Below are 72,089 nucleotides of genomic sequence, written 5' to 3' on the forward strand. Positions count from 1 at the left end.
CTCCATTTTGTGCTCAATACCAATGTCTCAATATCTCTTGGAAACCAAGGTTCCCTATAGTTTCTATCTTTACCTTTTATTCTGACAAGCACATACCCGCTTTGTACTTACAAAATATTGCTTTGAAGGCCTCAATTTACGAAGCACACCTTTGCCGTAAAGCAGCCTGTCCCAGTCCACAGTTGCCAGATCCTAGTGTCATAATTCAGATCCATACCCTGAACACATCCACCTTTCCTACGATGCTCCTTGTATTGAAATATATAGGGCTCAGCATATTCACTGCACCATGCTCAACTTTTTCATTCCTGACTTTGTCTGAGGTCTGAACAACATCTGTTTCCACAACCCCTCCATTATCTGTTCTGTTATCCAGGCTCCCATTCACCCTGCAACTTCAGTTTAAACACCACCCTACCCCCAACTCCCACCATACAACTCTGTCACCCCTTTGGCTTTCATCTCCCAGATCAATAAAAAGGAGGTGCATACCAGGTACAGGCAGATAGGAACAAATGGGGTACTTATGAAATACAGGAAATTCAAGTTAAAATAAAAGAAGGCATGAGGTTGCCCCAGCAGACAAGATTTAGGAGACTCCTCAGTGATTCTGCAGACATGTTAAGAGCAAAAAGATTGCAAGGGGAAAATTAATCCTCTGGAAGATCAGAATGATAATCCATATGAGGAGACCAAGTAGATGGGGGAGATAGTTTTTTTGCATCCGTATTTACACAGGAGTTGGACACAGTCTATAGAAGTGAGGCAAAGCAGCATCGACTTCATGAACCCTGTACAGATTACAGAGGTGGAGGTGTTTGCTGTCTTAAGGCAAATTACCATGGATAAATCCCCAGGGTCTGATAAGTTGTTCCCTGGGACCCTGCGGAAGACAAGTGCAGAAATTATCAGGGCCCAAGCACAAATATTTAAATCATCCTCAGTGTCAGGTGAGGTACCGGAGGACTGGGGGACAGCCAATGTTGTTCCACTGTTCAAGAAAGGCTCTAAAAATAAACTAAGAAATTGTATGATGGCGAGCTTGACATCAGTAGAGGGAAAGTTATTGGAATGTATGTGCAGGAACCGGATATATAAGTATTTGGATAGATGTGGACTGATTAAGGATAGACAGCATGGCTTTGTGCACGGTAGGTCATGTCTAACAAATCTTATAGAATCTCTCGAGGAAGTTATCAGGAAAGTGGATGAAGGCAAGGCAGTGGATGTTGTCTACATGGACCTTAGCAAGGCACTTGACAGAGTCTCATATGGGAGGTTGCTCAAGAAGGTTCAGTCACTCAGCATTCAAGATGATATAGTAAACTGGATGAGACACTGTCTTTGGGAGAAGCCAGACTGTGGTAGCAGATGGTTGTCTCTCTGACTGGAAGCCTGTGACTAGTGGTGTGCAATAGCGATCAGTTGGATCTGTTGTTGTTTGTCATCTATATCAATAATCTGCATGATAGTGTGGTTAACTGGATCAGCAAAGTTGTGGATGACACCAAGATTGGTGGTGTAGTGGACAACGAGGAAGACTATCATGGCTTGCACTGCTATCTGGACCAGCTGAGAAAATGGTTTGAGAAATGAAAATGGAATTTAATGCAGACAAGTGTGAGTATTGCACTTTGGTATGATCTACCAAGGGAGGTCTTTCACAGTGACTGGTCGGGCACGGAGGAATGTTGTAGTAGAAAGGGACCTGTGAATACAAGTCCTTAATTCACTGAAAGTGGTATCACAGTTAGATAGGGACGGAAAGAAGGATTTCAGCCCATTGGCCTTCATGAACCAAAGTACTGACAAAAATAGATGGATGTTATGTTGATTTATAGAAGACATCGGTGAGGCTGAATTTGGAGTATTGTGTGCGGTTTTGGTCACCTACCTGCAGGAAAGATGTAAAAGAGGTTGAAAGAGTTCAGAGGAAATTCACAAGGATGTTGCCAGGTCTGTAGGACTTGGGTTATAAAAAAAGATTGAACAGGTCAGGACTTTATTCCTTGGAACATAGAAGATTGAGGGGAGATTTGATTGTGATGGAGGGGCATAGATAGGGTAAATGCAAGCTGGCTTTCTCCACTGAGATTGGGTGGGACTACAACCAGAGACCATGGGTTAAGGGTGAAAGGTGAAACATTAAGGGGAACATGAGGGGAAACTTCTTCACACAGATGGTTATCCAGATGTGGAATGAGCAGCCAGCACAAGTGGTGCATGCGAGCATGATTTCAACATTTAAGAGGTGTGTATGGGTACCTGGATGGTAGAGGAATGGGAGTAGACAGTTTAAATTGTTCAACGCAAACTAGGTGGCCCAAAGGGTCTATGTTGTAACTTTCTATGACTGTGACAAGAACCTGAAATATTACAAAAAATCACCCTAAGTACTTTTAACAGCTGTGCAGACCAACCATTCATCTCGGCAGGAAGTTTTTATATGGCGTTAAAACTGTGGCGCTTTAAGTTAATAATACATAAAAGAAAATCCCAGCTGCACGTCATGAAAGACTATTTGCGTGATAATGTTTCAGTTACTGTGGGGCCAGGCACTCATGCAGCTCAGTAGGAACAGGGAATAATACCAATGGAGAGAGTCAAACTGAGCCAAGGCATGAATTGGAGATGGCAGAAATGCCCCATTCTTATAGAGACAGGAAGAGCGTCAGGGAATTGATGGTCATTCCAGATACCAGCATTGTGCCCAGACAGAAGATGATTTCTCTGTCCAACTTGGGTTCAACCTCACTGTAACAGTGTGATACCAGATCAAACCGTGGCAACTCAAGTGATCTCATCTGAAATGTTGTCCTTCACCCATTGATGGAATTTGTAAATCTTTTTACAGGTTAAAAACGAGAAGGAATTTGCTCCAGGATTCTCAAACACGGCATGCCAGTTTTGCTGCCTCTGTCTAGGTATTTAAGAAGTGGAGCAAGGGATTCAAACAACCATCCTTCTTGCTCAGACTGCGGGGAGGGATTCACTCAGTCATTTGACCAACTGGCATGCCCAACATTTGACAGAGGGGAAAGACCGTTCACCTGCTCAGACAGTGGGAATGGATTCACTCGGTCATCTCAATTGAAGGTACATCAGCAGGTTCACACTGGCCAAGGCCATTCACCTGTTCTGTGTGTGAGAAAGGTTTCAGTCGGTCTTCCCACCTGTGGACACACCAGTCAGTACAGACCGGGCAGAGGCTTGTCATATGCTGAATTTCTGGGAAAGGAATTCACTCAGTCATCTGACCTAGTGGCTCACCAGTGAGTTCACACCGGGGAGTGGATGTTCAGCTGCTCAGACTCTGGGAAGGGATTCACTTGGTCATCTAACATAATGGCTCACCAGCGAGTTCACACCAGGGAGCAGCCGTTCACCTGCTCGGACTGTGGGAAGGGATTCACTTTGTCATTTAAGCTACTGACACACCAGTCAGTTCACACAGGAGAGAAGCCGTTCACCTGCTCAGTCTGTGGGAAGGGATTCACTCGGTCATACAACCTGCAGAGTCATCAGCGAGTTCACACAGGGGAGAAGCCGTACACCTGCTCAGAATGTGGGAAGAGATTCACTCAGTCATTCTACCTACAGAGACACCTGCAAATTCACACTGGGGAGAAGCTGTTCACCTGCTCAGTCTGTGAGAAGAGATTCACTCACCCTTTCACCCTACAAAGACACCAGCGAGTTCACACTGGGGAGAAGCCGTTCACCTGCTCAGTCTGTGAGAAGAGATTTACTCACTGTTTCACCCTACAGAGACACCAGCGAGTTCACATTGGGGAGAAGCCGTTCACCTGCTCAGTCTGTGGGAAGAGATTCACTGATTCATCCACCCTACAGAGTCACCATCGAGTTCACACTGGGGAGAAGCCGTTCACCTGCTCAGAATGTGGGAAGGGATTCACTCAGTCATCCAACCTACAGAGTCATCAGCGAGTTCACACTGGGGAGAAGCCATTTACCTGCTCAGAATGTGGGAAGGGATTCACTCAGTTACACAACCTACAGAGTCATCAGCGAGTTCACACTGGGGAGAAGCCGTTCACATGCCCAGACTGTGGGAAGGGATTCACTCGGTCATCCCAACTATTGTCACACCGGTCAGTTCACACTGGAGAGAAGCCATTCTCCTGCTCAGAATGTGGGAAGGGATTCACTCAGTCATCCCAACTACTGGCACACCAGTCAGTTCACATTGGAGAAAGGCCATTCACCTGCTCAGTCTGTGGGAAGGGATTCACTCAGTCATCCCACCTACAGAGTCATCACCGAGTTCACACAGGGGAGAGGCCATTCACCTGCTCAGTCTGTGGGAAGAGATTCACTGCGTCATCCCAACTGAAGGTACATCAGCGGGTTCACACTGGGGAGAAGCCGTTCACCTGCTCAGTCTGTGGGAAGGGATTCTCTCAGTCATCCCAACTACAGACTCATCAGCGAGTTCACACTGGGGAGAGGCCATTCACCTGCTCAGTCTGTGGGAAGAGGTTCACTCAGTCATCCCAACTACAGATTCATCAGCGAGTTCATACTGGGGAGAAGCCGTTCACCTGCTCAGAATGTGGGAAACGATTCACTCAGTCATCCCAACTACTGGCACATCAGTCAGTTCACAGTGAGGAGTGGTCTTTCACCTGCTCAGAATGTGGGAAGGGATTCACTCAGTCATCCCAACTACTAGCACACCAGTCAGTTCACACTGGAGAGTGGCCACTCACCTGCTCAGACTGTGGGAAGGGATTCACTCGGTCATCCAACCTACTGGCACACCAGTCAGTTCACACAGGGGAGAGGCCATTCAGCTGCTCAGAATGTGGGAAAGGATTCACTCATTTATCCAAGCTACTGGCACACCAGTCAGTTCACACCGGGGACAGGCCATTCACGTGCTCGGTCTGTGAGAAGAGATTCACTCAGTCATCCTACCTACAGAGACATCTGCGAGTTCACACTGGGGAGAAGCCATTCAACTGCTCAGAATGTGGGAAGAGATTCACTCACTCTTCCACCCTACAGAGACATCAGCAGGTTCACACCGGGAAGAAGCCATTCACCTGCTCAGAATGTGGGAAAGGATTCACTCAGTCATCCCAACTACTGGCACACCAGTCAGTTCACAATGGGGAGTGGTCGTTGTTATGAATCCCTGGGTTTCCTTTGCTGTGGACTGTCATCTTAAGAGAGAGAGAGAGAGAGAGATATTAAGGCGAATCAGTCTGACTTACGGCTTGTTTACATCGCTCGCAGCTTGTTTAGTTTTAACTGAGGACACAGACACTCAGAGTCAGACAGAGATGAAGGAGAAAAAAATGGAAGGATCGACATAAGGGAACTAGTGGCCAAGGGTCACTGTTTAGAACTTTCCAATGCCCACAAGGGTGGGTTAATTATCGATTCAGCGAACGTTGAATGTGTGGTTGTCACCTCATTTGATCCATAGGAGTGGATCGGATTTGGGGTATCCTGTGAAGACCACACCCTTGCCTAGGTGTGGTGTGGTAATTCACTTGAAGACGATACGCCTTGTGACAAGTCACTTTTGGAGATAATTCGTATGTCGATTTGGAACGACAACGGATAAAATCTACAGCAGCTGTTCTCCACTTTTACCACCATGAACCTGTGGAATTCGACATAATTGCCTTCTCTCGATATTTACCCTGGATTACAAATATCTCTCTCTCATCATCTATTCTGTGGATGAACAGAACTTTCATACTTTACCATCTCAAGACTCTTAAGCCTTGTTTCCCCAGAGCTCAATAGTTTGGGAGTTATATTTACACACATATATACACGTAACACTGTTAACTATTGTTATCTTGCTTAAGTTACTATATTATAAGTCAATACTAATAAAGATAGCAGTTTTCACCTTAAAACCAGATGTAGTCTATTGTTGCTGGTTCATTTCTAAAGCGTTACAATTCATAACAAAATTGGGGCCTGCATCCAGGATATGAACAAATTTGGTGGTGTATTGATTGATTAATTATCAGTTTCATTGGGGAAATCTGTTTAGATTTATTTGTGTGTGGAAAATCAGCAGCAATGGATGTTGATAGATTTCTGGAACCACCAACATCTGAGGCATTAGAGGACGTCAGTAGCATTGAGTTGTTGAGTACTGCTAAAAGGTTCAAACTTGTTCCGGTGAAATCAACAATGAGGAGGGCATAGATGCAGAAGATAATAGCTGAGCATTATGTATCTGAGGGTGTGTTTAAACCGGAGGAGTTGGAGGTGTTTCATGAAAGTAAACCTAGTGAGCTTGAGCTCCCGTACAAGTTAGAAAAGTTAAAGATGGAGGCTGCGGAAAGGCAGAGGCAGTTTGAGGCTAGAGAGGCAGGAAAACAGAGGGAGGAAGCAGAAAGACAGAGGCTGTTTGAGCTGGAAAAGATAGAGAGATTGCTGCAAAGGGGTCTAGTGTTAGACTCTAGTGATAAGTTTGAGGCCAGTCAGGAAGTTAAATTGGTACAGTACCTCCATTTGACGAGGCAGAGGTTGATAAATACTTTCAGCATTTTGAGAGGGTTGCTCAGAGTTTAAAGTGGCTAAAAGAGGCTTGGCCTATTCTCTCACAAAGTGTAATTAAGGAGAAGGCTCAGCAACCCTATTCTGCTTTGACAGTTGATGAAGCAGCTGATTATGACATTGTGAATGAGGCTGTGCTCAGAGCTTACGAGTTGGTCCCAGAAGCATACAGGCAAAATTTAGACATTTGAGGGAATCTGTAAACCACACTTATATATAGAATTTGCTTATGAGAAGTTTGTGTGTTTTGACCACTGGTGCACATCTAAAAATGTAAATGATGTTTTTAACAGCTTGAAAGAGTTGGTTTTAATTGAAGAATTCAAAAGGTGCATCCCTGATGACATAAAGACATACTTAGATGAAAAGGATGCTGCCACTTTGCAGGAGTCTGCTAGATTAGCAGATGAGTTTTCTTTAACTCATAAGGTTAAATTTACCCTGAGTAAAAGCTTCCGAAACAGTATCAGGGATAACCAGGGTAAACTGGAAATTAAAGCTGGGACTAGTGACAAGAGTAAGGATGAAGGGAAGCAGTTGAAGGAGAAATATTGTGGTCTTACTATTTACTTGCTACTATTGTAAGAAGGCTGGTCATATGATGCTAATTGTTCCATCCTGAAGAAGAAAAAGGAAAAGGAGGCAGCCCCAAATGCCTGTGATCAGCAAGTTGAAGCACTGATAAATCCGCAGGGTTCTGAACATTCTCTTGAGGCTCAGTTAAGGACTGAGAGGTCTGACCGAGTTGAGAGGGATTCGATCGTTTTATGTCAGATGGGTTTGTATTAGTGAAGGAAGGGTCAGCCCTGGTACCAGTGAAAATTCTTTGAGATACTGGGGCTTCTCAGTCACTTATATTAGACAGCGTTCTAAAGTTTGGTGATGAGACTGACATTGGTGAGGTAAATCTTATTAAGGGTATTGGGGGCAGCATGGTTTCTGTGCCATTGCACAGGGTAACTTTACAGTCAGGGTTGGTTTCGGGACCTGTTAAGATCGGATTATGCTCCAGTTTACCAGTGGAAGATGTTACAAACGTTTGTACTTTGCTGTTAGGGAATGACCGGGCAGATGGTAAAGTTGTTCCTGCAGTGCAGTTGACAACTAAGCCAACCACTGACGATCCACAGATGGATTTTAACATTTATCCTTCCTGCGCAGTATCTCCAAGTATGGCTAAAATGTCTGCCAATGCAGAGAGTTCTGTGCAGCATGATTCTGATACCCATGATAGCCAAAATCGGGATTCAGGTTGTGATGAGTTGTCAGGGACATTTTCTGCCTTCACTGTTTCAACAGGATTCAGGTATGTCTGATGAGAAAGATTTATCCCTGTGTAGGAGGGAGTTTATAGCAGAACGGAACCGAGACCCTGAGATTGAAGCTTTAAAAGAAACAGCTCTCTCAGATGATGAGATTAAGAAAGTGCCAGTAGGATATTATCTCAAGGATGGAGTGTTAATGAGGAAGCGGAGACCACCTGCTATACCTGCGAGTGAGGAATGGGCAGTTGTTCACCAAGTTGTAGTTCCTGAAGTTCATAGGACTGAAAGTTTAACTTTGGCCCACAGTATGACCTCAGGTGGCCATTTTGGAGTGAATAAAACTGTAAACAGGATTATGAAAGATTTTGACTGGCCTAATTTGAGGAAAGATGTTGTGACCTTTTGCAGAACCTGTCACACTTATCAATTTGTGGATAAACCTAATCAGGTCACCCCAGTGGCCCCACTCCGGCCTATACCTGCATTCGGTGAACCCTTTTCCAAAGTTATAGTGGATTGTGTTGGCCCATTGCCAAAGACTAAAGCTGCCCATCAGTGTTTGCTCACTATTATGTGTACTGCATCCAGATTCCCAGAAGCAATAACTCTCAGAAATATTAAAGCTAAAACTGTGGCGAAGACTCTGAACAGGTTTTTTACTTTATTTGGTTTACCTAAAGAAATCCAGTCTGATCAAGGAAGTAATATTACATCTGGATTGTTTCAGCAGGTCGTTTATAAACTCGGAGCTAAACAAATTACATCGTCTGCATACCACCCGGAATCACAAGGGGCTTTAGAAAGATTTTATTCTACCCTCTAAACAATGATTAAGACATACCATATTGAAAATGGAAAAGAATGGGATGAAGGAATACATTTGCTTTTGTTTGCAGTAAGAGTGTCAGTACAGGAGTCACTGGGTTTTAATCCATTTGAAATTGTATTTGGTCATAGAATGAGGGGACCTTTGAATTTGATAAAGGAACAGTGGATTGATGGGTATGTACATGTTAACTTGTTGGACTTGTTTTGAGTTTCAAAAATAAACTACAGCAAGCCTGTAGTCTAGCAAGACAAAACTTAAAGATTTCTCAAAACAAAATGAAGTGTTGGTTTAATAAGTGGACTTGTGAAAGAAAATGTTAGGGTGGGGGATAAGGTGCTTCCCTATTTCCAATGTTGAAAAATCCACTTCAGGCAAAATTCAATGGACCATATGAAATAGTCTCTCAAATTAATGATGTAAATTATGTTATTAAAACACCCAACCAATGTAAACCAACATAGGTGGCACACATAAATATGATAAAGCCTTATTTTGACAAGCAGGCACCATCTGTGAGTGTTGTTGTCAAAACATATGAATCTGGCAACCCTGAGAATGAAACAATTGACTCGTCTGAGACTTTTCACAAGCCAAACGTGGTCCCAGTTAGGGTAATGAACTTGGTTGTTCTGGAAAACATTGATAACAAGTTGGCTCATCTGCAGCCAAAGCAACAGCAACAGCTGAAGGAATTAATTCTGAAGTCCTGATGTTCCCAAGGAAACCATGGTGGCAGTACATGACCTAGATATTGGTCAAGCCAAACTGATTAAACAATGCCCATATCACATGAACGTAGAAACGTGTAAATTGGCTGAGCAAGAAATTGAATATATGCTGAAAAATTATATTATTAGGCCTTCAAAATCAAATTGGAGCTCACCCTGCGTTATTGTGCCCAAACCTGATGGTAGTGTTAAATTTTTCACTGATTATAGGAAGGTAAATGCAGTAACAAAAACAGATGCCTATCCTATCCTTCGGGTGATGATTGCATCGATAAGATTGGAAAAGCTAAATTTCTTACAAAGGTTGATCTGTTGAAAGGATATTGGCGTGTTCCATTGACGGACAGAGGTAGAGAAATTTCTGCATTTGTGACACCTTCTGGGTGGTATGAATACAATGTTTTGCCGATTGGAATGAAAAATGCTCCAGGAACATTCCAGAGAATGATTGATTCTGTAATTTGAGGGTTAGAACACACAGGTGCCTATATTAATGACTTAGTCACAGGGAGTGACACTTGGGAAGAGCATATCTCTGCAGTAGAAAAGCTGTTTGACAGGCTTTCCCAGGCCAGCCTTACAGTTAACTTTAGCTGAGAGTGAATTTGGCAATGCCACTGTGACCTACCTTGGCTATGTAGTAGGTCAAGTCAAGTTGGCACCTGTTTAGGCAATTTCTGAAGTTCCTATTCCAACTGATAAGAAGGCTCTTAGGTGGTTTCTGGGAATGGTTGGATAATATCGTAAGTTTTGTAAGAACTTTGCTGATATTGCTCTTACTCTGACTAATCTCCTGAAGAAGGGTGAAAAGTTTGTCTGGACCGAACCCTGTCAGGATGCATTTGATCAATTGAATGTTATTATTTGAGATGAGGCCAATCAATGTAGTGTCTTCAGCAAATGTATTTAGCAGATTGGAGCTGTGGGTGGCGACACAAGTCATGGGTGCACAGAGAGTAAAGGAGGGGGCCAAGGAGACAACCCTGTGGGGTATGTGTCCTGAAGGTGAGAGAGACAGAAGTGAGGGAGCCCACTCTTACCACCTGCCGGCGATCTGACAGGAAGTCCAGGATCCAGCTACACAAGGCAGGGTGAAGGCCGAGGTCTCTGAGCTTCTTGTCGATACTTCACGCCTTCGTATGGCTACTGCTCTGCCCATGACTGCAAGGAACTGCAGAGAACTTTGGGGAACAGAGAACATGAGATAAACAAGCCTCCCCTCCATGGACTCTTCCTACACTTCCCCTGTGTCGGAAAAGCAGGCTGGGTACTCAAAGATCCTCACAACCCGGACATTCTTGCTGCAAACCCGCTCCCCCATCAGGGAAGAGATACAAAAGCCTTACAGCGCGTACCACCAGGCTCAAGGACGGCTTCCTGTCTGTGGTTATAAGCCGGATGAATGATAAAATGGACTCAACCCTACAATGTAAATCAATGCATGACCCTGCACCATGTCTATCTGCACTGCACTTTCTCTGCAGCCATAATGCTTTCTTACAGTTATTGTTTTGTCGTATAACAGTTCAATGTACTATCGTAATGTACTGATCTGTGTGGATGGTACGTCAGGCAAGATTTTCACTGTAGCTCAGTATGTGATGATAATAAACAAATTCCCCATTTTAATTGTGTGGAAATATTAGATAGACTGAGCTTCTGCTTTGGAGCCAGAAAAGGAAACTTAACTGTTGTCATTTCTGAGGAATGCAGATAAATAGAAAAGGCTTCAATCTCTCATTACGATCTGCAGTAACTGGGATCAGGTGACCGGTGGTGGGTCTCCCAGAACAATTATCAGAATCAGGTTTAATAGCACCGGCATTTGTCATGAAATTCATTGTCTCTGCAGCAGCAATAGAACCTCATTCTTAACAATAGATTTTAACAATTGTGATTTAAAATAAGAATATACATATTAAATAGTTCAATTATATAAGTAGTACAAAATAAAAATTTAAAAAATGTAATAAACTAGTTTAATTGTGTGGAACTATTTGACGGACTGGGTTGTTGCTTTGGAAATTCTGGAGTGAAGCTGAAGTTAACTGTACTAAACTATAACTAAACTTATGAGAAGCTCAGATAAATACAAAAGGATAAATTCTCCTATTAATGGGTCACACACCCATAAAAATTGGCTGCACTTCAGCAGGTAAAAACAGTGGAATGAAACATGATGAAAATATTGCAGAAAAAGTCATTGTCCACCCACAATGCGAGGACGTAACAGATCCGGATCTCACTGCCTTGTCTGAACAGGCGAAAGATGAAGCTACACGGACACATAGAGCAGTGACCGGAAGATGCTGCAGATCTGCGGGAAAAAGTGAACAGGAAATGGGATCAGGTGACGGGTGGAGGGTCTCCCACCTGAGCCGGTGACTTTGCTCCTCGCCCCTCACATGCTGCCCGACCCATTTCATTTAATTTCATTTAAATCAGTCCATGTTTATAAACACTAATTTCTATTCACATTCCTCCGGCCTCACTGGACAGCAACACTGAAACAGCAACACTGAAACAGCAGGAGGTGGCCATTCAGCCCCTCTAACCATCAACAAGATGACGGCTGCTCTCCCATCTCAGCCACATGTTTCTGCCTGATCCTCATTTCCTCGATCCCTCCGGTCTCCACACATCTGCCGGCCTCTGTTTTATGTGAGGACAATCACTGAGTCTTCACCACCCTCTGTGGTGGGGATTTACAGACATTCACCACCCTCGGAGTGGAGACATTTCCCCTCATCTCAGTCCCAGACAGTCCACCTGCTTTTTCAGAGACTGGGATCCCTGGTTCAACCGGTAATGATGTTGTGCATTTCAATGTGTTCACCTCTCAGTCCTCGATTCTCTAAATGAAAGGGTTATCACATTTGATCTTTCTTCAAATGATGACCCCACCACTCCAGGGATCAGTCTGGTGAATCTTCATTGCACTCTCTATAACAAATACTCTCTAACCTCTTTGTTAATCCTCTATGGAATTAATTTCCATTTTCTGCAGCCCCGTGTTGCCCCAACCACTCACCTCCCACCCCTGTCACTATTTCCACCTTCCCACCTCCCCCTCACCTGGACCCACCTCTCACTCCCCAGCTCTTGCCCCATCCCCACCCCTCACCTCTTTTCTCGGACTATTTCCCGTCCACTCTCAGTCCAGAGGGAGGGTCTCGGCCCGAAATGTTGACGGTCCATTTCCCTCCACAGATGCTGCCCGACCCACTGAGTTCCTCCGGCAGTTTGTTCTTTGGTCTGTATAACCCGTGTTAGTGTGGGGAGCGGGATTTTACACCATATTCCCGGTGCAAACTCAACAAAACACAAATAATTGTCACTTTGCCCGGACCATTGGCCCCGCTTGCAGGACAACAGTCTGCCGGTGTTTGCCCCCAATGTGGTGAATCGCCACCACCGTGGGCTCAGACATTTCCACAGATGAGCCCCTCCTGTCCCCACCGGGACAAACATCCTGTCCGCCCCCTCTCTCACCGTCTTCATCCTCTCCCTCCCCGGGGAAACGGCATCAAACCGACGGGCCGAGCGGTCTCCTCCTACCTCTCAGCGATACATCAGACTCCGGCCGCAGGAGACGCTTCACAAACGCCCCAACTTCCCTCGGAGGGAAATGGAAATAAATCAGAAAGCGGACATTTACTTTGGGATTTGTTCCGCTTTAACGGAGTAACGCCCACTCGGCTGGTCCGCCACCACTATTGGTTGTAACCAGTGATTGACATCGCTTCGCACCAATGGGAATAGCGCAGCTCTGCTTTCAATTCAATTCCTCTGTTGACTGCTCGGGGTGGGTGGGCGTGGCTCGTGCTTAGTAGCTCAGACGTTAAACCGAAAAAGCTCGAGCACAGCAGTGCGTGTGTGACGTAAGGCACCGTGCTCGTGACAGCAGATGCAGATACGGGGAGACCATAGGTGACGTCAGGCGCGTGGGGGAGGGGCTGCTGTGTGACGTCACGTGAGGGGAGCGCTTCAGTTTTAAAACACCTTTTGTTGGGTCCGATCTGGAACAACAAAATTAAATTCGGGTTTCATCGGGAGCGGATCCGGTGTTGTGAGATGTGTCCGGCTGTGCCGTGTTGTTGGTGGAGTGGGCAGCGGGGTGTTTGTCTCCGGGCTCTCCTCAGCCCCGGTTTTCACTTTGCGACCGAGCCCGGGCCGTGGATCAATTCCTTGTGGTTCTGCAGGGGGTTTGGGGCGAAGGGACAGTCTGTCTGTCTGTCTGTCTGTCTGTGTGGGTCGGGGTTATGAGTGGGTCCCGGGACAAATTAACTTGTAAACACCGGACCATCTGGTGAATTGGATCAGACAGCTTCGCTCGCCTGTCCTTTCAGGAAACAACAATTCTCTCTTCATATTAATGACTGTCTAAACTTGCTGTGAACAAGATTATGTGTTACAAGATTGTGAGTTACAGAGTCCAGGACAGCTGTCACCGTCATGGGCTGCGAGTGCAGACAGGGATTGGGGTCACTGAGCTGTGCATCAGAGAAGGACACGGGTTTGTACAGCCTCCTGTGGGGTAGAAATGTCCACACGGTGAATTCGGATCTGCTGGCACATCGGGAGTCTGAAAGGGAAAGGGAATAGGGAAGGGGCTGAGCAGAGAGTTTTAACAGGGGTGGAGGGGTACAGGAGCTGTCTGATAGATCGTTTTAATTGTTTTTTATAATCTCACAGATGGTGACTGAGGAAGAAGCTTGTTGACGGAGGATACCCGGAGGGGAGCGGCTCAGACACGGAATCAGGAATTGAATGAAATTGACTTTATTTCTTACATCCATCAGGAGTAAAAATCTTTACTTGACGTCTCCATCTAAATGTGCAACGTGCAATCATAGTAATTTATAACAGTTTATAATAAATAAAACAGACAATGTAATATAGAGTACACTCAAATCAGCGTGAGTTCATCAGTCTGTCGGCCTGGTGGAAGAAGCTGTCCCGGAGCCTGTTGGTCCTGGCTTTTATGTTGCAGTACCGCTTCCCGGATGGTATCAGGAGAGTGACAGTGATGTGATTTCCTGTGTCACGGGTACAGACAGTCATCTCAAGTGAGGAGTTTGTGTGGAGATGCAGCTTCTCTGGAGGTGGAGGAAAGAGGACACACCAACAGGTGGAACCAGCTGTGGGAAGACATGGTTTGTCAGGTCTGACGATGAGCTGAATGTACCATAACCTTCAGACTGAATCAGAAAACCATTCTGAGGGTATTTGAAATGTCAGAATCAGGGGAGATGTGATCACATGTGCAGAGGGCAGGGGTTGTGTCTCCATCAGAACCTCAGTGAGATGGTTCAAGTTACAATGTGCAGGAATGAAAACACAGTGTTGGGTGCTGGATTTAATCATTGATTCTGACACAGTGAGAGGGTTAGTTTCGTTGTAAGGAGGCAACATTACTGTCCCCTTACTGTCTTTCCTCTCCACCCCATCCTCCCTCTCACCCCCACATTGGACATAAGTTCAGGGTGAAAGTGAATACTTTGAGGGGAGTCTGAAGGGGAATTCTTCACTCAGAGTTTGGTGGGAGTGTGGAATGAGCTGCCAGCAGAAGTTGTGGATGTGGGTTCGATTAAGACACTAAAGAGAAATTTGGGTGATGAGATGGATGGGAGGTGTATGGAGGCTATGGTGCAGGTAGTTGGAATTAGGCAGTAAAAACATAAACAGGTCAGCATTGACTAGAAGGGCCGAAGGGCCTGTTTCAGTGCTGCTGGGCTCTGTGACTGTCATAATATTCTGATCTGTAATTTCCAGAGTCAGTGCTTTGCTGCTAATGACTGAACCCAGAAATTTACCCAAACAAGAACTGAAAGACTCGTAAAATTGAAAGACTGCAGAAAGCGTTTACAAGCTGTGATCCTTGCCAAGGGGGATGTTACTAAGTACTGACCATGCAGGTTGTCCAAACTTTTGCTTCGGGCCCTTTTCCTTTCTTGCTATTTTGAAACTGTAAAAGATGGAAATAAAAATATAATCCTGCTTAAAATATTAAAGAAATGTGCCATATTTAACTTTGTGCCTTTTGGAAATCAGGTCATCTTTTACTCGCTTAGCTATTCACAGTAACAGAAATTTAACCAGGGGCGCTCAAACATTTGCATGCCACTGTATATATCCTGTGCCTTCCGAATTGCTTCCAGAAATTCCTGCCATTGCTGCTCTGTTTTCATCCTGCCCATGTTCTTTTCAAATTAATTTTGACCAATTTATCTCTCATGCCTCTCTAATTTTCTTTAATTCCACATCTGACTTTAGCTTCTCCTTCTCCAATGTCAGGGTGAATTTGATCATATAAAGATCACTTTCCCTTAAGGGTTCTTTGAACTTAAGTGTCCTCATTAATTCCGCTTCATTACAACACCCAATCCAGAATAGCTCATCCCCAAGTGGGCTCAACCATGAGCTGCTCTAAAAAAGCATCTTGTTGGCATTCTAGGAATTCCTCCTCTTGAGACCAACACCATCCTAATTTTCCTAATCACCTGCATGACAAACCCCATGACTATTGTAACATTGCCCTTTTGTCACGCACTTTCTATCTCCCATTGTAACTTGTGGACCACATACTTACTACTGTTTGGAGATCTCCATACAATTCCCATCAGGGATTTTTTTTTTTACATGTGCTGTTCCTTAATTCTACCCACAGATTCCACACATTCCAACCCTATGCCAACTATTTCTAATGATTTTATTTACTATTTTACCAACAGATCCACACAACCCCACTACCAGCTTGTTTTTGGCTTGTTCTTTCAAGAAGCATATAAGTATCTGGGAAACAAGAGGATCTGCAGATGTTAGAAATCTGGAGAACCACACATAAAGTGCTGGAGGAGCTCAGCATGTCAGGCAGCATCTATGGATGGGAATCAACATTTCAGGCCAAGACCCTTTATCGGGACTCTTGATACCCACGTCTCTGGAATATCAACGAGCAAAGAAAATAGAAAGTCGTGTGAAATCAGGAAAACCTTTGACAAAATTTAGTTCAAGGCTTAAAAAAACCCTGCCAAACAGAGCTCAATAGTTAACAAATACAACGAAGGCAATAAACACTTTCATCAATACCAACATTAGCTTTTTTAAAGTGAAAATATCTTCATCCCATTTCAATCAGTAAAATTTATAAAGATAAATAAGAACTTTGGAAAACTTTAGAAAAGACTATTTACACTAAACCCACTTAGATTAACACTACCTTGGACAGAAGAAGGAAGTGAAATAACACACATTAAAAAAAAAATCACACAACAGTCAGATAAAACTTCTAAGTACGAGGGGTGATTGATAAATTCATGGCCTAAGGTAGAGGGAGATGAGTTATACAGCCCTCGTTACATGCACATGCAGTTCAACTCTTTGAGTGATTATGCAGAAAGTTTGAAGATAAGAACTCATCAGGGGTAATTGACAGGTTTGTGCCCAAGGTAGAAGGAAATGAGTTATTAACTTCAAACTTTCCGCATAATCACTCAAAGAGCTGACCTGCATGTGCATGTAACGAGAGCTGTATAACTCATCTCCTTCCAGCTTAGGCCATGAACTTATCAATCGCCCATCTGTGGACACTTTCTGGAGGTCCAAGATCCGTGTGCTCCACGACTGCTGGACTAAGTGTGTAGGAGGGGACTATGTTGAAAAATAAATGTGCTCGGTTTTCTAAAACTGACTCCTACCCGAGGCTGCGAACATATCAATCACCCCTCATATATATTTTCATCAAAAATGAACAGGATTCATCACTCCCTGTGTGTATGTGCAATCGTGTAAGAAATACAGACCAGAAAACTTCAATGAGAGGTCAAATCAGAAAAATGAAACATCACTATGGAAGTATGACCCTCCATGGGAGAGATCCCAATGATCTGAGCAGACGGGATGGTGACAAGGAAGCATCGAGCACCTGACTGAGAGTTGGAGAACTCTTCCCAGAAACAGAGGGGGTCCTTCCAGAAATACAGGACAAGGTGGTTAACAAAAGGAAAAAAAAATCAAAAACACATGAAATATAAACAAACAAGGCAGCAAGTGCAGAGAATGCCAAGAGAAACCAGACACAATCCAACACATTTCAGGATCCTGCAGCAGTTTAACTCAATCTAATTACTTACAAAGGTACAATCAAGTGGCAAATATCATTCATCAAAATCTTGCTTTAAAATACAAACTCATGAACGCCCTCCATCAATTCGTAAAGGTACCATAAATTCAAGCCAGATCCAGAAAATCTGACAAATTATATGATAATCAATACATTATTTCAGATAGGACAATCCATAATAACCATCCGGATATAATACTACAGGATAAACAAGCAGGAACAACTCTCTCAATAGATAAAACCATTCCCAACACACCCTCACCACGGGTATTAACCGAATTATTTTCTCTGTCAATCAGCTTCCAAATGTTGCTACTCTGTCATTCGTTACCACACCCCGCTGCTGATTCCCTTCTCCTCATCATACGTTCTTACCCTGACCATCGTCCAGAGCCCCAAACTCTGCCCTGTGCAGACCCGCCGCTGGTTTCTGACCCTGCTCCACTGAACATCCAACTGGTGGTTTCCCATTCTGCTTTCAGTCTTTAGAGGACAGTGGTGTTTTCTAACAACCCTATACAAGCAGAGAAAATGACCCATAATGTGGAAATCAGCCATCAATAAGGACGTTAACTACCAATGTTATTCTTCCTCAGCCCAGAGATTTGAGGGGCGAAGTACATCTCAGACAGAACTGCAGTCAGCTCGACTTCTTCAGTCTGCAGAAAATTCAAGGGAAACCAATTCACCCACAGAGTGGTGACTGTTTGGAACCCATAAGCACAGGGAGAGCGAGAGATGAACAACAGGGCAGGATTTCAAAGGACCGTCGTGGAACTGAATCACTGGCAGGGTCCAGCCGGCCTGAGTCGACTCTCTACTGTACACTAGGTGTATTATAAATTCACCAAGTACTGGAGACAGAGTTTAAAATAGAACTGATTTATTTGTCTCAGATCCAAAATATTAAACTCCAGTCCCATTAAAGGTGAATATGTAGCTGATGAAACTCCTCCCATGCCCAGTGACCAGGGTGCAGAACTGGGTGTGGGGAGCAGCAGCAATTATTGCAGAGCTCAGCACCGGCAGTCACTCTCGAAATTGCATTCAGCACGGTGATGGACAAATATCCAGCATGCAGCCTAATCAAACTTTGTCTCTAGTGTGAACCCGGTAGTGTGTCACAAGTGTAACACGCTGTAAGGTTTCACTGCTAAAGTAACGGCCTCTCTGTAATGTTTCACTGCTGAGGTAATGGTTTCTCTGTAGCAGCAATGTTTAGGTTATGACTAGAGATAACAGGGTTTTGGAGTGCGGGGCTATCCAATGACAGAAATGTTCTTCCTTGTGAGTCTGGAAGAGAGATTTTATGGTCTTTTGCTGGGGAGAGATGTGAAGACGTGAATGGAGAGAGTGGGCCCATTTTCTTTTTTTTTTGTTTTCTTTACTAACCCTACAGTCAAAGTAAGAATTTTAAATCTCATTCATTTAATCACATATTGTGTACTGTTTGTTATTTTGGGGTACTGATTTGTAACAGAGGACACATCACACAGCATCCACCAAAACGAGATTTCATAAGTTTTGCCCGGCTGATGGGCTATCACCCCCTGTATTAAGCTGCTAGCCGAAGCGAGAGTTACATAAGGTTACATTACTGAGTGAATCGCTTTCCATATTCACAGCAGGTGATCAGCCTCTACCCACTGTGAACTTGCTGGTGTCTCTGTAGTTGAGATGATCGAGTGAATCCCTTCCCACACACTGAGCAGGTGAACGGCCTCTCCCCAGTGTGAACTGACGGGTGTGTCAGTAGGCGAGATGATCGAGTGAATCCCTTCCCACAGTCTGAGCATGTGAATGGCCTCTCCCTGGTGTGAACTGACTGGTGTGCTTGTAGGCTAGCTAACTGTGTGAACCCTTTCCCACACTCTGAGCAGGTGAATGGCCTCTCCCCAGTGTGAACTCGCTGATGTACCTTCAGATGAGATGACGAAGTGAATCCTTTCCCACAGGTTGAGCAGGTGAATGACCTCTCCCCAGTGTGAACTCGCTGATGTACCTTCAGTTGAGATAATTCAGTGAATCCCTTCCCACAGTTTGAGCAGGTGAATGGCCTCTCTCCAGTGTGAACTCGCTGATGCACCTTCAGATGAGATGATTCAGTGAATCCCTTCCCACAGTCTGCGCAGATGAATGGCCTCTCCCCAGTGTGAACTGACTGGTGTCTCAGTAGGTGAGAAGATTTAGTGAATCCCTTCCCACAGTCCGAGCAGGTGAATGGCCACTCTCCGGTGTGAACTGACTGGTGTCTCAGTAACTGAGATGACAAAGAGAATCCCTTCCCACAGTCTGAGCAGGTAAACGGCCTCTCTCCAGTGTGAACATGCTGATGTATCTTTAGTTGGGATGACCGAGTGAAGGTCTTCCCACAGTCTGAGCAGGTGAATGGCCTCTCCCCAGTTTGAACTCGCTGGTGAGCCATTAGGTCAGACGACTGAGTGAATCCTTCCCCAAAAATTCAGCATATAACCAGCGTCTGCCCAGTGTGAACTGACTGGTGTGTCCACAGGTGGGAAGACCGACTGAATCCCTTCTCACACACAAAACAGGTGAATGTCCTTGTCCCAGTGTGAACTTGCTGATGTACCTTCAGTTGAGATGACCGACTGATCCATTCCTACTGTCTGAGCAAATGAATGGGCTCCCCACTGTGTAAAATGACGGGCGTGCCAGCAGGTCAGATGATCGAGTGAATCCCTTGCTCCACTTATTAAATGTCTGGACAGAGACAGCAAAACTGGTGTGTTGTGTTCGAGATTCCCGGAAACAAATTCCTCGTCATTTTTAACCTGCAAAAAAGATTTACAAAACCGATCAATGGGTATAGGACAACATTTCAGATGAGATCACTTGATTTGTCAAGGTGTGAACTGACATCACACTGTTACTGTGAGGTTCAACCCAAGTTAGAGGGAGAAATCATCTTCTAAATGGGCACAATGCTGGTATCTGGAATGACCATCAAATTCTGATGCTCTTCCTGAATGAATGGGGCATTTCTGTCATCTCCAGTCTGTGACCTGGCTCAGTTTGACTCTCTCCATTGGTATTATTCCCTGTTCTCAGTGATCTGAATGGGTGTCTGGCCCCACAGTAATTGAAACATTCTCACACAAATAGCTGGCAGTGTATTCCACACGCCCACCACTCTCTGTGTAAAAAAACTTACCCCTGACATCCACTCGGTATCTATTTCCAAGCAGCTTACAAGTATGCCCCCTCGTGTTAGCCATTTCAGCCCTGGGAAAAAACCTCCAGCTATCCACACGATCAATGCCCCTCATCATCTTATACACCTGAAAAAGGCTCCAAACATAAACAAGGAAATTATACATTGCTTTGAGGATTTGTTCAAAGTATACAAAATTATGAGGGTATAGACAGGGTAAATGCAAGCAGCTTTTTCCATGGAGGTTGGGTGAGATGACAACCAGAGGTCATGGGTAAGTGGGGAAGGTGAAATTTTAACGGGAACATGTGTAAAAGCTCTGTACTGAAATGGTCGTGAGAGTGTGGAATGAGATGCCAGCAGAAGTGGTGAATATGAGCTCAGCTTCACCATTTCAAAAAAGTTCAGATGGGGGTAGGGGTATGGAGGGCGATGGTCCTGGTGCAGATTGGTGCATTAGACAGCTTAAATAGTTTTTTTTGGCATTGACTAGATGGGCCAAATAGCCTGTTTCCTTACTGAACTACTCCATGTTTCTGTGACAGAGAAGCTGGCCAAACTTGTTTGGAAGGGAAAAGGTAGGAGTGACAATGGAGCAGCAATGGCTGGAGTTTCTGGGAGCAATTCGGGAGCTGAGTGATCGATACATCCCAAAGAAGTGGAAGAATTAGAAAGGCAGGAGGACACAACCATGGCTGAAATGAGAAGCCAAAGCCAACATAAGAAGCCAAAGAGAGGGCAAATAATGAGCAAAAACTATTGAGAAGCTTTTAGAAACCAACAGAAGACGACTAAAAAACAAAGTCGGATGAGCTCAGGGGTGGAAATATGATATTGTAGTCATTAATGAGTCTTGGTAGCACCCAACAGTCTGAGGCATTTAGAGGAACAAAATATCTGGGGTTTCAATATCTCTTGAAAACCAAGGTTCCCTGCACCAGTTACCTTTCAACTTTTATTTTGGCAGGCACATACAAACTCCACACACTCAAACTTTCACTTCTGAAGGCCTCCCACTTACCAAGTACTCCTTTGCCAGAAAACAGCCTGTCCCAATCCATACTTGTCAGATCCTTTCTGATACCATCAAAATTGACCTTTGTCCAATTTAGAATCTCAATCCGTGGTCCAGACCTCTCTTTTTCCATATTTGCTTTGAATTTCATAGCATTATGATCACTGATTTCTGTCTCCAGCCCTGGATCATTTCCTAACAGCTTATTGCACACTTCTACGTCGGGAATTCTACGTACTGATTAAGGGCACATTTGACAAACTCAAACCCATCTAGTCCTTTTACAGTATGGGAGTCCCAGTCAATATATGGAAAGTTAAAATCAGTTACTGAATCAACCTTTGTTTCTTGGCATGGTCTGCGATCTCTCTACAAATTTGTTCCTCTAAATCCCTCGGACTGTTGTGTACAACCAAGTCCCAATAATGGCTACAACATCATAATTCCCTGTCCTGAGCTCATCTGGCTTTCCTACAATGTGATATACACAGCTCAACACATTCATTACACTACACTCAACCATTTGATTGCTGACTCTGTCTGAAGTCTCAACAACATCTGACTGGTGTCAAGAAAACAACCTCTCTCTGATCGTCACAAAAACAAAGGAGCTGATTGTGGACAACAGGAGGAATGGAGACAGTCTAACCCCTATTGACATCAATCGATCTGGGGTTGAGAGGGTGAACAGCTTTAAGTTCCTCGGCATAAACATCACCAAGGATCTCACATTGTCTGTACATACCCGCTGTGTGGTGAAGAAAGCACAACAGCTCCTCTTTCACTTCAGATGGTTGAAGAAGCTTGGGATGGGGCATCAAATGCTCAGAACTTTCTAGAGTTACACAATTGAGAGCATCTTGACTGCTGAATTAAGGCCTGGTATGGGAACTGTACTTCCCTTAATCGCAGGAACCTGCAGAGAGTGGTGCGGACAGCCCAGAGCATCTGCAGATGTGAACTTCCCACTATTCAGGACATTTACAGAGACAGGTGTGGAAAAAGGGCCCAAAGGATACTGGGGACCCAATTCACCACAACCACAAACTGTTCCTGCTGCTACCAGCCAGGAAACGGTACCACAGCAAAAGGACCAGCAGGCTCTGGGACATCATCTTCTACCAGGCCATCAGACTGATTAATTCATGCTGATACAACTGCATTTCTGTGTTATATTGACTGCCCTATGTACAAACTATTTATTATAAATTACTCTAAATTACACATTGCACATTTAGACGGAGACGTAACATAAAGATTTCTACTCCTCATGTATAAGAAGGATGTATGTAATAAAGTTAATTCAATTCACCCTCTCCACTACCTGTTCTGTCATTCTGGCTCCCATTCCCCCCACAATTTATTTCAACCACATCATCTCTCCCCGCGAAATAGCACGAGCAAGTCTTACCCCTGCACTAGGATATTAGTCCCCTCTTGTTCTGTTCCCCTAACTAACGAATCCTCTGTCACCCCTTTGACTTTCCTCTGCCAGGTAATACCCCGCCAACATTTTCTAAAGTGGTCTACCTGCTGTTGTGCGGGATAGCATCAAGAGTACTCTGCGATGGCTATCGAACCTCATTCCCCTTCCTGACTCTCACCCAGTTTCCTGTGTCCTGCACCTTGGGTGTAACTCACCTCTCTTCATGTCATATCTATCACCCCCTCCAACTCCTGGATGATCCAGAATTCATCCGTTTCAAGTTCCAACTCCTTAGAGTGCAGGGTTACAAGCTGCAGCTGGATGCACATCTTGTAGGTGAGGACATCAGGGACACTGGAGGTCTCCCCACATTCCCACCAATGTCCCCTATAATTTGTAATGACCAGTGTGCACATAAATCTTGTACTGTGCATTTTTATACCCAGTGACAACATGTGCACAGTGAATTTTATATAGAGAGGTACTCATTTTAACAGCTGGCAAATCACTGTCGATAAGAACTTTGATCTCCTCTGCGTTCGATCAAGTTCACCTGCTCTCTCACACAAACTACGCAACAGGCCTGTAACAGGTAGTGAAGGATTTTCTCACCAGAGCTTTTGCACATTGTCCATATGTGGTTTGCTTGCTAAATTATGCTTTAAAAAGTCAGATTTCCAAATATCACTCCACTTCTTCCCACTTGTAAATTCTCCAGCAACTTTTGCATTGCCACAATACACACAGGTAACACCAGTTTCTGTACTGGACATAAATATTTCCCCTGAATCCTCCAGAGGAATTGAGGATATATAAAAAATTCATTTTGAACCTACGTAACCACTGGCTAAACGAATAATTGGGACTGAATAGGATTTTTTGAACTGAAGTAATCTCTGTCTTCAGCAGTTAGCTAAGGCAGGCTCATTAGCATTTCTCTGCGGCTTGTAGACAGACACACTGAGAGCTGAAAGCATTTTTCATTGGACCCTTGTTAGATGATAACATTATATATTGTAAACACGAGGAATTCAAGCAACACACATCAAAGTTGCTGGTGAATGCAGCAGGCCAGGCAGCATCTCTAGGAAGAGGTACAGTCAACGTTTCGGACCGAGACCCTTCGTCAGGACTAACTGAAGGAAGAGCTAGTAAGAGATTTGAAAGTGGGAGGGGGAGAAGGAGATCCAAAATGATAGGAGAAGACAGGAGGGGGAGGGATGGAGCCAAGAGCTGGACAGGTGATTGGCAAAAGGGATATGAGAGGATCATGGGACAGGAGGTCCGGGGAGAAAGACAACGCTGTGGGGGGGAACCCAGAGGATGGGCAAGGGGTATAGTCAGAGGGACAGAGGGAGAAAAAGGAGAGTGAGAGAAAGAACGTGTGTATATAAATAAATAACGGATGGGGTACGAGGGGGAGGTGGGGCATTAGCGGAAGTTAGACAAGTCAATGTTCATGCCATCAGGTTGGAGGCTACCCAGACGGAATATAAGGTGTTGTTCCTCTCATCTGAGTGTGGCTTCATCTTTACAGTAGAGGAGGCCGTGGATAGACATATCAGAATGGGAATGGGATGTGAAATTAAAATGTGTGGCTGAGTGTGTGATCGTTTTGCTGAACACCTACACTCTGTCCGCCAGAGAAAGCAGGATCTCCCAGTGGCCAGGATTTCACCCTGGACACTGGGTACTACTCCCTTGCCAGGTGAACATTTTTCATGTCTACAAGTTGATTTTATTGAATTGCCCAGAGTACATTGCTATAGATACTGCTTAGTTATTACAGAGGTGTTTAGTAGATAGATTGAAGCTATTCCAACTACCAGTAATGCTGCTATGACTGTTGTGAAGGTATATTACAGGAAATAATTCCCAGGTACGGCCTGCCAGAGATGCTGAGCTCTGACAATGGCCCACACTTAGTGGCGAAAGTAAACAAAGAGGTATGTAACAACCTCGTTATCAAGCACCAGTTCCAGTGTGTACACCACCCACAGGCTGCTGGCATAGTGGAGAGAGCCAAAGGCAAGGAAATTGGCCGAACTAACGGCGGAGACTGGACTCACTTGGTTGAAGGTCCCACCGTCACCCCTATTCCACGTGAGGGTTACCCCACAGGGGAAACAGGGTTGTCACCAGCTGAAATCATTTTTTGACGGCCTATGAGGACACCCTGGGGACCAAGACCTTGTGTACCATTGCTCCCAGAAAGTCTACCAGCAAAATTGGATATGCATACCCCAGGAGAAGAGATGGGGAAATATATATGCCAACTAACCAAAATTCTCCAAGCATCACATTCACAGGTACAACAGGCTTACAAGGAAGAGAACTACCCCGCAGAGAGGAGTGACTATCCCACCATAGAACCTGGGAATTTTGTCCTGATCAAGAACTGGGATTGAGGGAAACTCAGACCTCGCTGGAGAGGACCATATCAGGTGTTACTGACCACTCCCATGGCTGTGAAACTGAAGGGGCAATGTCGGTGGATACATCAAACAGACAACAAACGTGTTACTGAAGGAACTGAGTAGAAGGACTCTCACAGACTAAAGGAAAATGTATTGGTTGATAGTGGTGTTTGTGTTTATGACTTTGAGAGGGCTCACCCCAGCATCCGGGGGATCCCATGTTAACACCTTTCTGTCTCTCTGTCACACCTATGCCAAACAGATAGAACTGGGGGCCTACAACAGGAATTCTGCAGATGCTGGAAATTCAAGCAACACACATCAAAGTTGCTGGTGAACGCAGCAGGCCAGGCAGCATCTCTAGGAAGAGGTGCAGTCGACGTTTCAGGCCGAGACCCTTCGTCAGGACTAACTGAAGGAAGAGTGAGTAAGGGATTAAACTGGGGGCCTGCTGGGTTTGTACCGAAATTCCCCAGCATGGTAAAACCATGATTCCAATGTCAGTAATCCCGCTGAACTACAGTGAGGAACTCTCAGCCTGGGCTTTCTCAAATAACACATGGGGAAGTGAGGTGAGGAACTGTGGTCACTCAGAGATGACTGTGGCTGTCAGTGTTTTGAGGGATGGTATCTCAGGCCCCCACCAAACAGAACTTCCTATGCTGGGAAACATGCATCCTGGCCATACTTGCAGGTGCCCAACAGCGGAGAGGAATAACTGAGACTGAGCGATTTTGGATGATCGCTTTTCTCTCCTATGGAGTAGCCAGGAATTCATGAGAGATAATCAGTTTGGCTACAGCACTTGAGGAGCTGGCCACAATACTGCAGGGGCCCCGACAGAAACACAGGCCCAAGTAACAGAAATATCCACTGAAATGATTGCAATCTGGCAAACAGTCCCACAGAATCGTAAGGCTTTAGGTTTTATCCTGGCTGAGAAAGGGGGAACCTGTGCTATTATTGACACAGAATGCTGCACCTATATCCCTGATGAGTCTACTAACATTACATCCCTCTCCGAGCACACTGCCAAGGAGACTGACAGTATCAAGAGAGTAGAGCAGGATTTACACGGGTTCACCGAGGTGTCGAAATGGTGGTCTTCGAAGGCCTGTTCGGTAATATGTGGGGCATGATATTGCATTATGGCCTAATAGTTGTACATGTCATTGTTATAATTACTGTTGTATGCTGTTTTTACCCACTGATGAGTCAATGCTGTACTCGGTTACTTTCTCTGTAAAAATTACTGCTTTGTTGATCATGTAATAATGAAAAGGAGGGAATGATAAAGTATGTAAAGGGTTAACAATGGCAGCCTGTCTTCATGAAAGAAACTGCTGGTGGTGAACAGATGATGAACACGACAGACCAACTCAATAACTATTTTGGTTCTGTCTTCACTAAGGAGGACATAAACAATCTTCCGGAAATAGCAGGGGACCGAGGGTCTAGGGAGATGGAGGATCTGAGGGAAATGCATGTTAGTAGGGAAGAGGTGTTTGTTAAACTGAAGGGATTAAAGACAGATAAATCCCCAGGGCCAGATGGTCTGCATCCCAGGGTGCTTAAGGAAGTAGCCCAAGAAATAGTGGATGCATTAGTGATAATTTTTCAAAACTCGTTAGATTCTGGACTAGTTCCTGAGGATTGGAGGGTGGCTAATGTAACACCACTTTTTAAAAAAGGAGGGAGAGAGAAACCGGGGGATTATAGACCGGTTAGCCTGACATCAGTGGTGGGGAAAATACTAGAGTCAGTTATCAAAGATGTGATAACAGCACATTTGGAAAGCGGTGAAATGATCGGACAAAGTCAGCATGGATTTGTGAAAGGAAAATCATGTCTGATGAATCTCATAGAATTTTTTGAGGATGTAACTAGTAGAGTGGTTAGGGGAGAACCAGTGGATGTGGTATATTTGGACTTTCAAAAGGTTTTTGACAAGGTCCCACACAGGAGATTAGTGTGCAAACTTAAAGCACATGGTATTGGGGGTAAGGTATTGATGTGGATAGAGAATTAGTTGACAGACAGGAAGCAAAGAGTGGGAATAAACAGGACCTTTTCAGAATGGCAGGCAGTGACTAGTGGGGTACCGCAAGGCTCAGTGCTGGGACCCCAGTTGTTTACAATATATATTAATGACTTAGATGAGGGAATTAAATGCAGCATCTCCAAGTTTGCAGATGACACGAAGCTGGGTGGCAGTGTTAGCTGTGGGGAGGATGCTAAGAGGATGCAGGATGACTTGGATAGGTTGGGTGAGTGGGCAAATTCATGGCAGATGCAATTTAATGTGGATAAATGTGAGGTTATCCACTTTGGTGGCAAAAATAGAAAACAGATTATTATCTGAATGGCGGCCGATTAGGAAAAGGGGAGGTGCAACGAGACCTGGGTGTCATTATACACCAGTCATTGAAAGTGGGCATGCAGGTACAGCAGGCGGTGAAAAAGGCGAATAGTATGCTGGCATTTATAGCGAGAGGATTTGAGTACAGGAGCAGGGAGGTACTACTGCAGTTGTACAAGGCCTTGGTGAGACCACACCTGGAGTATTGTGTGCAGTTTTGGTCCCCTAATCTGAGGAAAGACATCCTTGCCATAGAGGGAGTACAAAGAAGCTTCACCAGATTGATTCCTGGGATAGCAGGACTTTCATATGATGAAAGACTGGATGAACTAGGCTTATACTCATTGGAATTTAGAAGATTGATGGGGGGGGGATCTTATTGAAACATATAAAATCCTAAAGGGATTGGACAGGCTAGATGCAGGAAGATTGTTCCCGATGATGGGGAAGTCCAGAACGAGGTGTTTAAGGACAAAGGGGAAGCCTTTCAGGACCGAGATGAGGAAAATCTTCTTCACACAGAGAGTGGTGAATCTGTGGAATTCTCTGCCACTGGAAACAGTTGAGGCCAGTTCATTGGCTATATTTAAGAGGGAGTTAGATATGGCTCTTGTGGCTAAAAGGATCAGGGGGTATGGAGGGAAGGCTGGTACAGGATTCTGAGTTGGATGATCAGCCGTGATCATACTGAATGGCAGTGCAGGCTCGAAGTGCCGTAACTGGGTTGCCAAACCAGCAGAAATGGATCACTCAGTTGGAGTCTGGATTACTGGAACTAAGGAAGTTTTATTAAAGAAACAAGCAACACAGTACTCTAATCAAAAGGGTAATAAATGCAACAGTTCAGCAATGATAAACACACATGTACACAGAACTAGGATAACAGGATCAATCAAGCTCTATCGTCGTCTAGGGGTAAATGACCAGTTTCAAAATGACACAAAGTTCAGTTCAGTTCACAGTAATCGCTGCCGTGGGAGATGGAAAGTGGGGGGAAGGAGAGAGAGAGCAAAAACGAATGAATATTCAAACGGCTTCCACACAGACCTTCGATATTCTTCGCAGTCAGCTTTCGGGCGAGCCCTTTGTAATGTCTTCTGAGGTCACCAACCGTGACCCCTCCGTTTCCAGATACGATCGTTTCTCTGCGGTGAACCTGGCACCCAGGCAAGGGCGGACACACACCAGGTTCCCGCCGATCGTACCTTTCCACCCTGTGCGTTGTTACGTACCCCGTAACTGGGTTGCCAAACCAGCAGAAATGGATCACCCAGTTGGAGTCTGGATTACTAGAACTAAGAAAGTTTTATTAAAGAAACAAGCAACACAGTAATCGAAAGGATAATAAATGCAACAGTTCAGCAATGATAAACACACGTGCACAGAATTAAGATAACAGCATCAATCAAGCTCTATCGTTGTCTAGGGGTAAATGACCAATTTCAAAGTGACACAAAGTTCAGTTCAGTTCGCAGTAATCGTTGCCAGGGCGATGGACAACGTGGGGGGAGAGAGAGAGAGAGAGAGAACGGGAACGACTGATCATTCAGACACGGCTTCCACTCACAGACCGGCGATATTGCTCACAAGCAGCTTTCGGGTGGGTCCTTTGTGATGTCACCTGAGGTCACCGACTGTGACCCCTCCTCCAGATACGGTCGATCCTCTGCAGTGAACCCGGCACCCAAGCGAGGGTGGACACACACCGGGTTCCCGCTGATCGTACCTTTCCACCCCATGCGTTGTCCGGTACTTCCCACTGACTTGTAAGAGGCGCACCGCTTCCAGGGTCTCGTTACCTTGGGTGTCGTGTGTCTCCTGCCTTAGCAAACCGGTCCCTTTTTATCCCCCTGCTGGGGTATCGCCTGTCCATCACTTCAAACAGTTCAGGTTTCAAAGGGGGAGCCGCTCCAGACAGCTCTCTCTCTCCCGTCCCTTCGTTACACATCTCCAGATGCTGTTTCATTGTGTTCCTTATCTCTCTCCTGAAGACAGGTGGCAGACCAACTGATGATCACACAGGACAGCTAACATCTTATCTGTGTGTATTCTCGTCACAGCGTCTATGGCTTGGTCCCGCAAGCAAACCTCCAAAACCTCCCACCGACTTGTGGGAGACGCACCGCTTCCAGGGTCTCGTTACCTCAGGGTGTCGTGTGTCTCCTGCCTTAGCGAACCTGTCCCTTTTTATCCCCCTGCTGGGGTATCGCCTGTCCATCACTTCAAACATTTCAGGGTTCAAAGGGGGGGCCGCTCTTGACAGCTCTCCTTCCGTCCTTTAATTAACATCTCCAAATGCTGCTCCATTGTTTTCCTTATCTCTCTTTCTCCTGAAGACAGGCGGCAGACCAACTGCTGATCCCACTGGTGCCAGCACAGGACAACTAACATCTTAATCTATGTGTATTCTCGTCACACAGGGTTCTGAGTTGGATGAGCAGCCTTGATTGTACTGAATGGCGGTGCAGGCATGAAGGGCCAAATGGCCAACTCCTGCACCTATTTTCTATGTTTCTAGATGTGCTGAGACATGCTGAGCCATATTTCTTCTTGTGGGTCGCCAGCTAGGGTTTCAGGATGCTTAACTCCTTGGGCAATCATGCGTAGAGATAGAACAACTTCAGTCTGTTCTGTATCTGTAAGCCATTATGACTATTTTGTAATTTGTCTTTAGGGGCTGTCATGTAGTAAATAACTTTGGCTCCAGCCTGTCTTGTGTTGGGGGTATCTGGATGGATATAACCGTGGTGTGAGGGGAATTATTAGTCAGTTAGTGGATTGGGTGGGAACAGTCATAGACTGTTCCTGTTTGAGCGACTAACTGAGTAAGCCCCGGGTGCTTGGAATAAATAGTTTGTACTTATACGGTATCTGAGTGACTTTATCCGGATTCCACTTCCACACAATGGGAGTGGTTTTAAAGGGCTGGGCTGCTGGAAGCACATTACCAGACCTGGAGTGATTGCGACTGAGTCTGACAGAGGCATAACTGGTTCTTCTGGGCACATTCAGTCTCACTCCAACTATTCCCTACCTTCCCTTGTACAGGTATGTAATGTCTAAAGGACCAGTGTTTGAGTAAATGAGACTCACCAAACTTTCTCCTGACCGAATCACTGGAATCTCCGAGTCAGGTGGGTCCTCTCCAGTTGATGCTCTCAATCCTCGGGCTGGTTCACTTGTTGCTGTTCCCTCGTCTTCAGTCGTGGTTTGCTTCTAGTTGGGGTTTTTCTTCCAATAAATCTCTCACCACAGGTCTAACTTTAACATGAAAGATAATGAAGCACATTAACAATAAAATGGAGAACCAAACATTTCTGCTTCATGTTTCTAAGAGTAAAACACACAGAAATTTAAACATTGAAAATAAATATAATGATCTCAGTGAACAATCTTTTACTTTCTCTCACACGTCACAAAACGATATGGGATAAGAAGGAGCCATCATTCAGTCATGGTAAGACATCAGACACAGGAACAGAATTAGGTGATTCGATCCATCTGGTCTGCCTCACCAATCAACCATGGCTGAGTTTTATTCCAACACCCTATTCCTGCCTTCCTCCTGTACACTGAAGTTACTCATCCTTTCCTCAGATTAACAGTCATTGCTTCCAAAGGAACTCCAGAAACAAACATCTGATCGCAGACCAGAAATACTCGCTCAACACCTCATAAACCTGGCCATCTCGATCCCCAGGTCCAATTTACCCGGGTCAAAAACTGTGATATCCCAGGACCCCACTCACAGAGTCACACAGCTGAATCTGCCACTCACCGACCCTGAGAGACTCACACATTGTCCCCACATCTCACACTGGGTAGTGCAATCCGGGATTTCCCCACAACCAATGTCCAGCTGCTCGAAATTTCTGCTTCATTGCAGAAGGACGACCATCCAGCCCCATCTGCAGAAGCAGTAACCAAAGTCAAAACCAAAACACCGACAGTCCATTATGCCTGGAATGTAGATCACAGGATTATAGCCCAAGCACCAACTCTCCCAGTACTCTTTGCTGCCAGTAAAATGCTGCAGTGTGTCAGCCAGTCACAGTTCAATAACTAGCACCTCCACACCAATGCACAACAGAACTGGTACCTGATGACCCTCTGGCATTCCAGCTAACAAAAACTGATTCCAGAAATAACTCAGCGAGGCCAAAGGTGTAAAAGAACACTTCACAATGAAGACAAAGGTTAGAAGAAAGATTGCTGATATATAACATTGAGGTGGTGGGATACAGGGTGGACCGAGGTTGACCCAGATGGTTGATGCATATCACTGAAGCGGGGGGGAGGGGGTTCGGAGACTGGACAGAGGTTGAACAAGATGGGCAGGGATGAGCAGATGGAACCAGGTGGGAGAAGGGATCAAGGACAATCACTGATGATCCTCCAGCAATACACAGATATTGAATTAATCACACATACTACTGTATAAAAGATCCTAAAATGACAAAGTTAGAACAAACAATAAGAATTCTGGCATATGCCCCTTGACCCTCACCAAATTTTTATCAACACACCATAGAAAGTTTCCATCCAGACACTTCATGCTTTTGTATGGCAACTACCCTTTCCGTGACTGCGAGGAACAGCAGAGAACTTTGGATACAGATCAGCCCATCACAGAAATCATTCTCCTCTCTGGACTTCCCAGTCCCTCGGTAAAGCAGGCAGTGAAATCAAAGATCCCCAAAACCTGGGATGTTCACCTTTCTCACCCACCCCAGTCGGGGAGAAGACACGACAGCCATAAAGCTTCAGGATAAATGCGAGGAACCTCAGGAAGCGAGGCAAGTTGGGGGAAGTTAATGGGACTCAATGGCCAACATCAGATTTCCCCAACACAACATGGAGGAAGCATTACCACCCATCCGGGGACTGTGAGCACACATCACATGATTTTGCGTCACAAAGCAGAGGGCAGGGCAGATCTGCGGGAAACAGCCTCATGTGACCTGTTGGCAGGACTCCCATTTCAATTCTGTGGAAATAGACAGCCTGGGCTCCTGGCTTGGATTGTTCAATGCAGATTAAGTGAAGTCTACACATTTTTGACAAGCCCAGATAACTGGGTACTAAATGAGTAATTGGCCCTCAGTTCGGGGCTCACGGCCAACATCAGATCCACTTCAGCACCACCCAGCCGGAGACTGTGAGCATGTGCGAAGATCTTGTTATATCTGCGGTTAAATGCCAGGGGCAAATGGGATCACGTGACTGGTGGGGTCTCCCATCACCCCAGGCAGAGCACTCCAGCTACTCACCACTCTGTGGAAAGAAACAAACTTGCTGCTCACATCTTCTCTCACCTTAAATGTGTTAGACATTTCAACCTCCAGGAAAAACATACCAGCTGTCTGCTCTGTCTACTCCACTCGTAATGTTATAAACGTCCATCCAGTCTCACCCCAGCCTGCGCCGCTCTGGAGAAAACAACACAAGTTTGTCCAACCTCTCGCTATAGCTGATGCCCTCTAACCTAGACAATATCCTGGTAAACCTCTTTTACACCCTCTACTATTATTCTGACATTCACATTCTTAAAATAAAGTACTGATCCTAACTGATCTAAGACAGGGAATGTTTTCTTGGATTAAATGTCAGGAATTGTGTAAAACTGAGTATTTGGCTATGGTGTATGTAAACTTCTGACTTCAACAGTAGCCATTAATATGAAAAAGAAAATTTGCTAGCATATCAAACAGAAAAAATGGCAAATTTTCTGTTCTCATTGATCAATCAACAAGCCTGAGCATTAAGACCGCCAAAATAGTTTATTTGAAACGTGATAAGGAAGGTGATCCCCATTTTATGTTTTTAGATCTAATTGAACTGCCTGATCAGAAAGCTGCAACTATTGTTAAGCATCTTCTGAATTGTCTCATGAACCATGGGTTTGATGACTCTTACTTGAAACAGAACCTTGTAGCATTTGCTAGTGATCGGGCGAACGTACTGCCTGCTGTCAAATCTGGTGTTGCTACAATTCTCAAGGAACATTACCCTGTGACAAATTGGCACGGTCTTAGTCACAGATTAAAACTTGCAGTAGGTGATTCAGTGAGAGAAGTTCACGGAATTAATCATTTTCAATCATTTATGGACAAATTCTACTCTGTTTACAGCAGATCACCTCTAAATCAAAAGGAACTGTCTGAATGTGCCTCTCAACTAGAACAACAAATTTGCAAAACAGGCTGTGTTCTGGGCACCAGGTGCGTGGCTAGCTTGTTTCGAACAGTTTCAGCAGTGCGGGAAAATTATGAAGCACTGTGTTTTCACTTTGAAAAAGCAATGAAGAATGAAACAGGATCTGGGAGTGACAGAAAAACCTATGAAGGTCTGTTGAAAAGATTCTTCAGGACAGTTTCTATTGGACTTCGCTCTAACGTATGACACGTTGCATGAACTTGGTTTACTGTCAGAGTGTTTACAGAAACACACTACTATGACTGTTTATGCAGACAAACTGACCCAATGGATCAGAAGATCACTGCATGGACTGAAAGACCAACCTGGTACAAAAACTCTAGACGCTCAAGAGGCAGTTGAAAAGGGGAAGTTTGGAGAAATTACCTTAACAAGCAACAACAAAATTGTCTCCATTAACTATCGACAATTTCTTGCTCGTCTTATAAACGACTTGCAGCATCTTATTTTCACGGCAACATCCTTGAAAGGTTCTCAAACTTCTAAAGCTCAAAGTATGTATTAATTCCCAGCCAAATGAAATGTGTGTCCTTGATAAAGATAATTGGCCAGCTGAAATACCGCTTAATTTTTTTTTCAAGCTAAGTTGTATTTTATCATCATTTCGACCATAAACTGCTGGTACAGTACACAGTAAAAACGAGACAATGTTTCTCCAGGACCCTGGTGCTACATAAAACAACACAAAACTACACTAGACTATGTGAGACTGCACAAGGCTACCCTAGACTACATAAAAACAACATTAAAAAACTGCACTAGACTACAGACCTGCACAGGACAACATAAAGTGTGCAAAAACAGTGCAGGGCAGTACAATAATTTATAAACAAGACAATAGGCACAGTAGCGGACAAATAACAATATAATAATAAATGATGTGAATGTCAGTCTAGACTCTGGGTATTGAGGAGTCTGATGGCTTGGGGGAAGAAGCTGTTACGCAGTCTTGTTGTGTGAGCCCGGATGCTTCGGTACCTTCTGCCTGATGGAGAATGATGGAGAAGCTGCAATATCATCTCTCTGTAAGAGGCTCAAGCTTTCTTCTTCCTCTGTAATAAATGCCTTCAGAGATTATGTGGAGGATCGTGGACGCCGCATCCCCCAAGATTTACGCCCATTACTGAGCTGTTCACAAGTTATTCCTATTAGTACTGCTGAGTGTGAGAGAGGATTCAGTCACATCAACTTGATAATAACAACAACACACTCAAGGACTCTCATAGATCATGTATCATCACTTATGTTTGTTAAACTACACAGACCTCCTCTAGCTCAGTGGAATCCTGAGCCGTATGTCACAACATGGCTGCAGTACCACAGATCAGATCAGCAGATGATACCAGGACAAGAGTTGCTTCAGACCCACGAACACATATTACACCTGACCCTTTGTGGAAATTATTGTGAAACTTCTCATTGGTGGTGTTTGGTAAGTAGGTAATTATTTTTAAATTGGTAAAATACATGATTAGTGTCTTTTTCTTTACTTGCTTGATAATTATATTTTATGATAATTAGTGAGTACAACCATGTAATACTTTGTCATATTATTAAATTATTATATGTTTTATTGTACCAGTTACACACTGAAATGTACTGATAGGCTGTACTATTGTTAATGTTTTAACTATCACTATATTTCTGTGGAGCTCTGGAATTGATATATTTCTTTCATCTTGGTTTACCATTATACCAGCGCCAAAGAAGAAGAATGTGGGCTGCCTTAAGGACTATTGCCCGGTAGCACTTACATCGACAGTGATGAAATGCTTTGGGAGGTTGGTTATGACTGAAATGAACTCCCGCCTCAGCAAGGACCTGAACCCACTGCAATTTGCCTATCGTCACAATAGGTCAACGGCAGATGCAATCTCCACGGCTCTTCACACGGTTTTAGACCACCTGGACAACACAAGCAGCTATGTCAGGCTGCTGTTCATCGACTACAGCTCCGCATTTAATACCATCATTCCCACTATCCTAATTGAGAAGTTGCAGAACCTGGGCCTCTGTAATTGTATTCTCATCTTCCTAACCAGAAGAACATAGTCTGTGCAGATTGGTAATAACATATCCTCTTCACTGACGATCAACACTGGCGCACCTCAGGGGTGTGTGCTTAGCCCACCGCTCTACTCTCTGTATACACATGACTGTGTGGCTGGGCATAGCTCAAACACCATTTACAAATTTACCCACAATACAACTATTGTTGGTCGAATCTCAGGTGGTGACGAGGGGGCGTACAGGAGTGAGATATGCCAGCTAGTGGAATGGTGCCACAGCAACAACCTGGCACTCAATGTCAGTAAGACGAAAGAGCTGATTGTGGACTTCAGGAAGAGTAAGACGGGGGAACACGTACCAATCATCATAGAGTGATCATAAGTGGAGAGAGTGAGTAGCTTTAAATTCCTGGGCATCAAGAGCCCTGAGGATCTAACGTGGTCCCAGCATATCGATGTAGTCATAAAGAAGGTAAGACAGCAGCTGTACTTTATTAGGAGTTTGAAGCGATTTGGCATGACAACAAACAAGCTCAAAATCTTCTATAGCTGCACTGTGGGGAGCATTTGGACAGGCTGCATCACTGTCTGGTATGGAGGGGCTACTGCACAGAACCGTGAGAAGCTGCAGAAGGTTGTAAATCTAGTCAGCTCCATCTTGGGTACTAACCTACAAAGTATCCAGGACATCTTCAGGGAGCGGTGTCTCAGAAAAGCAGCATCCATTATAAAGGACCTCCAGCACCCAGGGCATGCCCTTTTCTCACTGTTACCATCAGTCAGGAGATACAGAAGCCTGAAGGCACACACTCAGCGATTCAGGAACAGCTTCTTCCCCTCTGTCATCTGATTCCTGAATGGACTTTGAAAGCTTTGGACACTACCTCACTTTTTAATATACATCATTTCTGTTTTTACACATCTTTAACAATGTATTCAACCAATTTTTTGAGGAAATTACCAGTAGGCTAGACAAGGGAGATGCAGTGGATGTTGTATATTTGGATTTTCAGAAGGCCTTTGACAAGGTGCCACATATGAGGCTGCTTAACAAGATAACAGCCCATGGAATTACGGGAAAGTTACATACGTGGATAGAGCGTTGGCTGATTGGCAGGAAACAGAGAGTGGGAATAAAGGGATCCTATTCTGGTTGGCTGCCGGTTACCAGTGGTGTTCCACAGGGGTCCGTGTTGGGACCGCTTCTTTTTACATTGTACATCAATGATTTGGATTATGGAATAGAGGGCTTTGTGGCTAAGTTTGCTGACGATACGAAGATAGGTGGAGGGGCCGGTAGTGCTGAGGAAACGGAAAGTCTGCAGAGAGACTTGGATAGATTGGAAGAATGGGCAGAGAAGTGGCAAATGAAGTACAATGTTGGAAAGTGTATGGTTATGCACTTTGGCAGAAAAAATAAACAGGCAGACTATTATTTAAATGGGGAAAGAATTCAAAGTTCTGAGATGCAACGGGACTTGGGAGTCCTCGTACAGGATTCCCTTAAAGTTAACCTCCAGGTTGAGTCGGTAGTGAAGAAGGCGAATGCAATGTTGGCATTCATTTCTAGAGGAATAGCGTATAGGAGCAGGGCTGTGATGTTGAAGCTCTATAAGGTGCTGGTGAGACCTCACTTGGAGTACTGTGGGCAGTTTTGGTCTCCTTATTTAAGAAAAGATGTGCTGACGTTGGAGAGGGTACAGAGAAGATTCACTAGAATGATTCCAGGAATGAGAGGGTTAACATATGAGGAACGTTTGTCCGCTCTTGGACTGTATTCCTTGGAGTTTAGAAGAATGAGGGGAGACCTCATAGAAACATTTCAAATGTTAGAAGGCATGGACAGAGTGGATGTGGCAAAGTTGTTTCCCATGATGGGGGAGTCTAGTACGAGAGGGCATGACTTCAGGATTGAAGGGCGCCCTTTCAGAACAGAAATGCAAAAAAATTTTTTTAGTCAGAGAGTGGTGAATCTATGGAATTTGTTGCCACGGGCAGCAGTGGAGGCCAAGTCATTGGGTGTCTTTAAGGCAGAGATTGATAGGTATCTGAGTAGCCAGGGCATCAAAGGTTATGGTGAGAAGGTGGGGCAGTGGGACTAAATAGGATAAAATAGATCAGCTCATGATAAAATGGCGGAGCAGACTCGATGGGCCGAATGGCCTACTTCTGCTCCTTTGTCTTATGGTCTTATGGTCTATTCATTATGCATAATGATTTAGTTTTTTATTTATTATGTTTTAATTTATTATCTATGCCAGAATATGTATTCATGTATTGCATTCAACTGCTGTTGCTGAGTCAAACAAATTTCACTTCAATTGCCTGTGATAATAAATCTGATTTTGACATAATAAGATATATATATATATATATACCACACTCAATTTGTTTACCTATTCATTACTCGAATGGGGCAAGGACGTTGTCCAGTACATGAAATCAGCAGGTACACAAACTGGGTGAGAGAGAGGATATAGGAAATGGCAAGTATTTTGTCAGCTCCGGCACCTAAAACAATTAGCACTGCACCCCTGCTGAAAGGACAACCCACTTTCTAACAACCGCCCCCTTTCAGGCCTAGGGTCCCACATCTTTCCGACCACTCACCCCACACCCACAGTCCACCCGTAACCTCTACCCACACACAGACAGATCCCCTTCACCCCAAACCCCCTCCCAGCCTGGGAACCACAACTGACTGATCCCACAGCCCGGGCTCGGGCGCAAAGCTAAAACCGGGGCTGCGGGACCGGAGACCCCGGAGCCTGCAGCCGTCCGGCAGAACTCGGTCCCGGCCCTTTCCAACTGCAGCAAACCCCCGATTTACACAAACTCCATTACTCACCTCCTCGACAGCAGAACCGCCGGCGACAACTGTGCTGGGCACCGGGCCGACGGTCAGCAGGATATTCGCCGCAGCACCACCCGTGGACGGAGGTCAGTGGCCGGAGGTCCGTGCAGCGCCGCCGGTGGCCGGAGGTCCACGCAGCGCCGCCGGCGGCCGGAGGTCCGTGCAGCGCCCCCGGTGGCCGGAGGTCCACGCAGCGCCGCCGGTGGCCGGAGGTCCACGGAGCGCCACTGGTGGCCGGAGGTCCTTGCAGCGCCACTGGTGGCCGGATGCGGGAGGGACAACGGAGAGGTAGATCACAAACACGACAAAGTCTGCAGATGCTGGAAATCCAGAGCAACACCAACAAAATGCTGGCGGAACTCAGCAGGCCAGGCAGCTCCTATCGAAAAGAGTTAACAGTCGACGTTTCCAGTTGAACTGAGGACTGAGATGGAATGAAGGAAATATCTGAATAAAATCGGGGCGGGCGAGGAAATGCCGAGCTGGAAGGTGATAGGTGAAGCCAGGTAGGTGGGAAAGCTCAAGAGCAGAAGAAAATAGAATCTAATAGGAGAGGAGAGTGGAGAATAGGAGAAAGAGATGGAGCAGTGGATCCAGAGAGAAGTGTTCAGCAGGTGAGAGGACGTGAAAAGTCAGAGAGGAAGAGAGGGAGTGGGAGGGAGAGGTGAGGGGGAGATTTGTTCGGCGGAAGGAGAAATCGATATTCATGCCATCAGTTTGGAGAGTAACCAGACGGAATATGAGGTGCTGATCCTGGACCCTGAGGGTGGCCTCATCTTGGCAGAAGAGGAGGCGATGGGTTGACACGTCGCAACGGGAATGGGAATCGGAATGAAAATGTTTGGACACCGGGAAGTCCCGCTCGGAGCAGGTAGTTCAAAGGTTAATTAATTATCAAAGCAGATATCCATAAACAACTCAGACTTTTTTTTCTTCTCCAGTGAGCCACGGAACAAAGAACATGAAAGTCGTTCAGAGAGAAACATCAAACTCCCACCCAACCCCCGCATAAAAAGGAACGGCATCCCGATCATCAACCCCCAAAACCCACCCCTCCCGCAAATGGGAAAAATAACATCGATCCCCCCGAAAAAACAACCCGACCCCGCACAACTGCGGAGGAGCCGGTGTCACCGGTGTAGAGGAGCCGCATCGGGAGCAGCGGACACAACGGGCGACCCCGGAAGATTCACAGGTGAAGGGTCGCCTCACCTGGAAGGATGTTTGGACAACGGGGAGAGTTCGGCCGTCCGGCCCTTTCACTGTGACCCCCGAACTCCACATCAAATCCGTCCAAACGAATCTGGGTGAACTTTAATGACCAATAAATATAATTCCTCTCTTTGATCACTGTCAGAATGATTCCCTGACTCTGAGAGGAAGGGGTGTCTATGGTCCACATTGTCAGGGTGTTGAGTTTACCAGGAGACAGAGACTGCAGGGACGGGAGGTTTTCTGTTCACTAATACACTGTGTGTGGACCCCGCTGGCAATTCTGGTGTTGTGACCCGAATCGAGACAAACACCACGCTGCCCACTCCACCAACAACACGGCACAGCCGGACACATAACAGGGGACTTTACATCTCACAACACTGGATTCAGTGATGAAACCCGTGATTAATGTTGTTGTCCCACTGAAATCATAAGAAATGTCCATTCAGGTGCTTTTAAATACAAGCGCCCCCCCCACAGGTGACGTCACACAGGCGCAACGACATGCCTGACGTCACACATGGGCCCCCCCACACCGGGATCTGCCCTCACGTGAGCGGTGTCTTACGTCACCCACGCGCTGGTGAGCTCGAGCTTTATCGGTTTAACGGCTGCGCTAATAATCACGTGACCAGCCTCTTCCTCACCGCTGTCAAGAGAGGAGTCAGGAGCTGCGCTATTCCCATTGGTGCACAGCGATGTCAATCACTGGTTACAACCAGTTGCCGAGGTGGACCGGCCGAGAGGGCGTTACCCCCGGTGATACGTGTCCCGTCAGTCACGATCTCTCCGTCAGCGCGGAACAAACTTCCAAGTAAATGTCCGCTTTTTGATTTATTTCCATTTCCCTCCCGTAGTCCTGTAAATCGGGCACCGTCGTATTGTTGGGAAAGGGCCGGGCCCGAGCTCTGCCGGACGGCTGGAGCAGGGGTGCAGTGCCAATGTTTTCGGTGCCGGAGCTGTAAGAGGGGCGATTGATAAGTTCGTGGCCTAAGTTAGAAGGCCTAAAGTTATACAGCTCTCGTTACATGCACGTGTAGTTCAACTCTTTGAGTGATTAGGCAGAAAGTTTGGAGTTAATAACTTTTGTGGTATTTCTGTTTCAGATAATTGAAAAATGCTAGGTTTTCTAAAATTGACTCCTTCCACCTCAGGCCACGAACTTACCAATCACCCCTCGGCATTTCAGCAATGATCAGCTTTATGTATGAGGAGCATTTGATGGTTCCGGACCTGTGCTCAATGGAGTTCAGAGGGACGGTGGGGGTGGTGAGGGGATGTATGGTTAAGTAAACTCACCGAATGCTGAAAAGCCTGGATACACTGGACATGGAGAGGATGTTTCCATTAGATATTAATCTGACAGCACAGTCTCAGAATAAAGATGGTTCCTTTAAAAACTGAGATGAGAAAAAAAAAGGCAAAAATATGCCTGATCTGTGGAATTTGTTGCCGCAGAGGTTGGTTGAAGCTGCCATTTGGGTATATTTATGACAGAGATTAATATGTTCATGATTGCTAAGTAGCTTCAGGGTTACAGGAGGAAGGCAGGAATATGGTGTTGGAATAAAACTCAGCCATGGTTGAGTGGTGGGGTAGACCAGATGGATCGAATCACCTAATTCTGTTCCTGTGTCTTATGTCTTACCATGACTGACTGATGGCTCCTTCTTATCCCATATCGTTTTGTGACGTGTGAGGGACAATAAAAGATTGTTCACTGAGATCATTGTATTTGCCTTCAATGTTTAAATTACAGTGAGTTTTGTTCTTAGTAACATTAAGCAGAAATGTTTGGTTCTCCTTTTTATTGTTAATGTGCTTCTTTATCTTTCATGTTAAAGTGAGACATTAATTGGAAGAAAAACCCACAACTGGAATCAAACCACAACTGAAGACGAGGGAACAACAACAAGTGAACCAGCCTGAGGATTGAGAACATCAACTGGAGAGAATCCTTCTGACTCTGAGAAACTAGTGATTCAGTCAGGAGAAAGTTTGGTGAGTTGCATTTACTCAAAGATTGGTCCTTTAGACATTACATATCTGTACAAAGGAAGGTAGGAAATAGTTGGAGTGAGACTGAATGTGCCCAGAAGAACCAGCTATGTATGCCTCTGCCAGACCCAGTTGTAATCACTCCAGGTCTGGTAATGTGTTTCCAGCAACCCAGCCCTTTAAAACCACTCCTATTCTGTGGAAGTGGAATCCGGATAAAGTCACTCAAAGACCGTATAAGTACAAACTCTTTACTCCAAGCACCGGGAGCTTACTCAGTCAGTCACTCAAACGGGAACAGTCTATGACTGTCCTGCCCAATCCACTAGCTGACTAACAATTCCCCTTACACCACAGGTATATCCATCCAGATACCCCCCACACAAGACAGGCTGGAGCCCAAAGTTATTTACTATTACAGCGCCTAATTACAAAATAGTCATAATGGCTTACACCCACAGAACAGACTGAAGCTGTCCTATCTCTATGCATGAGTGCACAAGGAGATAAGCATCCTGAAACCCTAGCTAGCTACCCTCAAGAAGAAATATGGCTCAGCATGGCTTAGCACATCTGTTGATCATCTGCAGTTTCTTTCAGAAAAACAGACTGCTATTGTTTAGTAGAGTACAGCATTGATATCAGTGGGTAAAAACAGCCTACAACAGTAATTATTACAATGATATGTACAACTATTAGGGCATAATGCAATATCATGCCCCACATATTACCGAACAGGCCTTCGAAGACCACAATTTCGACCCTTTGGTGAACCCGTGTAAATCCTGCCCTACTTTCTTGATGCTGTCAATCTCCTTGGCAGTGTGCTCGGAGAGGGATGTAATGTTAGTAGACTCATCAGGGATACAGGTGCAGCATTCTGTGTAAATAATAGCACAGGTTCCCCCTTTCTCAGCTAGGATAAAATATGAAGCCATACGATTCTGTAGGACTGTTTGCCAGATTGCAAACATTTCAGTGGATATTTCTGTTACTTGGGCCTGTGTTTCTGTCAGGGCCCCTGCAGTATTGTGGCCAGCTCCTCAAGTGCTGTAGCCAAACTGATTATCTCTCATGAATTCCTGGCTACTCCATAGGAGAGAAAAGCGATCATCCAAAATCGCTCAGTCTCAGCTTCTCCGCTGCTGGGCACATACAAGTATGGCCAGGATGCATGATTCCCAGTATTGGAATTTCCATTTGGTGGGGGCCTGAGGTACCATCCCTCAAAACACTGACAGCCACAGTCATCTCTGACTGGACCACTGAGAGTTCCTCAGTCTGGTTGAGCAGGATTACTGACATTGGAATCATAGTTTTACCATGCTGGGGAATTTTGGCACAAACCCAGCAGGCCCCTAGTTCTACCTGTTTGGCATAGGTGTGACAGAGAGACAGAAAGGTGTTAACATGGGTGCCCCCAGATGCTGGGGTGAGCCCTCTCAAAGTCATAAACACGAACACCACTGTTACATACCCGTAACGGTTCAAATGAAGCAGCAGCAATAAATGACATCTGGAGTCTGGTTTTGATGTTCAAACCACTATCTTTATTAGTATCTACTTATAATATAACAACTTAAGCAAGATAATCTAAAGTTAACAGTGTTATAAGTATAGATATGTGTAAATGTAACTCCCAAACCATTGAGCTCAGGGAATACCAAGCTTAAAGCTTTTAGATGGTAAAGTATGAAAGTTCAGTTCATCCACAGAATAAATGATGAGAGATATTTGTAATCCAAGGTGAATGTCGAGAGAAGGCAATTACGTCGAATTCCACGGTGGTAAAACAGGCTAACAGTTGCCGTAGATCTTATCCATTGTCGTTCCAAATCCACATTTGAATTATCACCAAACGTAGCTTATCACAGGGGTACCATCTCCAAAGGGAACTACCAACCAGGCAAGGGTGAACACACGGGTGGATACCACATGGCGGAGCAGACTCGATGGGCTGAATGGCCTACCTCTGCTCCTTTGTTTTGTGATCTTGTCTTGTGACAAGGTTTTCCTAATCCAGATCCAAAACACAAGGTATTACCGACAGTGATTTCCACAGAATATCCCTTCTCACAAGTGGTTCCCACATAACACACCCGAAACCAGCTAAGGGTTAACAAAAGTGGTAGCCACAGGATGCTCCAACAAAATCCACATATGCAATGTAAACACGCTGTATAGTCAAATAGTTTGCTCTCTCTCTCTCAAACAGGAGCCGAGAAAGCCGACGGCTGACGTCACTCAGGCACTCTCTCCTAAAATGACAGTCCATGGCAAGAAACCGAGAGGTTAATCACACCACTATCAACCAACGCATTTTCCTTTAGTCTGAGAGAGTCCTACTACTCAGTTCCTGCAGTAACACGTTTGTAGTCTGTTCGATGTATCCACCGAGATTGCGCCTTCAGTTTGAGCCGTGGTAGTGGTCAATAACACCTGATATGGTCCTCTCCACCGAGGTCAGAGTTTCCCTCAATCCCAGTTCTTAATCAGAACAAAATTCCCAGGTTCTATGGTGGGATAGTCACTCCTCTCTGCGGGGTAGTTCTCTTCCTTGTAAGCCTGTCGTACCTGTGAATGTAATGCTTAGAAAATTTTGGTTAGTTGGCATATATAATTCCCCATCTTTTCCCCGAGGGTATGCGTATCCAATTTTGCTGGTAGACTTTCTGGGAGCAATGGTACACAAGGTCTTGGTCCCCAGGGTGTCCTCATGGGCTGTCCATAAATGATTTCAGCTGTTGACAACCCTGTTCCCCCCTGTGGGGTAACCCTCATGTGGAATAAGACTAATGGTAGGACCTTCACCAAGTGAGTCCAGTCTCTGCTGTTAGTTTGGCCAATTTACTCCTCAGAGTGCCATTGGCTGTTTCCACTATGCCAGCGGCCCGTGGGTGTTGTACACAGTAGAATTGTTGCTTGTTAGCTAGTTCGTTACATACTCCTTTGTTTACTTTTGCCACAAAGTGTAGGCCATTGTCAGAGCTCAGCATCTCTGGCAGGCCGTACCTGGGAGATATTTCCTGTAATAATATCTTCACAATAGTCATAACAGTATTATTAGTAGTTGGAATAGCTTCAATCCATCTACTAAACACATCTATAATAACTAAGCAGTATCGATAGCAATGTACTCTAGGCAATTCAATATAATCAACTTGTAGACATAAAATAGGTCCACCTGTCAAGGGAGTCATACCCGGTGTGCAGGGTACAGGTTACCAACCATTCCCTCCTTTTCTAGGTGTGTTCAATTATGTATATAATCGACCGATATTGGTAAAAACTGTGCAGGAACACAAACCTGTCCCACTGGGTTGATCCAAAAACCTAGATCGGGGTCTTTCTGGCACCCCACCTGGGACCACAGTTTGCGCTCCTCCTCAGAGGCGTCCCCGTGAAAAGTACGTACCTCCCGCATGTCTGGCAAACCCATCCTGCTTAAGTCACGGAGGGTTGCTTGACGGGAATCCAAGGAAACTACAACTACCGAGGATTCTGCTGCAATTTTTGCTGTCTTATCTGCTAAAGCATTGCCTTTAGTGACCAGGTCGGACATGCGGGTGTAGGCCGCACATTTAATAATAGCCAAAACTTGAGGTAGCTGTAGAGCGGCATTACTAATGGGGTGGCCAGAGGAAGTCAGGAATTCCCATTTTTCCAGAGAGCCCTGTAGTCATGTGCAACTTCAAATGCATAACGGGAGTCTGTGTTAACGTTCACACTTTAGTCTGTTGCTAGGATACAGGCACGAGTCCGAGCAAACAACTGAGCCTTCTGGGCGGAGACAGCTGCTTCAAAAGAGGCCTGCTCAACTATGTCTGTCACTATCGCATAGCCAGAATATCATTTTCCTGTTGGATCCACAAAACAACTTCCATCCTCATAAAACGTTGCCTCGGGCTTGAGGGGGTATTGCGGAATGGATGGGAAAGTCTGTCCTTCCTTCACGGTGATCCGAACAGGGGAGCAGTTGGTGCTGTCAACTTAATGGCCTGAAATTGCCCAGAGATGAGTCTTGAGTTCAGTCAATATTAAAAGAGTGTCTTCAGATGTCCCATCTTCACCTCCGACTCCTTCCAGTATCGGAGTTGGCCCGTGGCCAAGTCTTGCCAGTCTCGCTCGGTGCTGGAGGCTTGTTTCGTCAAGGTGTTGGCAAGGAACCCTAAGTTCTTTGGCTTGAACCCAGGGCAAACCCTAATGGTGGTATGGGGAACCACCAGACCTGTCTGTGGCCAAAAGGAAATCCGGAACTTCGGCAAGTAATGCACTGCCCTCCCTTCCTTTAACCTCTCCAATCACCGTGACTGGGAGCGTCTGTCCCTCGAGGGGTGCATAATATTGGCTTTCCTCAGTTGAGCACCCCGTAGGGTCATAGCACAGAGTCACATGAGAGTTGGCCGCTGGCAGAAGGGGTTCAAACGCAGTGGAGTTCAGATTAAGTTCCCACCACTGGGGGGGCGGAAACTGGGGAAGCAGTCGATTGTTCGCTAGTACCAGGGTGATACCCTTGTCCATGCATAGAATCTCAACTTCCAACGGACAGAGCAAGTCTCTCCCTGCTAGATTACACCCCTGACTGGTGGTGACTGTAAATGAAACCACACACTGGGTCTCCCTGGAATTCCACCTTCAGTGGCTGAGTATGTGAATACGTACGTTCCGTGCCTTCAGACCCAGACAGAGTGATTGTAGAATCTGATAGCTGGAATCTCTTTTCTGATACTATTTCCTGATTGAGAGTGGTTATGGTTGCCCCCATATCAATTATAAACGGAATTGGAATTCCAGCAACTTGCAATATTACATTGGGCTCTTCCCGAGGGGTGGTACTCATGTTAGGAAGCTTCCTTGCTTGTCAATTTCTGAACACGTTGTTGTCCCCACCTGTCCCTTGGTAGGTTTTTGTTCCCATTTCTGATCCCCAGATATAGCTTGCTCGCGTCCTTCTTCCGCTAACATATTCACTTTTAATATTAGTTCCCTTCGGGGTTGATCGGGATTTGAAAGCCAGGCCCCAATAATATGTCAAAGCTCGTCGCATTCGATTTCGGTCATTATCAGTCTAATCCATGTTATTTGTTTTAATCGTGTTGGCTAACTTAGTTGGTAAGCATTGGAGCAGTAAGGCATTAAACTGGGGGAACGGATTCCCATCATTAAAGGCTTGGTCTCCTGTGAAAGTGCCGTAGCAGGCCACAAATCGCGCTCAATAGTCTTGTCCCGATTCCCCAGGCTTAGGTTTGCATTCAAGTATTTTAGTGATGTTTGAAGGTTGTTGGAGAGCCCTCTCCAAGGCTTGAATGATCCATTCTGTCTGTTCATTCTCATTAGGGTTTCCCGCCTGTAAATCCTGATAGGTTTGGTATCTCAATTCTGCCTTCCATTTCCACCCCTCGTCAGCTGAGAGAATCATGCAGCAGAGACAGAATAAATCTTGTGGGGTCGCATTGTACATTTCTGTAGTACTGCGGACATACTGAACAAACTGTGCTGGATTTTCTTTTCTATCTGGGGCCTGATTCATGATCATTATCATTTCTTGGGGCTTCCAGGGTGCAGACAGAGGAATCACTGAGGGCTCTCCCCCCTCCTGCTCGTGGTTTGGGCAGCATTCAGGTGGGCAGTTCATCACAGTCACTGTCCTCAAATAGGGTCGGTATGCCAGAGACGGTTTCAGGATCCCTTGTTTCCCTATCAGTTCGAACTTTAGACTGATGTTTCTACCCTTCTCTCCTACCTAGTGCGGCATTGGTTTGCTTACATTGTTTTTCCTGCTCTCATTTTCGGCCCCTTTCACCTATTCACGCTCTGCTTTTAGCGTCCTCCAACCTTTGGCGTTCCTACATACCTCTATCCCTTTGTCACATGCATCATTCCCCCAACATGCTAATAATATACTGCTCCACTTTACATCTGCCTTTTCTTTCCATTCCCTTTTTAACAATTTCCACTTCTTTCCACCGTTCTTTTTCCATATCGAATTTACTGCTTGTTCTCATGAGGTAGTATCCCAGGTTCCCCCCTCCCCCCCAGTGGCCACATTTTGTCCCCAATTTCTTATTCACCACTGCACTCAACATTCACAAATCCTTTTCCTTGTCTGGAAAACTCTCACACATACTGTGTAGGGCTGCTCCTGGCCCACTCGTGTCAATCGACTGCAGTGGATCCATGTTCTCTTAGTAATTTACCCAGCACAAAGCCTCCTGCTCAATTAACAATCAGATAAATTTACCCAACACACATCAAAGTTGCTGGTGAACACAGCAGGCCAGGCAGCATCTCTAGGAAGAGGTACAGTCGACGTTTCAGGCCAAGACCCTTCGTCAGGGTCTCTATATAAAATTCACTGTACACATGTTGTCACTGGGTATAAAAATGCACAGTACAAGATTTATGTGCACACTGGTCATTACAAATTAGAGAGGACATTGGTGGGAAGGTGGAGAGACCTCCAGTATCCCTGATGCCCTCACCTACAAGATATGCATCCAGCTGCAGCTTGTAACCCTGCACGTTAAGGAGTTGGAACTTGAAATGGATGAATTCCTGATCATCCAGGAGTTGGAGGGGTTGATAAATATGACATGAAGAGAGGTGAGTTACACCCAAGGTGCAGGACACATGATACTGGGTGAGAGTCAGGAAGGAGAATGAGTTTAAATAGCCATTGCAGAGTACTCTTGTTGCTAACCTGCACAACAACAGTTGGACCACTTTAGAAGCTGTTGGGGGGGATTACCTGCCAGAGGAAAGTCAAGGTGGTGATAGGGGATTCGTTAGTTAGGGGAACAGAACAAGAGGGGACTAATATCCCAGTGGTAAGGCTTGCTTGTGCTCGTGTGGGGGGAGGGGGTGATGTGGTTAAAGTAAGTTGTAGGAAGAATGGGAGCCAGAATGAGAGAACAGATAGTAGGGTGAATTGAATTGAATTGAATTGAATTGACTTTATCACATACATCCCTCATATACATGAGGAGTAGAAATCTTTATGTTACGTCTCCGTCTAAATATAGTAATTTATAATATATAGTTTGTACATAGGACAGTCCATGTAACATAAAAATGCAATTGTATCAGCATGACTTAATCAGTCTGATGGCCGGGTGGAAGATGATATCCTGGATCCTGTTTGTCCTTTGCTGTGGTACCGTTTCCTGGATGATAGCAGCAGGAACAGTTTTTGGTTGTGGTGAATTGGGTCTCTCAATATCCTTTCGGCCCTTTTTACACACCTATTTCTGTAAATGTCCTGAATAGTGGGAAGTTCACATCTACAAATGTGCTGGGATGTCTGCACCACTCTCTGCAGGTTCCGGCGATTCAGGGAAGTACAGTTCCCATACCAGGCAGTGATGCAGCCGGTCAGGATGCTCTCAATTGTGTCCCTGTAGAAAGTTCTTAGGATTTGGGGTCCCATCCCAAACTTCTTCAACCATCTGATGTGAAAGTGGTGCTGTTGTGCTCTTTTCAAAACACAGCCGGTATGTACAGACCATGTGAGATCCTTGGTGATATTTATACCGAGGAATTTAAACCTGTTCACCCTCTCAACCCCAGATCGATTGATGTCAATAGGGGTTAGCCTGTCTCCATTCCTCCTGTCATCCACAATCAGCTCCTTTGTTTTTGTGACAATGAGAGAGAGTTTGTTTTCTTGACACCAGTCAGATGTTGTTCAGACCTCACATAGAGTCAGCAATCAAATGATTGAGTGTGGTGCGATGAATGTGCTGAGCTGTGTATATCACAATGCAGGAAGCATCGTAGGAAAGCCAGATGAGCTCAGGCAGGGAATTATGATGTTGTAGCCATTATTGGGACTTGGTTGCACTCAACAGTCTGAGGGATTTAGAGGAACAAAGTTGTAGAGAGATCGCAGACCATGCCAAGAAACAAAAGTTGATTCAGTAAGTGATTTTAACTTTCCATATATTGACTGGGACTCCCATACTGTAAAAGGGGGAAGAGTTTGTCAAATGTGCTCTTGATCAGTACGTAGAATTCCTGACATTGAAGTGTGCAATAAGCTGTTAGGAAATGACCCAAGGCTGGTGACAGAAATTAGTGATCTTTATTCTTTTTTAATCTTTTTATTAATTTTCAAGTTCATAAACATAATAACAATAGTGATACAAAGATTGGAATTACCTTATTGTTATTAAACATATACAAAAAATACTACAAATAGTCCAAGTGTAATAGACTTCCAAACTCTCGATATAGTTAATCATGAAGAAAATAGAAATGAGAAGAAAATGATATTGCAAAAAAACCCAAAAAACAAAAAAAAAAGAAATAGAACTAATTGCTAAACCCTAAAAAAAGCAAACAGAACAAAACAAGGTTGAACCAATATATTAGATCGAATACATTCATTAATGTCGTCAACTACGCTCCTCTATTCACATATTCTAAGTTAATAAAAAGGATTCAGAAAAGGTCAAACTACATCATATGAAAATGTTGAATAAATGGCTTCCAAGTCTCTTCAAATTTAACCGAAGGATCAAACATAGAAACATAGAAAATAGAATTTGATGGTCATTCCAGATACCAGCACTGTGCCCAGTTAGAAAATAATTTCTCTCTCCAACTTGGGTTGAACTTCACTGTAACAGTGTGATGTCAGATCACACCTCGGCAACTAAAGTGATCTCATCTGAAACGTTGTCGTACATCCATTGATGGATTTTGTAAATCTTTTTACAGGTTAAAAATGACAAGGAATTTGTCTACGGGAATCTCGAACACAACACACCAGTTTTGCTGTCTCTGTCCAAATAATTAAGAAGTGGAGCAAGGGATTCACTCGAACATCCTTCCTGCTCAGACTGTGGGAAGGGATTCACTCGATCATCTGACCGACTGACACGCCCGTCATTTTACACGGGGAGAGGCCATTCCCCTGCTCAGACAGTGGGAATGGATTCAGTCGGTCATTTCAACTGAAGGTACATCAGCAAGTTCACACTGGGCAAGGCCATTCACCAGTTCTGTGGGTGAGAAGGGATTCAGTTGGTTTTCCCACCTGTGGACACACCAGTCAGTTCACACTGGGCAGAGGCTGGTCATCAGCTGAACTTCTGGGAAAGGATTCACATGATCATCTGACTTAATGGCTCACCAGCGAATTCACACCGGGGAGCGGCCGTTCACCTGCTCAGACTGTGGGAAGGGATTCACTCAGTCATCCGAACTACTGGTACACAAGTCAGTTCACACTGGGGAGAAGCCATTCAACTGCTCAGACTGTGGGAAGGGATTCACTTGCTCATCTAAACTAAAGGTACATCAGCAAATTCACACTGGTGAGAGGCCATTCATCTGCTCAGAATGCGGGACAGGATTCACTCAGTCATCGACCCTAATGGCACACCAGCAAGTTCACACCTTGGAGCGGCCATTCACCTGCTCGGACTGTGGGAGGGGATTCACTTGTTCATCTCAACTGAAGGTACATCACCGAGTTCACACTAGGGAGCGGCCGTTCACCTGCTCGGACTGTGGGAAGGGATTCACTTGGTCATCTCAACTGAAGGTACATCAGCGAGTTCACACTGGAGAGAGGCCGTTCACCTGCTCAGACTGTGGGAGAGGATTCACTTGCTTATCTACACTGAAGGTACATCAGCAAGTTCACAGTGGAGAGAGGCCGTTCACCTGCTCAGACTGTGGGAAGGGATTCATTGAGTCATTCCACCTACTGGTACACAAGTCAATTCACACTGGGGAGAAGCCATTCACCTGCTCAGTGTGTGGGAGGGGGTTCACTCAGTCATCTAAACTGAAGGTACATCAGAGAGTTCACACTGGGGAGAGACCCTTTACCTGCTCAGACTGCGGGAAGGGATTCACTCGGTCATCCCACCTCTTGAGACACCAGTCAGTTCACACTGGGGAGCGGCCGTTCACCTGCCCAGACTGTGGGAAGGGATTCACTGCGTCATCTCAACTGAAGGTACATCAGAGAGTTCACACTGGAGAGAGGCCATTCACCTGCTCAGACTGTGGGAAGGGGTTCACTTGCTCATCCCAACTGAAGGTACATCAGCGAGTTCACACTGGGGAGAGACCGTTCACCTGCTCAGACTGTGGGAAAGGGTTCACTTCATCATCTGATCTTAAGGTACATCAACGTGTTCACACTGGGGAGAGGCCATTCACCTGCTCAGTCTGTCGGAAGGGATTCACTTCATCATCTCAACTGAAGGTACATCAGCGAGTTCACTCCGGTGAGAGGCCGTTCACCTGCTCAGACTGTGGACAGGGATTCACTCAGTCATCTGACCTACTGGTACACAAGTCAGTTCACACTGGAGAGAGACCGTTCACCTGCTCAGACTGTGGGAAGGGATTCACTCGGTCATCTGACCTGCTGGTACACAAGTCAGTTCACACTGGGGAGAGCCCGTTCACCTGCTCAGACTGTGGGAAGGGATTTACTCGGTCATCTAAACTGAAGGAACATCAGCGGGTTCACACTGGGGAGAGGCCGTTCACCTGCTCAGTGTGTGGGAAGGGGTTCACTTGGCTATCCACCCTAATGACACACCAGCGAGTTCACACCAGGGAGCGGCCGTTCACCTGCTTGGACTGTGGGAAGGGATTCACTGTGTCATCTAATCTGAAGGTACATCAGCGAATTCACACTGGGGAGAGGTCGTTCACCTGCTCAGTCTGTGGGAAGGGATTCACTTGGTCATCTCAACTACAGAGACACCAGTCAGTTCACACTGGAGAGAGGCCAATCACCTGCTGAGACATTGGGAAGAGATTCTCTCAGCCAAATCAACCAAATGTGCATCACTGAGTTCACACTGGGGAGAGGATGTTCACCTGCTGTGAATGTGGGAAGGGATTCACTCAGTCATCTATCCTTATGTAAATCTTGCTTTGGCTAGCAGCTTAATATAGGGGCTGATAGCCCCCCAGCACAGCCAAACTTAAGAAATTTCGCTTGGGTGGATGCTGCATGATGTGTCCACTGTTACAAATCAGTACCCCGAAATAACAAACGGTACATAATATGTGATTAAATGATTGAAATTTTTAACTCTTACTTTGACTGAGGCTGAGGAACTGGTGTAGGGGGCAGGGTTTCAGATTTCAGGATCATTGGGATCTCTTCTGGGGCAGGTGGGACCTGTACAAGAGAGACGGGTTACACCTGAACTACAAGGGGACCGGTGTCCTTGCGGGGAGGTTTTTAGTGCTGTTGGGGAGGGTTTAAACTAGATTTGTAAGGCAATGGGAACCAAAGTTCATGCAGAGTCACAAATAGAAGAGTTGTGTGTGGTGGTAATAATCTTCTGAGGTGTGTCTATTTCAATCGAGGAGTATTGTGGGGAAGGCAGACGAGCTGAGGGCATGGATTGACGCATGGAATTACGACATTATAGCCATTAGTGAAACTTGGCTGCAGGAGGGTCAGGACTGGCAGCTTAATGTTCCAGGGTTCCAATGTTTCAGACGTGATAGAGGCAGAGGAATGAAGGGTGGCAGGTTGGCATTGCTAGTCAGGGAAAATGTTACAGCAGAACTCAGGCAGAACAGATTAGGGGGCTTGTCTACCGAGGCCATGGAGCTGAGAAACAGGAAAGGTATGACCACATTAATGGGGTTATATTATAGACCACCCAATAGTCAGCGAGAATTAGAGGAGCATATCTGCAGAGAGATAGCAGACAACTGCAGGAAACATAAAGTAGTGATAGTAGGGGATTTTAATTTTCTACATATTGATTGGGTCTCCCATGCTGTTTAAGGTCTAGATGGTTAGAGTTTGTAAAATGTGTTCAGGAAAGTTTCCTGAATCAATATATAGAGGTACCAACTAGAGAGGATGCAATATTAGATCTCCTATTAGGAAACGAGTTAGGACAGGTGACGGAAGTGTGTATAGGGGAACACTTTGGTTCCAGTGATCATAACACCATTAGTTTCAACTTGATCATGGATAAAAATAGATCTGGTCCTCGGGTTGAGGTTCTAAACTGGAATAAGGCCAAATTTGAAGAAATGAGAAAGGATCTAAAAAGTGTGGATTGGGACAGGTTGTTCCTGTATTGGTAAGTGGGAGGCCTTCAAAGGTGAAATTTTGAGAGTGCAGAGTTTGTATGTTCCTGTCAAGATTAAAGGTAAAGTGCATAAGAATAAGGAACCTTGGTTCTCAAGGGATATTGGAACTCTGATAAAGATGAAGATGGAGATGTATGACATGTATAGGAAACAGGGAGCGAATAAGATGCTTGAGAAGTATTAAAAGTGCAAAAAAAATACTTAAGAAAGAAATCAGGAGGGCTAAAAGAAGACATGAGGTTGCTTTGGCAGTCAAGGTGAAGGATAATCCAAAGAGCTTTGACAGGTATATTAAGAGCAAAAGGATTTTAAGGGATAAAATTGGTCCTCTTGAAGATCAGAGTGGTTGGCTATGTATGGAACCAAAAAAAATGGGGGAGATCTTAAATGGTTTTTTTGTGTCTGTATTTAAGAAGGAAACTGGCATGGAGTCTATGGAAATAAGGCAAACAAGTAATGAGGTCATGGAAACTATACAGATTGAAGAGGTGGAGCTGCTTGCTATCTTGAGGCAAATTGGAGTCAATAAATCCCCAGGACCTGGCAGGGTATTCCCTCGGAACTTGAAGGAGACTAGTGTTGAAATTACAGGGGATCTGGCAGATATATTTAAAATTTCGGTATCTATGGGTGAGGTGCCAGAGGATTGGAGGATAGCTCACGTTGTTCTGTTGTTTAAAAAGGATCTAAAAGTAATCTGGGAAATTATTGGCTGGTAAGTTTGATGTCGGTAGTAGGTAAATTATTTGAAGTAGTACTAAGAGACTGGATCTACAAGTATTTGGATAGTTAGGGACTTATTAGGGGGAGTCAACATGGCTTTGTGCATGATAGGTCATGTTTGACCAATCTATTAGAGTTTTTTGAGGAGGTTACCAGGAAAGTGGATGGAGGGAAGGCAGTGGATGTTGTCTGCATGGACTTCAGTAAGGCCTTTGACGAGGTCCCGCATGGGAGGTTAGTTAGGAAGATCCAGTTCCTAGCTATACATGGAGAGGTAGTAAATTGGATTAGACATTGGGTCAATGGAAGAAGCCAGAGAGTGGTAGTAGAGAATTGCTTCTCCGAGTGGAGGCTTGTGACGAGTGGTGTGCCACAGGGATCAGTGCTGGCTCCATTGTCATTTGTCATCTATATCAATGATCTGGATGAAAATGTGGTAAAAGGAAATTGGATCAAATTTGCTGATGATACAAAGATTGGAGGTGTAGTGGACAGTGAGGAAGGTTTTCAAAGCTTTCAGAGGGATTTGGACCAGCTGGGAAAATGGGCTGAAAAATGGCAGATGGAGTTTAATACAGACCAGTGTGAGGTATTGCACGTTGGAAGGACAAACCAAGGTAGAACATACAGGGTTAATGGTAGGGTACTGAGGAGTGCAGTAGAACAGAGGGATCTGGGAATACAGATACAAAATTCCCTAAAACTGACGTCACAGGTAGATAGGGTCGAAAAGCAGCTTTTGGTACATCGGCCTTTATAAATCAAAGTATTGAGTATAAGAGTTGGAATGTTATGGTGGGGTTGCATAACGCATTGGTGAGGCCGAATCTGGAGTATTGTGTTCAGTTTTGGTCACCAAATTATTAATATCAAGGCTATTAATAAGGTTGAAAGAGTGCAGAGAAGGTTTACAAGGATGTTGCCGGGACTTGAGAAACTCAGTTACAGAGAAAGGTTGAATAGGTTAGGACATTATTCCCTGGAGCATAGAAGAAAGAGTGGAGATTTAATAGAGGTATATAAAATTATGATGGGTATAGATACAGTGAATACAAGCAGGCTTTTTCCACTGAGGCTAGGGGAGAAAAAAAAAACAGAGGACGTGGGTTAAGGATGAAGGGGGAAAAGTTTAAAGGGAATACGGGAGGGGGAAGTTCTTCACACAGAGAGTGATGGGAGTTTGGAATGAGCTGCCAGATGAAGTGATAAATGCGGGCTCACTTTTAACATTTAAGAAAAACTTGGACAGGTACATGGGTGAGAGGTGGTCCAGGTGCGGGTTAATGGGATTAGGCAGAAAAATGTTAAATGTTAAATGTTAAATGAACTCCCGCCTCAGCAAGGACCTGGACCCACTGCAATTTGCCTGTCGTCACAATAGGTCAACGGCAGATGCAATCTCCATGGCTCTTCACACGGCTTTAGACCACCTGGACAACACAAGCATCTTTGTCAGGCTGCTGTTCATCGACTACAGCTCTGCATTTAATACCATCACTCCCACAATCCTAATTGAGAAGTTGCAGAACCTGGGCCTCTGTAATTGTATTCTCATCTTCCTAACCAGAAGAACACAGTCTGTGCGGATTGGTAATAACATATCCTCTTCGCTGACGATCAACACTGGCGCACCTCAGGGGTGTGTGCTTAGCCCACCGCTCTACTCTCTGTATACACATGACTGTGTGGCTAGGCATAGCTCAAACACCATTTACAAATTTACCGACAATACAACCATTGTTGGTCGAATCTCAGGTGGTGACGAGGGGGCGTACAGGAGTGAGATATGCCAGCTAGTGGAATGGTGCCACAGCAACAACCTGGCACTCAATGTCAGTAAGACGAAAGCGCTGATTGTGGACTTCAGGAAGAGTAAGACGGGGGAACACGTACCAATCATCATAAGAGTGATCATAAGTGGAGAGAGTGAGTAGCTTTAAATTCCTGGGCATCAAGATCCCTGAGGATCTAACGTGGTCCCAGCATATCGATGTAGTCATAAAGAAGGTAAGACAGCAGCTATACTTTATTAGGAGTTTGAAGCGATTTGGCATGACAACAAACAAGCTCAAAATCCTCTATAGCTGCACTGTGGGGAGCATTTGGACAGGCTGCATCACTGTCTGGTATGGAGGGGCTACTGCACAGGACCGTGAGAAGCTGCAGAAGGTTGTAAATCTAGTCAGCTCCATCTTGGGTACCAGCCTACAAAGTATCCAGGACATCTTACGGAAACGGTGTCTCAGAAAGGCAGCATCCATTATAAAGGACCTCCAGCACCCAGGGCATGCCCTTTTCTCACTGTTACCATCAGGTAGGAGGTTCAGAAGCCTGAAGGCACACACTCAGCGATTCAGGAACAGCTTCTTCCCCTCTGCCATCCGACTCCTGAATGGACTTTGAAAGCTTTGGACACTACCTCACTTTTTAATATACATCATTTCTGTTTTTACACATTTTTAACAATCTATTCATTATGCATAATGATTTACTTTTTTATTTATTATGTTTTAATTTATTTCTTATCTATGCCAGAATATGTATCGCATTGAACTCCTGTTGCTAAGTCAACAAATTTCACGTCAATTGACTGTGATAATAAACCTGATTCTGACATTATAAGAAGCCCTATATGTATATATATACCACACTCAATTTGTTTACCTGTTCATTACTCGAATGGGGCAAGGACGTTGTCCAGTACATGAAATCAGCAGGTACACAAACTGGGTGTGACATATATACAGAGAGGATCTAGGAAATGGCAAGTATTTTGTCAGCTCCGGCACCTAAAACAATTAGCACTGCACCCCTGCTGAAAGGACAACCCACTTTCTAACAACCGCCCCCTTTCAGGCCTAGGGTCCCACATCTTTCCGACCACTCACCCCACACCCACAGTCCACCCGTAACCTCTACCCACACACAGACAGATCCCCTTCACCCCAAACCCCCTCCCAGCCTGGGAACCACAACTGACTGATCCCACAGCCCGGGCTCGGGCGCAAAGCTAAAACCGGGGCTGCGGGACCGGACAGCCCGGAGCCTGCAGCCGTCCGGCAGAACTCGGTCCCGGCCCTTTCCAACTGCAGCAAACCCCCGATTTACACAAACTCCATTACTCACCTCCCCGATAGCAGAACCGCCGGCGACAACTGTGATGGGCACCGGGCCGACGTTCAGCAGGATATTCGCCGCAGCACCACCCGTGGACGGAGGTCCGTGCAGCGCCGCCGGTGGCCGGAGGTTCATGCAGCGCCGCCGGTGGCCGGAGGTCAATGCAGCGCCACCAGTGGCCGGAGGTCCGTGCAGCGCCACCAGTGGCCGGAGGTCCATGCAGCGCCACCAGTGGCCGGAGGCGGGAGGGACAACGGAGATGTAAATCACAAACACGACAAAGTCTGCTGATGCTGGAAATCCAGAGCAACACCAACAAAATGCTGCCGGAACTCAGCAGTCCGGGCAGCTCCTATCGAAACGAGTTAACAGTCGACGTTTCCAGTTGAACTGAGGACTGAGATGGAATGAGGGAAATATCTGAATAAAATCGGGGCGGGCGAGGAAATGTCGAGCTGGAAGGTGATAGGTGAAGCCAGGTAGGTGGGAAAGCTCAAGAGCAGAAGAAAATAGAATCTAATAGGAGAGGAGAGTGGAGAATAGGAGAAAGGGATGGAGCAGTGGATCCAGAGAGAAGTGTTCAGCAGGTGAGAGGACGTGAAAAGTCAGAGAGGAAGAGAGGGAGTGGGAGGGAGAGGTGAGGGGGAGATTTGTTCATCGGAAGGAGAAATCGATATTCATGCCATCAGGTTGGAGAGTAACCAGACGGAATATGAGGTGCTGATCCTGGACCCTGAGGGTGGCCTCATCTTGGCAGAAGAGGAGGCGATGGGTTGACACGTCGCAACCGGAATGGGAATCGGAATGAAAATGTTTATACACCGGGAAATCCCGCTCGGAGCAGATAGTTCAAAGGTTAATTAATTATCAAAGCAGATATCCATAAACAGCTCTGAGTTTTTTTTTCTTCTCCAGTGAGCCACGGAACAAAGAATATGAAAGTCGTTCAGAGAGAAACATCAAACTCCCATCCCACCCCCGCATAAAAAGGAACAGCATCCCGATCATCAACTCCCAAAACCCACCCCTCCCACAAATGGGAAAAATAACATCGATCCCCCAGTAAAAACAACCCGACCCCGCACAACTGCGGAGGAGCCGGTGTCACCGGTGTAGAGGAGCCGCATCGGGAGCAGCGGACACAACGGGCGACCCCGGAAGATTCACAGGTGACGGGTCGCCTCACCCGGAAGGATGTTTGGACAACGGGGAGAGTTCGGCCGTCCGGCCCTTTCACTGTGACCCCCGAACTCCACATCAAATCCGTCCAAACGAATCTGGGTGAACTTTAATGACCAATAAATATAATTCCTCTCTTTGATCAGCTGTCTGAATGATTCCCTGACTCTGAGAGGAAGGGGTGTCTATGGTCCACATTGTCAGGGTGTTGAGTTTACCAGGAGACAGAGACTGCAGGGACGGGAGGTTTTCTGGTCACTAATACACTGTGTGTGGACCCCGCTGGCAATTCTGGTGTTGTGACCCGAATCGAGACAAACACCACGCTGCCCACTCCACCAACAACACGGCACAGCCGGACACATAACAGGGGACTTTACATCTCACAACACTGGATTCAGTGATGAAACCCGTGATTAATGTTGTTGTCCCACTGAAATCATAAGAAATGTCCATTCAGGTGCTTTTAAATACAAGCGCCCCCCCCACAGGTGACGTCACACAGGCGCAACGACATGCCTGACGTCACACATGGGCCCCCCCACACCGGGATCTGCCCTCACGTGAGCGGTGTCTTACGTCACCCACGCGCTGGTGAGCTCGAGCTTTATCGGTTTAACGGCTGGGCTACTAATCACGTGACGAGCCCCTTCCCCACCGCTGTCAACAGAGGATTCAGGAGCTGCGCTATTCCCATTGGTGCGAAGCGATGTCAATCACTGGTTACAACCAATAGTGGAGGCGAACCGGCCGAGAGGGCGTTACCCCCACTCACACCGTCGCTCGCACAAGTGTCAAACTCCTCATCAAAGCGGAACAAACCCCAAAGTAAATGTCCGCTTTCTGATTTATTTCCATTTCCCTCCGAGGGAAGTTGGGGCGTTTGTGAAGCGTCTCCTGCGGCCGGAGTCTGATGTATCGCTGAGAGGTAGGAGGAGACCGCTCGGCCCGTCGGTTTGATGCCGGTTCCCCGGGGAGGGAGAGGATGAAGACAGTGAGAGAGGGGGCGGACAGGATGTTTGTCCCGGTGGGGACAGGAGGGGCTCATCTGTGAAAATGTCTGAGCCCACGGTGGTGGCGATTCACCACATTGGGGGCAAACACCGGCAGACTGTTGCCCTGCAAGCGGGGCCAATGGTCCGGGCAAAGTGACAATTATTTGTGTTTTGTGGAGATTGTACCGGGAATATGGTGTAAAATCCCGCTCCCCACACTAACACGGGTTATACAGACCAAAGAACAAACTGCCGGAGGAACTCAGTGGGTCGGGCAGCATCTGTGGAGGGAAATGGACCGTCAACATTTCGGGCCGAGACCCTCCCTCTGGACTGAGAGTGGACGGGAAATAGTCCGAGAAAAGAGGTGAGGGGTGGGGATGGGGCAAGAGCTGGGGAGTGAGAGGTGGGTCCAGGTGAGGGGGAGGTGGGAAGGTGGAAATAGTGACAGGGGTGGGAGGTGAGTGGTTGGGGCAACACGGGGCTGCAGAAGATGGAAATTAATTCAATAGAGGGTTAACAAAGAGGTTAGAGAGTATTTGTTATAGAGAGTGCAATGAAGATTCACCAGACTGATCCCTGGAGTGGTGGGTCATCATATGAAGAAAGATCAAATGTGATAACCCTTTCATTTAGAGAATCGAGGACTGAGAGTTGAACACATTGAAATGCACAACATCATTACCAGTTGAACCAGGGATCCCAGTCTCTGAAAAAGGGGGTGGACTGTCCGGGACTGAGATGAGGGGAAATGTCTCCACTCCGAAGGTGGTGAATGTCTGTAAATCCCCACCACAGAGGGCGGTGAAGACTCAGTGATCGTCCTCACATAAAACAGAGGCCGGCAGATGTGTGGAGACTGAAGGGATCGAGGAAATGAGGATCGGACAGAAACATGTGGCTGAGATGGGAGAGCAGCAGCCATCTTGTTGATGGTTAGAGGGGCTGAATGGCCACCTCCTGCTGTTTCTCACTTGGTGTTTCAGTGTTCCTGTCCAGTGAGGCCGGAGGAATGTGAATAGAAATTAGTGTTTATAAACACAGACTGATTTAAGTGAAACCTGCACATTTCCAGTTTGTGTCTGAAAAGTTTGTCGGATCGGGATGGGAATCGACCCCGTAACTCTGTGACCTGGAGGTGGAGGGAAAGGGAGAGGGAAGATATGGAGGGAAAAGGTAAATACGTATCTGGTGTAAATAGGGAATAATGTGGGAAATGCGGCGGATGTGTCAGGCAGCGTGTGAGGGGCGAGGAGCAGAGTCACCTGTTCAGGTGGGAGACCCTCCATCCATCACCTGATCCCGTTTCCTGTTCACATTTCCCCGCAGATCTGCAGCATCTGCCGCTCACTGCTCAACGTGTCCGTGTAGCTTCATCTTCTGCCCATTCAGACAAGGCAGTGAGATCCGGATCTGTCACGTCCTCTCGTCGTGGGTGGACAATATGTTTTTATCTGCAATAGTTTCAGCAAGTTTCATTCCACTGTTTTTACCTGCTGAAGTGCAGCCAATGTTTCTGTGTGTATGACCCATTTATGTGAGAATTTAGCCTTTTCTATTTATCTGAGCTTCTCATAAATGTGTAGTTTAGTTAAGCTTCACTCCAGAATTTGCAATGCAACAACCCAGTCAGTCAAATAGTTCCACACAATTAAAATAGTTTATTTTTATGTTGTACTACTTACATAATTTACTGTTTAATATGTATGTTCTTATTTTAAATCACAATTGTTAAAATCTATTGCTATGAATTCGGTTCTATTGCTGCTGCAGAGACAATGAATTTCATGATATATGCTGGTGCTATTAAACCTGATTCTGATATTGATATGGGAGACCCACACCGGTCACCTGATCCCAGTCACCGCAGATCGTAATGCGAGATTGAAGCCTTTTCCATTTATCTGCATTCCTCAGAAATGACAACAGTTAAGTTTCCTTCTGTGGTTCCAGAGCAGAAGCTCAGTCTGTCTAATATTTCCACACAATTAAAATGGGAATTTGTTTATTATCATCACGTACTGAGCTACAGTGAAATTCTTGCCTGACGTACCATCCACACAGATCACTACATTACTACAGTACATTGAGCTGATATACGACAAAACAGTAACTGTAACAAAGCATTATGGCTGCAGAGAAAGTGCAGTGCAGATAGACATATGGTGCAGGGTCACATCGAGTTACATTGTGAGGTCGAGCCCATTTTATCATTCATTTGGCTTATAACCGCAGACAGGAAGCCGTCCTTAAGCCTGGTGGTTCGCGCTTTAAGGCTTTTGTATCTCTTTCCCGATGGGGGAGCGGGTTGGCAGCAAGAATGTCCGGGTTGTGAGGATCTTTGAGTACACGGCCTGCTTTTCCAAGGCAGGGGAAGTGTAGGAAGAGTCCATGGAGGGGAGGCTTGTTTCTCTGATGTTCCCATGTGAGACCAAAGTTCTCTGCAGTTCCTTGCAGTCATGGGCAGAGCAGTAGCCATACGAAGGCGTGAAGTATCGACAAGAAGCTCAGAGACCTTGTGTAGCTGGATCCTGGACTTCCTGTCAGATCGCCGGTAGGTGGTAAGAGTGGGCTCCCTCACCTCTGTCTCTCTGACCCTCAGCACACATACCCCACAGGGCTGTCTCCTTGGCCCCCTCCTTTACTCACTGTGCACCCATGACTTGTGTCGCAACCCACAGTGCCAATCTGCTAATTAAATTCACTGACGACCCTACATTGATTGGCCTAATCTCAAATAATAACTTTCAATCGATCAAATGCATCCTGACAAGGCTCGGTCCAGACAAACTTTTCAACCTTCTTTGTGTAAGTGAAAAGGGGGTTGGAGTATGGGATAGGAAGGGTTAAATGGTGTATGTGACCTGGAAAATATAGCAGGGGCGGGAACTAGACAACAGAACCGGGCACGGTTAGGATGTTGCAACTGCATGCTCATCTCTCAGAACAGAAGCGCTGACTGACCTGTACCTCTGCACCTGAAGCTGTTGTGACCCTGATGAAATTGCTGACCACTAAACCATCATAAGCGTGGACAGGGGAAACAGCTGCTAACTGAAACCTTTCTTTTGGATATAAATGTAACCTTGTACTCGTGCTGGGCAGAGCTGACTGCCAGACACTGTTGAAGCGTATGGTGGTTACCTCTGCTCGGATCAGGTTGAATAAAGAATTGATCGTGGTCTCTGAGTGAATGGTGAATTGATAAGGACAACTTGGCGAGCCAGCCAGGAGTCCCAACGGGAGCCTCCAGCGGCCCTGGTGTTAGTGAACTAGCGATCCACTGGACGCCGCTGAGACGGGCGGGCCCACGGGGTGACTTTCCCCCGGTCCTCTCACGGTCTCCTTTGGTTGCTTGTTCCCCTCAGGGTTCCTGCTGAGCTGCTCAGCGGACTCCACGGACCATAGTCGGTAGAGGCCACGAGGGGAAGTGGTTTTAACGTTGACGGATTTCTGTATGAGAAATAGTGTCTGAGAAACAGGGAGTCGGGGATTCCGAGACCAGGGGCCGACACGCAGTGAAATAGTGTCTGAGAAACGGGGAGTCGGGGACTCCGAGACCAGGGGCCGACACGCAGTGAAATAGTGTCTGAGAAACAGGGAGTCCGGGACTCCGAGACCAGGGGCCGACACGCAGTGAAATAGTGTCTGAGAAATGGGGAGTCCGGGACTCCGGGGCCAGGGGCCGACACGCAGTGAAATAGTGTCTGAGAAACAGGGAGTCCGGGACTCCGAGACCAGGGGCCGACACGCAGTGAAATAGTGTCTGAGAAACAGGGAGTCGGGGACTCCGAGACCAGGGGCTGACACGCAGTGAAATAGTGTCTGAGAAACAGGGAATCCGGGACTCCGAGACCAGGGGCCGACACGCAGTGAAACAGTGTCTGAGAAACAGAGACTCCAGGACTCCGGGCCAGGGGCCGACAGGCAGTGAAATAGTGTCTGAGAAACAGAGAGTCCGGGACTCCGGGCCAGGGGCCGACACGCAGTGAAATAGTGTCTGAGAAACAGGGAGTCGGGACTCCGAGACCAGGGGCCGACACGCAGTGAAATAGTGTCTGAGAAACAGGGAGTCGGGGACTCCGAGACCAGGGGCCGACACGCAGTGAAATAGTGTCTGAGAAACAGGGAATCCGGGACTCCGAGACCAGGGGCCGACACGCAGTGAAATAGTGTCTGAGAAACGGGGAGTCCGGGACTCCGGGGCCAGGGGCCGACACGCAGTGAAATAGTGTCTGAGAAACAGGGAGTCGGGACTCCGAGACCAGGGGCCGACACGCAGTGAAATAGTGTCTGAGAAACAGGGAATCCGGGACTCCGAGACCAGGGGCCGACACGCAGTGAAATAGTGTCTGAGAAACGGGGAGTCCGAGACCAGGGGCCGACACGCAGTGAAATAGTGTCTGAGAAACGGGGAGTCCGGGACTCCGAGACCAGGGGCCGACACGCAGTGAAATAGTGTCTGAGGAACAGGGATTCGGGGAGTCCAGGACTCCGAGACCAGGGGCCAACACGCAGTGAAATAGTGTCTGAGAAACAGGGAGTCCGGGACTCCGAGGCCAGGGGCGATTTGTTTTGGAGGTCCAGGACCTCAATGAGGGGTTACAATCCCCGACGAAGTATTGTGAGTATTAAAGCCTGCCGGTGCTAATAAATTGGGCAGTGGATCATTGGTAGTGACCTATTACATTTTTCTTTGAGTGTGTTACAGCAAATTGGTCAGCGGGTTCGTGGCAATATCCTATTACATTTTGAAGCTGGTAACCATTCTAATTGGCGTAGGAGGGGACGGGGCGTGTAGATTAAATTGATCAGCACAGGGCAGAGCAGACGTTTGGCCAAACACAGGGGAAGTGGCTCTCCCCTGCAGTCCATCCGGATGCTGTAGAAACGTTTTAGGTACACTTGTGAACTAGTGGAAATCTCGCTTTTCTACGAGTGACTGAGTTGGGGTCGCCTCGCTCACGAGTACTGCAGTAAAAGATTCGGGGAGGGACGGGTGATATTTCACTGAAACTGCATCCAGCCTTAGACCGGTTGTCAAGAGGGGAAATCTCCCACGCGAAGGTCAGGACCTTGAAGTGGATTCGGGAGTAAAGTGATAAACATGGGTCAGACTGTGGATAAGGGGGACATTACCACGCCACTCGGAAAGATGTGTAAGGAAAATCCGGAGCTAGAAAAGAACCTAAGACGTCTTAGTGCGCGCTTAAATAAAAGATTGGTGGTGGGGGTGGAAATTGGCCGTTGGGGGGAACTTGGGACATGGACAAATGCAAAAAAACAGAGACTGAAGTCTGGAAGCAAAATTGCTCTCAATAATGGAAAGATTTGATTACAATGTGGGTAAAAGTAGCGGACAGATTAAATGAGCGTTCCAGACAGACATCCTGGGAAGAAAATGCCAAAAAACGAAACATCCCTATTACCGATGATCAGGGCCAGGTCCGACCATATGTGGTTGTAAAGGCCTTATGTGAATTATTTGATAAACAACAAATTAAATCAACCGGGAAAGATGCACCTTTGGATATGTCAGGACTGCGGATTTCATTTGACACCGTCGAAGAAACCGACAATGAGGATGTAACAGTTCCTTCAGCCCCCTGCAGGAATCCCACTCCCTCCCCCACCTGGTTTACCAAATCCTTCAGGTCAGGTCTCGAAACCACCCCCTATTCTCCTACCCCCACATCAGCCCCCGTGACGGCCCCCGTCCCGGCATCCTCCGTACTTCCCAGGACTATTACTGATGGCAGATCAGGTACCCCACAATTTTCGGACTATATTGCTACCCGAACTCACTGGCGGACCACACAGCTTCCAGTCCCAAAGCCCCGGCCGAAGCGCAACGCGGTGGCTCGCCCAACTGACGGACTGTTGGGCCATGGTCCCACCCTAGATCCCCAGGACCCTGATGATCCAGACCCCAACTCTAATTTTGATCATGAGTCCGAGAATGACTGGCCTCCGTTGACCTGACAATTCCCATTTCGGACTGTGCCTAATCCCCAGGCAGGCCAGCATAATCAGGGACCAACTATTGAGGTATACACTCCTTGGAAGCCTCAGGAAATGGCCATGATAATGCAAGGGGCCCCCGACAAAAAGACCGATCCCGAAGGGTTCATAGATCACCTACTACGCGTAATCCGAATCTATCAGGCTGCTCCCCAGGACCTTTATTGCCTCTGTTACATGGCCCTTAATCCTGTGGAACAGGAGAAATGGCGTTAGGCCCAAGGGGGCCATGCAGATTGGGCGGCTTTTAGTGCCGCTTTCCCCCAGGGCCCGGACCAGATCCAACGCATTGGAGACACCCTGAGAAGGGCCTTGTCCCAACCAATGGATCTCATCAGAGTATTGAATTGTAAACCTCGGAAAGACGAGGACGGTCCCGAGTTTTTTGACAGGTTTGCTTCCATTTACGCCACGTATGCCGGGGATCCCAACTTTGGTCAGGGAAACGCTTCCCCCCACTTTAATGCCCTCCTTGTGCAGTGCCTGCCGGAGGAGGTCTGTCTGAATGATCTCCGGCCACCGGTGGCGCTGCATGGACCTCCGGCCACCGGTGGCGCAGCATGGACCTCCGGCCACTGGTGGCGCTGCATGGACCTCCAGCCACCGGTGGCGCTGCATGGACCTCCGGCCAGCGGTGGCGCTGCATGGACCTCCAGCCACTGGTGGGATGAGCAGACCTCCGGCCACCGGAAGTGCTGCGGAGAACCTCCCGCTAAACGCATGCGCAGTTGCCGGTGTGTGCCGTTCGGGCGGCGGTAAGATTTCCTCATGGTTGTGGAAATCTGGGTTAGGGCATTGAGAAAGGAGCACTATTCTACCGGACGGCCGGAGCAGGGGTGCAGTGGCAATTTTTTTAGGTGCCGGAGCTGTAAGAGGGGCGATTGATAAGTTCGTGGCCTAAGTTAGAAGGCCTGAAGTTATACAGCTCTCGTTACATGCACGTGTAGTTCAACTCTTTGAGTGATTAAGCAGAACGTTTGGAGTTAATAACTTTTGTGGTATTTCTGTTTCAGATAATTGAAAAATGCTAGGTTTTCTAAAATTGGCGCCTTCCACCTTAGGCCACGAACTTACCAATCACCCCTCGGCATTTCAGCAATGATCAGCTTTATGTATGAGGAGCATTTGATGGTTCTGGACCTGTGCTCAATGGAGTTCAGAGGGATATTGGGGGTGGTGGGGGGGGATGTATGGTTAAGTAAGCCCACCGAATGCTGAAAAGCCTGGATACAGTGGACATGGAGAGGATGTTTCCATTAGATAGAGAGTTTGTAATCTCACAGTAGAGTCTCAGAATAAAGATGCTTCCCTTAAAAACTCAGATGAGAAAAAAAATTTGGTGAAAATGTGCCTGATCTGTGGAACTTGTTGCCGCAGAGATTGGTTGGAGCTGCCATTTGGGTATATTTATGACAGAAATTGATATGTTCATGATTGCTAAGTAGCTTCAGGGTTACAGGAGGAAGGCAGGAATATGGTGTTGGAATAAAACTCAGCTATGGTTGAGTGATGGGGCAGACCAGATGGATCGAATCACCTAATTCTGTTCCTGTGTCTTATGTCTTACCATGACTGACTGATGGCTCCTTCTTATCCCATATCGTTTTGTGACGTGTGAGGGGCAATAAAAGATTGTTCACTGAGATCATTATATTTGCCTTCAACGTTTAAATTTCAGTGAGTTTTGTTCTTAGAAACATGAAGCAGATATGTTTGGTTCTCCTTTTTATTGTTAATGGGCTTCATTACATGTTAAAGTTAGACCTGCGGTGAGAGATTTATTGGAAGAAAAACCCTAAATGGAAGCAAACCACGACTGAAGACGAGGGAACAGCAACAAGTGAACCAGCCCGAGGATTGAGAGCATCAACTGGAGAGAACTCATCTGACTCGGAGATTCCAGTGATTCAGTCAGGGGAAAGTTTGGTGAGTCTTATTTACTCAAACACTAGTCCTTTAGACATTACATATCTGTACAAGAGAAGCTAGGAAGCAGTTGGGGTGAGACTGAATGTGCCCAGAAGAGCCAGTTATGCCTCTGTCAGACCCAGCTGCAATCACTCCAGGTCTGGTAATGTGCTTCCAGCAGCCCAGCCCTTTAAAACCACTCCTATTCTGTGGAAGTCGAATCCAGATAAAGTCACTCAGAGACCGTTTAAGTACAAACTCTTTATTCCAAGCACCCGGGGCTTACTCAGTCTATGACTGTTCCCGCCCAATCCACTAACTGACTAACAATTCCCCTTACACCACAGATATATCCGTCCAGATACCCCCCACACAAGACAGGCTGGAGCCAAAGTTATTTACTACATGACAGCCCCTAAAGACAAATTACAAAATAGTTATAATGGCTTACACACACGGAACAGACTGAAGCTGTCCTATCTCTATGCATGAGTGCACAGGGAGATAAGCATCCTGAAACCCCAGCTAGCGACCCTCAAGAAGAAATATGGCTCAGCATGGCTCAGCACATCTGTTGATCATCAGCAGTTTCTTTCAGAAAAGCAGGCTGCTATTGTTTAACGCAGTGCTAACCCTTTTACATACTTTATCATTCCCTCCTTTTGATTATTACTTGATCTACAAAGCAGTAATTTTTTACAGAGAAAGCAACGACGGTAATGATAACAATTATATGTACAACTATTCGGCCATAATGCAATATAATGCCCCACATATTACTGAACAGGCCTTCGAAGACCACCATTTCGACCCTTCGGTGAACCCATGTAAATCCTGCCCTACTTTCTTGATGCTGTCAATCTCCTTGGCAGTGTGCTTGGAGAGGGATGTAATGTTAGTAGAGTCATCAGGGATATAGGTGCAGCATTCTGTGTCAATAATAGCACAGGTTCCCCCTTTCTCAGCCAGGATAAAATCTGAAGCCATACGATTCTGTGGGATTGTTTGCCGGATTGCAATCATTTCAGTGGATATTTCTGTTACTTGGGCCTGTGATTCTGTCAGAGCCCCTGCAGTATTGTGGCCAGCTCCTCAAGTGCTGTAGCCAAATTGATTATCTCTCGTGAATTCCTGGCTACTCCATAGGAGAGAAAAGCGATCATCCAAAATCGCTCAGTCTCAGCTTCTCCGCTGCTGGGCACCTGCAAGTATGGCCAGGATGCATGTTTCCCAGTATAGGAAGTTCTGTTTGAGAGATACCATCCCTCAAAACACTGACAGCCACAGTTATCTCTGACTGGACCACAGTTCCTCACCTCACTTCCCTGGGTGTTATTTGAGAAAGCTCAGGCTGAGAGTTCCTCACTCTGGTTCAGTGGGATTACTGTTGCGTAACCGGCAACAATGAATATTTACCGAGACAGGTTTTATAAAAACAACCGAACATTTATTAAACACGTATAAACGATAAGGAGGTAAAAACAAAGGAAAACTTTAACTGGAGGTTAACAGGTACGCAGTTGTTCACCAGCTCGCCACTTGACTCTGGTTCTTAAAGTGTTAAATGCTGAAAACAGTTCTTAAAGCGATACAGTCAGGTACAGTTCTTAAAGCGATAACTTCGAAAGTCCAACAGTTTCACACATTCAATTGGGAGAGACTTCTCTGGAGAACGATTTCTTCACCGACGCACCTTTACTGCCGGTTCTGTCCACAGGATTCCCGATGCCAAAAATAAACAGTTTAAATCAACTGACCTCAAATTCCTTTTAGAGAGAGAGAGAGTTTGTGCATGAACTCATTGCGCTATTGCAAGAGTTATCTCAATGCAGGTTCTCTCCAACGAAGACTCAATAAGGTCGATCCTTTATTAAACTGCCAACCGATGTCGACTTCTCTCGATCCTTCACTTAGATGAATTCTTCACTCTCCCTTCAAAACCGTCGGAATTGAGTAAATTGGCACTTCCAGCCACAAATTCCCAGCTCAAATACAATATCTTGTAAGAGAACACACCTTCTGTTTTAAAAATGAAACTGCGTCACAAAAACAAACACGTAACAGAAACGGAGGCACAACACATTCTACCTGGAAATCCACAAACTCAAAAACCCACTGCGTCACCTGAGTCAACCCTTATTTCGTCACGGGGCACATGTCATCACCTGACCTCACATCGGCGGGAAAATCACATCAGGTGACCTCCAAAAGACCATTACCGCATTCTCACAAAAAACACAGATCTCCTTAAGCATGTAACATTACTGACATTGGAACCATAGTTTTACCATGCTGGGGAATTTCGGCACAAACCCAGCAGGCCCCTAGTTCCACCTGTTTGGCATAGGTGTGACAGAAAGGTGTTAACATGGGGGCCCCCGGATGCTGGGGTGAGCCCTCTCAAAGACATAAACACGAACACCACTATCAACCAATACATTTTCCTTTAGTCGAGAGAGTCCTTCTACTCAGTTCCTTCAGTAACACGTTTGTAGTCTGTTCGATGTATCCACCAAGATTGCCCCTTCCGTTTCACAGCCGTGGGAGTGGTCAGTAACACCTGATATGGTCCTCTCCACCGAGGTCCGAGATTCCCTCGATCCCAGATCTTGATCAGGACAAAATTCCCAGGTTCTATGGTGGGATAGTCCCTTCTCTCTGTCGGGTAGTTCTCTTCCTTGTAAGCCTGTTGTACCTGTGAATGTAATGCTTGGAGAATTTTGGTTAGTTGGCATATATATTTCCCCATCTCTTCCCCTAGGGTATGCATATCCAATTTTGCTGGTAGACTTTCTGGGAGCAATGGTAGACAAGGTCTTGGTCCCTAGGGTGTCCTCATGGACCGTCCATAAATGATTTCAGCTGGTGACAACCCTGTTTTCCCTGTGGGGTAACCCTCATGTGGAATAGGGGTGACGGTGGGACCTTCAACCAAGTGAGTCCAGTCTCTGCTGTTAGTTCGGCCAATTTCCTTGCCTTTGGTTCTCTCCACTATGCCAGCGGCCTGTGGGTGGTGTACACAGTGGAATTGTTGCCTGATAGCTAGTTTGTTACAGACCCCTTTGTTTACTTTCGCCACTAAGTGTGGCCCATTGTCAGAGCTCAGCATCTCTGGCAGGCCGTACTTGGGAATTATTTCCTGTAATATACCTTCACAACAGTCATAGCAGTATTATTGGTAGTCGGAACAGCTTCAATCCATCTATTAAACAAGTCTATAATAACTATGCGGTATCTATAGCAATGCACTCTAGACAATTCAATAAAATCAACTTGTAGACGTGAAAAAGGTTCGCTTGTCAAGGGAGACGTACCCGGTGTACAGGGTACAGGTTACCAACCATTCCCTCCTTTTCGGGGTGTGTACAATATTGGTAAAAACTGTGCAGGAACACAAACCTGTCCCACTGGGGTGATCCAAAAACCTATATCGGGGTCTTTCTGGCATCCCATCTGGGACACAGTTTACGTTCCTCCTCAGAGGCATCCCCCTGAAAAGTACGTACCTCCCGCATGTCTAGCAAATCCATTCTGCTTAAGTCACAGAAGGTTGCTTGAAGGAAACCCGAGGGAACTACAACTACCAAGGGTTCGACCGCACTTTTGGCTGTCTTATCCGCTAAAACATTGCCTGTAGTGACCCGGTCGGACATGCGGGTGTGGGCCGCACATTTAATAATAGACAAGACTCGAGATAGCTGTAGAGCGGTGAGGAAGTTGTTTACAAAGGTGGCATTACTAATGGGGTGGTCAGAGGCAGTCAGGAATCCCCATGTTCCCAGAGGACCCCGTAGTCATAGAAACATAGAAAATAGGTGCAGGAGTAGGCCATTCGGCCCTTCAAGCCTGCACCGCCATTCAGTATGATCATGGCTGATTATCCAA

The 72,089-nt window shown here is 46.0% G+C and overlaps 3 protein-coding genes across 8 annotated transcripts in view; 2 read left to right on the top strand and 1 right to left on the bottom strand.

Annotated features, from left to right (window-relative positions):
- Nucleotides 1-5,964, top strand: part of LOC140206962 (uncharacterized) — a 10,872-nt gene extending 4,908 nt beyond the window's left edge. Inside the window, exon 2 of the mRNA XM_072275254.1 lies at nucleotides 2,855-5,964. Coding sequence (XP_072131355.1) covers nucleotides 3,295-5,154 — 1,860 coding nt within the window. The 5' untranslated portion in view covers nucleotides 2,855-3,294 and the 3' untranslated portion in view covers nucleotides 5,155-5,964. The remainder of the gene's footprint in view (nucleotides 1-2,854) is intronic.
- Nucleotides 5,965-18,515: 12,551 nt separating this feature from the next.
- LOC140206963 (uncharacterized) lies at nucleotides 18,516-39,045 on the bottom strand. Of its 6 annotated transcripts, XM_072275259.1 has the most exons (5): nucleotides 38,956-38,992; nucleotides 33,239-33,311; nucleotides 30,976-31,143; nucleotides 20,666-20,802; nucleotides 18,516-20,285 (listed from the first exon to the last, which is right to left on the bottom strand). In XM_072275259.1, the coding sequence occupies exon 5, from the start codon at nucleotides 19,916-19,918 to the stop codon at nucleotides 19,133-19,135; it is 786 nt and encodes a 261-aa protein (XP_072131360.1). In that variant the 5' UTR covers nucleotides 19,919-20,285; nucleotides 20,666-20,802; nucleotides 30,976-31,143; nucleotides 33,239-33,311; nucleotides 38,956-38,992; the 3' UTR covers nucleotides 18,516-19,132. The 6 variants fall into 6 exon arrangements, with proteins under 6 accessions (XP_072131360.1, XP_072131357.1, XP_072131356.1 ...); XM_072275256.1 differs by lacking the exon at nucleotides 20,666-20,802 and having other exon boundaries at nucleotides 33,198-33,311; XM_072275255.1 differs by lacking the exons at nucleotides 20,666-20,802; nucleotides 33,239-33,311 and having other exon boundaries at nucleotides 38,956-39,045.
- A 1,881-nt stretch (nucleotides 39,046-40,926) lies between these two features.
- LOC140206964 (uncharacterized) lies at nucleotides 40,927-53,236 on the top strand. The gene is made up of 3 exons (XM_072275261.1): nucleotides 40,927-40,990; nucleotides 42,021-42,177; nucleotides 50,893-53,236. Exon 3 carries the CDS (start codon nucleotides 51,299-51,301, stop codon nucleotides 52,940-52,942), a length of 1,644 nt encoding a protein of 547 aa, XP_072131362.1. The 5' UTR covers nucleotides 40,927-40,990; nucleotides 42,021-42,177; nucleotides 50,893-51,298; the 3' UTR covers nucleotides 52,943-53,236.
- Nucleotides 53,237-72,089: the final 18,853 nt, after the last annotated feature.

This window comes from Mobula birostris, chromosome 13 (assembly GCF_030028105.1).
Source record: "Mobula birostris isolate sMobBir1 chromosome 13, sMobBir1.hap1, whole genome shotgun sequence".
Classification (NCBI taxonomy): Eukaryota; Metazoa; Chordata; class Chondrichthyes; order Myliobatiformes; family Myliobatidae; genus Mobula; species Mobula birostris.

Coding starts and splice junctions, on each gene's coding strand:
- LOC140206964 (XM_072275261.1), top strand. CDS start 51,299: ATGGCTCACCAGCGAATTCACACCGGGGAGCGGCCGTTCACCTGCTCA.
- LOC140206963 (XM_072275255.1), bottom strand. CDS start 19,918: ATGGCTCACCAGCGAGTTCAAACTGGGGAGAGGCCATTCACCTGCTCA.